At 45.1% G+C, this 72,089-nt stretch overlaps 2 protein-coding genes and 1 pseudogene across 2 annotated transcripts; all 3 read left to right on the forward strand.

Annotated features, from left to right (window-relative positions):
- The first annotated feature begins 1,725 nt into the window (after window positions 1-1,725).
- LOC134571974 (E3 ubiquitin-protein ligase TRIM39-like) lies at window positions 1,726-23,294 on the forward strand. The gene is made up of 2 exons (XM_063430709.1): window positions 1,726-1,750; window positions 21,704-23,294. Exon 2 carries the CDS (start codon window positions 21,705-21,707, stop codon window positions 23,292-23,294), a length of 1,590 nt encoding a protein of 529 aa, XP_063286779.1. The 5' UTR covers window positions 1,726-1,750; window position 21,704.
- Window positions 23,295-38,828: 15,534 nt separating this feature from the next.
- On the forward strand, window positions 38,829-40,444 carry LOC134571975 (E3 ubiquitin-protein ligase TRIM39-like). The gene has a single exon (XM_063430710.1). It carries the CDS (start codon window positions 38,829-38,831, stop codon window positions 40,410-40,412), a length of 1,584 nt encoding a protein of 527 aa, XP_063286780.1. The 3' UTR covers window positions 40,413-40,444.
- Window positions 40,445-43,172: 2,728 nt separating this feature from the next.
- On the forward strand, window positions 43,173-52,072 carry LOC134571344 (uncharacterized; annotated as a pseudogene).
- Window positions 52,073-72,089: the final 20,017 nt, after the last annotated feature.

Raw genomic sequence — 72,089 nt, forward strand, 5'->3', positions numbered from 1 at the left:
GCAGGGAGGGTATTATGACAGGAAGGGTATTATGACAAGGCAGCGGTGTATAGGGCAGAGAGGGTATTATGACAAGGCTGGGGTGTATATGGCAGGGAGGGTATTATGACAAGGTAGGGATTAAGGAAATATGGCAAGGGGGGGTATTATGACAAGTTAAAGATTAGGGATATATGGCAGGGGGATTGGGGTATAATGGCATGTAGGGTGGGAGTATAATGGCAGGGAGGGTGGGAGGGGGATATCACAAATACTGTATAATAGCATTAACTCCCCATTTAGGAAGGTGCAGGAGCAGTAGGGGCTGTCTCTCACCATGCGGTGGCTGCTCTTTCAGGACAGGCAGTGCAGCAGGTGAGGACTCTGGATCCAAGGTGCAGGGGATCTAGAGAGTCTGACTCTGATCCCCTGCATGTTCAGAATGGCTGCGGGGGAGAAACCTGGCTCTGCGCCCCCTGCTGGTAAAGTCTAAAATAACCTCTGTGGTGCTCAGTGATGGCTCAGAACACAGGCTGGGATTCCCCTCCCTGTGCTCGGACTCACTGACTGAGCTGCGAGGGAGAGTATGTTATAAGTGAACTAGCAGAAAGTACACAGCGTGGCACCCCCCTACTAAGTGGCACCCGGGGCGGACCGCCATCATCAGTCACAGTGCAGAGTCAGCTGTGCGGAGCTGCCTGGGCAGAGTTACAGGCAGGGAGTGACATCATCAGTCACAGTGCAGAGCCAGCTGTGCAGAGCTGCCTGGGCAGAGTTACAGGCAGGGAGTGACATCATCGGTCACAGTGCAGAGCCAGCTGTGCGGAGCTGCCTGGGCAGAGTTACAGGCAGGAAGTGACATCATCAGTCACAGTGCAGAGCCAGCTGTGCGGAGCTGCCTGGGCAGAGTTACAGGCAGGAAGTGACCTCATCGGTCACAGTGCAGAGCCAGCTGTGCGGAGCTGCCTGGGCAGAGTTACAGGCAGGAAGTGACCTCATCGGTCACAGTGCAGAGCCAGCTGTGCGGAGCTGCCTGGGCAGAGTTACAGGCAGGAAGTGACCTCATCGGTCACAGTGCAGAGCCAGCTGTGCGGAGCTGCCTGGGCAGAGTTACAGGCAGGAAGTGACATCATCGGTCACAGTGCAGAGCCAGCTGTGCGGAGCTGCCTGGGCAGAGTTACAGGCAGGAAGTGACATCATCAGTCACAGTGCAGAGCGAGCTGTGCGGAGCTGCCTGGGCAGAGTTACAGGCAGGAAGTGACATCATCGGTCACAGTGCAGAGCCAGCTGTGCGGAGCTGCCTGGGCAGAGTTACAGGCAGGAAGTGACATCATCAGTCAGAGTGCAGAGCGAGCTGTGAGGAGCTGCCTGGGCAGAGTTACAGGCAGGAAGTGACATCATCAGTCACAGTGAGCTGTTAGGAGCTGCCTGGGCAGAGTTACTGGCAGGAAGTGACATCATCGGTCACAGTGCAGAGCCAGCTGTGCGGAGCTGCCTGGGCAGAGTTACAGGCAGGGAGTGACATCATCAGTCACAGTGAGCTGTTAGGAGCTGCCTGGGCAGAGTTACTGGCAGGAAGTGACATCATCGGTCACAGTGCAGAGAGCTGTGAGGAGCTGCCTGGGCAGAGTTACAGGCAGGAAGTGACATCATCAGTCACAGTGCAGAGCGAGCTGTGAGGAGCTGCCTGAGTTACAGGCAGGAAGTCTGCATCGTGTGCCCTGGACCAGTGAGGGATCTTCAGAAAAGGGATTTTTGGACCACCAGGGAGGTAAGACTTGGGAGGGGGACTATATTTTTTTATTTTTTTTTACTTTTAAATATTTTAAATATATAATTTCCACTACTACTGCCCCATCACAGATCCTACCTCCCTGCTCCTTCTGCAGCCCCTACCCCCTGCAGCCCCTTCTCCCTGCTCCCTCTGCAGCCCCTACCCCCTGCTCCTTCTGCAGCCCCTACCCCCTGCTCCTTCTGCAGCCCCTACCCCCTGCTCCTTCTGCAGCCCCTACCCCCTCCTCCCTCTGCAGCCCCTACCCCCTGCTCCCTCTGCAGCCCCTACCCCCTGCTCCCTCTGCAGCCCCTACCCCCTGCAGCCCCTACCCCCTGCTCCCTCTGCAGCCCCTTCTCCCTGCTCCCTATGCAGCCCCTACCCCCTGCTCCTTCTGCAGCCCCTACCCCCTCCTCCCTCTGCAGCCCCTTTTCCCTGCTCCCTCTGCAGCCCCTACCCCCTGCTCCCTCTGCAGCCCCTACCCCCTGCTCCCTCTGCAGCCCCTACCCCCTGCTCCCTCTGCAGCCCCTACCCCCTGCTCCCTCTGCAGCCCCTTCTCCCTGCTCCCTCTGTAGCTCCTACCTTTACACTTACTACAACTCCTACCATCACAAGACACCCTCTACAGCCCCTACCCCCTGCTCCCTCTGCAGCCCCTACCCCCTCCTCCCTCTGCAGCCCCTTTTCCCTGCTCCCTCTGCAGCCCCTACCCCCTGCTCCCTCTGCAGCCCCTTCTCCCTGCTCCCTCTGTAGCTCCTACCTTTACACTTACTACAACTCCTACCATCACAAGACACCCTCTACAGCCCCTACCCCCCTGCTCCCTCTGCAGCCCCTACCCCCCTGCTCCCTCTGCAGCACCTACCCCCCTGCTCCCTCTGAAGCCCCTACCCCCTGCTCCCTCTGAAGCCCCTACCCCCTGCTCCCTCTGCAGCCCCTACCCCCTGCTCCCTCTGCAGCCCCTACCCCCTGCTCCCTCTGCAGCCCCTTCTCCCTGCTCCCTCTGCAGTCCCTACCCACTGCTCCCTCTGCAGTCCCTACCCACTGCTCCCTCTGCAGCCCCTTCTCCCTGCTCCCTCTGTAGCTCCTACCTTTACACTTACTACAACTCCTACCATCACAAGACACCCTCTACAGCCCCTACCCCCCTGCTCCCTCTGCAGCCCCTGCTCCCTCTGCAGCCCCTACCCCCTGCTCCCTCTGCAGCCCCTACCCCCTGCTCCCTCTGCAGCCCCTACCCCCTGCTCCCTCTGCAGCCCCTTCTCCCTGCTCCCTCTGCAGTCCCTACCCACTGCTCCCTCTGCAGCCCCTTCTCCCTGCTCCCTCTGTAGCTCCTACCTTTACACTTACTACAACTCCTACCATCACAAGACTCCCTCTGCAGCCCCTGCTCCCTCTGTAGCTCCTACCTTTATACTTACTCCAACTCCTATCATCCCAAGGCTCCCTCTGCAGCCCCAGCTCCCTCTGCAGCCCCTACCCCCTGCTCTTTCTGCAGCCCCTTCTCCCTGCTCCCTCTGTAGCTCCTACCTTTACACTTACTACAACTCTTATCATCCAAAGGCACACTCTACAGCCCTACCCCCGGCTCCCTCTGCAACCCCTGCCCTATATGCATCCCAATGCTTCCTCTGCCGCCCCTCTACCCACTGCCGCCCCTCCCCCCTGCACCCACTACAGTCCAGGCACCCACTACCCTATGCACCCACTACAGCCACTACACTCTCTGCACTTACTACAGCTCCTATTTCCCCCTGCAGAGACAACAGCCCCTATTACCCCTATTACCCTTTGCACACACTACAGTCTATCCCTCCTCAGCACCCACTACAGCCTGTATTCCCCCCAGTATCCTCTACAGTCCCTCCCCCATGCACCTTCTACATCCCCTTCTTCCCGGCACCCTCTGCAGTCCCTACCCCTTTGCAAGCACAAACATAAAGGCACACTATAGTTACCAGAACATCCGCAGCTTAATGTACATTATAGAGCTTAATGTAGTTGTTCTGGTAAGTATATCTGCCCCTGCCGGGTTTTTGCTCTAGGAACACCTAGGTGCTTACCGTGTCATTGTTGCAAAATGTGCAGCACTGACATTCAGCATCTCCATGCTCTTCGCTGAATGCTTGTCATAGAGAAGCACTGATTCAATGCATCTCTATGCATCTCTATGAGATGGTGATTGGCACAGCACAGCGTTTTACTGCTCGTGCACAATAGCCTTCCAGTGCTTTCCTATGGTAGAACATTGGGTTGGCTGAGATCATCTAAATTGATGAACTCCACCAAGGAAAAAAGGTGAGTAAATCACGTTTTTAAGGGGTGATCTATAAATCTATAGCATCAGGAATACAAGTTTGTATTTCTATATACAAACTATAGTGTTCCTTTAAGGTAGCTCATAACATTTAAAACTTGGTTTGTAATTTAAGAAGCAAGATTTGGAGGCATGCAAACACAATGCCAAAATTCACAAATACCCCCTTATACATACTGCCATGCTAAACAAACACATATAAAATAATACTTTTTATATTTACAAAACCAAACACATGTATTCAGATGTACTATGAATCCACATATCCTGACACTACACACAAAGACATTCATGTATTCACTTACACTAGCGCTCAAAGTGAATATACACACAGAAACATACATTCACTTTACATGTACATACAATCAAATACAAGGTACACCACACCTACACCAGCATATATATCGGTGTGCTGGGGGCCCAGGTGCTAATTTTGACAGGGGCCGAGGCCACGGTTAGTCCGTCCCTGTCTCCAATTCTCTAAAAATATAAATAATCTCTTTAGGAAAGCTTATCATATTGGGGGGTAATATTTTTATATAGCAATTATCATTATCTCGCCTTTTGTAATTAGTATCTATGCTACACCTTGCTCTCACTTTATACTCTAGAAACAAAGGGGCACCGAAGTGCTAGGTTCCCAAAGGAGGGAACAGGAGTGTGTCTGTAGAACTCAGTAGGGGGTAACCCTGGTATATATACAAAAAATGGAAAGAAAAGGCGTATACCCTAGCTTGCTAAGCTTCGGGAGCGCCAAAGGGGAGAGTTCTGCAGCTGTTGTACTGCTTTAAGTAATGGACTAAAATATTTTAATCGTGGGTATCATCAAAAATATGATCCCAAAAGAAAACCAAACAAATAAAACTTAATGTACCACCACCATCCTAAACACACTGGGGTGGGTCATGTACACGCTGACAGTTGTATACAGTGAACCTAGTGCTGTAACAGGGATGATCCAGTAAATTATGCACTGGGAACTTCCTAGAAGGGCACAGGTCAATAGTTACTAGCCGTGTCCCTTAGTGCTCATAGTTGCTCCAAAAGTATTGCGGACTCAAAACACCTACTGCAGGAAGGCAAGAGTAGCTCTACTGGTACCAGCCTAATCTTATCAAGGGCTGACTAGAGTAGCTTGCTGCGGTACTTGCCCCTACTGTTGAAGGGGCTACGGTGAGTCCGCTGTGGAGGGGAAGAGAAATCTACACTATGCACTGTACATGGGCCATAGACAACACGGTATCAAACGTGCTGGTGATCTAAAAGAAGAAGTAACGACCTTAGATGTGATCACTGGGTGAGGGTAGTGGGTCGTTGTCTCGCTCAACCGATGCTGGAACTGTTCTAAATATCAATATTGGACAAGTGATTAGTGTACAGTGTAGAAATCATTTTCTCTCCACAGCGGTTTCACTACAAGCTCCTATTGTTATAGGGACAAGTACTTCAGCAAGTCACTGTAGTCAGCCTGGGATTAGGCTGTTGTTAGTGGGGTTACCGGGGCACTTTCTGCAGCAAACTCCTTAACCCCGCACAGTGCAGAATAAGATTTTTTGTCTCTCCACAGCTCCTACGAGTACAGGGGCGAGCACTGCAGCAAGTCACTCTAGTCAGCCTTTGTTAGGATTCAGGCTGTTACCAGTTGAGTTTTGGTGCTACTTTCTGCAGCAGGCTCCTTGACCCCGCATAACTATTGGAGCAACCACAGTAATCATTCAGTTAGCCCTGACGCTGGGTTTATACATTGTATCTCCAGCAGGTCAGACGGCTACTTTGTGCCCCTGTAGCTACACAGGGACACGTTGTTGTTTACTAGTGGTGTTTGTACAGTGCAGAATGCACAGGGATACCGTGTTGTCTATGGCCCATGTACAGTGCATAGTGTAGATTTCTCTTCCCCTCCACAGCGGACTCACCGTAGCCCCTTCAACAGTAGGGGCAAGTACCGCAGCAAGCTACTCTAGTCAGCCCTTGATAAGATTAGGCTGGTACCAGTAGAGCTACTCTTGCTTTCCTGCAGTAGGTGTTTTGAGTCCGCAATACTTTTGGAGCAACTATGAGCACTAAGGGACACGGCTAGTAACTATTGACCTGTGCCCTTCTAGGAAGTTCCCAGTGCATAATTTACTGGATCATCCCTGTTACAGCACTAGGTTCACTGTATACAACTGTCAGCGTGTACATGACCCACCCCAGTGTGTCTAGGATGGTGGTGGTACATTAAGTTTTATTTGTTTGGTTTTCTTTTGGGATCATATTTTTGATGATACCCACGATTAAAATATTTTAGTCCATTACTTAAAGCAGTACAACAGCTGCAGAACTCTCCCCTTTGGCGCTCCCGAAGCTTAGCAAGCTAGGGTATACGCCTTTTCTTTCCACTTTATACTCTACAGCTTTCAAAACTTACTTATTGTTCTGTTTTCTTTTAAATTTGTTTTAAATATTTGGCAAATGACATCATAATCCAGTTCAGACAAGGCACAGCCAGGGCACTCATTGCAAATGAAGAGGAGGAATAGAAACATTGTTTAATTTCTCCTCTTACTCTGTGCTGGGAGCCAAGTGTAAAGGGTGGAGCTTATAACAATGATTGACAGGGAGCTAAGATGGAGGCGCCCATTTGCTGTATAAAGAGGAGTGGATTGTACATTCCATTATATTTTGTACACAAATACATATTTGTATATATAGGGAAAAGTAAACATAATATTGAAAATCCCGGGAAATGACAGATCCATTTAAAGCAGAAGATTTTGCAGGGCCGTCCCAAGGTATTTACTGCATTAACTCCGAAGCAAAATAATTCCCCCCATATGTCTGTGTTTATATTTGAATCAAAAGGGTTTTTATGTCTCACGTTATTGATAAAATCACAGACTTTTAGAGTATGGAGGTACATATTGTTTCTGGATCAGTTAATCTGGAATTAGCGCTGCACACATTAACCTCCTGTTCTATTTATTGTTTAACCCCTTAAGGTCGGCGGGCGTTCTATGCCGTCCTTAGGGAACCAGCTCTAAGCACCAGAGGGCGGCATAGAACGCCCAAACCGTCCTTTGTACTTACCCGGTCACTGGCGATCCCACGCCGGCGATCGCGGTATGGGGATTTACCTGGGAGCGCAGAGAGTCCCCCTCCATCCTCTTCGGCCCCCCTGGGCCATGTGATCGCGAGGTCCTTGCGAGGACCTCATGATCACATGGACGGCATAGCTAGCAGGGGGAGTGCCTGTAATGACAGGTACTCCCCCTGCTGCCTGGAAATAGTAAAAAAAAAAAAAAAAGTTAATAACAGTTTCAAATAAATGTATTATTTATTCTATATATGATCTAAGTATAATATTAAAATACACTTAGACAGTGTATGTATGTATGTTTCTGTGTGTGTGTGTGTGTATATATATATATATATATATATATATATACTGTCTAAGTGTATTTTATATGAATATATATATAATTATAAATATATATTATCAAAATACACATACAATGATATTGATTAAATATATCACAGTAAAGGAGGAGACTATATTTAAAAGAAGAAAAACTACCACAACAAGAGGACATAGTCTTAAATTAGAGGGACAAAGGTTTAAAAATAATATCAGGAAGTATTACTTTACTGAGAGGGTAGTGGATGCATGGAATAGCCTTCCAGCTGAAGTGGTAGAGGTTAACACAGTAAAGGAGTTTAAGCATGCGTGGGATAGGCATAAGGCTATCCTAACTATAAGATAAGGCCAGGGACTAATGAAAGTATTTAGAAAACTGGGCAGACTAGATGGGCCGAATGGTTCTTATCTGCCGTCACATTCTATGTTTCTATGTTTCTATATGTATAATTTTCATTATATATATATATATATATTTATATATAATATAAAATAAATATGTAAATACGTGAAAAAAATATATATATGTGTATTCTAGCTGTATTTTAAAATGAATATATATATATATATATATATATATATATATATATATAGAGAGAGAGAGAGAGAGAGAGAGAGAGAGAGATATCAAAATACATGTAGAACGAAATAATATATATATATATATATATATATATATATATATATATATATATACCTATTTATAAATAAAAATAATTTTACATAATTAGGTAATTTTATTAATTAAAATTTGCGGGACCACCCTGACAACCCAGGCCAAAAGTCCAGGGAATTTAATTTGCTAGCACTATATTTAACCCTGTAACTTTCCTAGACACCATAAAACCTGTATATGGGAAGTACTGTTTTACTCGGGAGACTTCGCTGAACACAAATATTAGTGCTTCAAAACAGTAAAATGTATTACAACGATGATATTGTCAGTGAAAGTGAAATTTTTTGCATTTTTCACACACAAATGGCGCATGCACAGACGATATAATTGTTGTGATACGTTTTACTGTTTTGAAGCACTAATATTTGAAACGCTAATATTTGTGTTCAGCTAAGTATCCTGAGTATAACAGGACCAGGTAATCTTGCCGGTACTTCAATTTGGTGTGAATCTAAATGGATTCTAAGGCTTGAACTAGTCGAGTTTTCTTGGTGGCACCTGGAATTTGACTATATGTCTGTTTAACCGTAATTCTCCTCTTTCATATTATGTGCACACACACTTATTATATATCAATTTATTCAGTGGGGGAGGGTGACTTTCAGTACATAGTTGTTTCACAGAATAAACATATATGAATATAAAAAAGACAATGGGTTTGAGTTATTACATTAGTACAATAAAGTATCACAGTGTTTACATCTGTTCTAATGCACACTTTAACATTTCGCTATTGTTTCACCATAATAGTCTATTGTTTCCTTCAGTGAAGTCTGTGGTACCATTCAATTGAACTCAACAAATGTATATACACAAACAAACTTTCAGATAACCACGGAGTGTCACATTTAACGGTTTTCTATGTGTTTTTTCCATAATAGTTTTCAAAAGTCCCTATCTTGCTCTCATGCTTTTGTCGCCTCTGCGCCCATTCTCCCTCTTAGTTCTCCTCATTTTTCCCGATATCCCCCTCCCCTATACCACCTATCCCAAACTTCCCAGACATCTCTAAACTTTTCTGTAGCTTTAGCGGTTTCAGTAGACATTTTCTCATATATATAGAATTGTGTGACTTTGTCTATTAATTGTTGTTTATTCGGGCAGCTGTGTGTTTTCCAATTTAAGGCAATTAGGTGTCTGGCAGCCATGAAGATTATTCCTACTAGTTGCATGTGGTTCTGTTGTGTTTTTTCAGGGAATTGCAACAGCAAGCAGGACGTAATGTCCATTGGGAAGTTCTTAATTGCGAGTTCAGTTAATAGGGTCTGAACATCCCCCCAAAGCGGTTGTATCCCCCCACACTTCCACCACAGGTGTGGCAGAGTCCCCTCTTCTACATCGCATCTCCAACATTTGGGTGAGATATCTGGATAAATTTTGTGTAGTCTATCGGGGGTCATATACCACCTATAAAGTAATTTGCGATGTGCTTCAATATGTGAGTAGCACTTGGTCCATTTTTTGATCCCATTAAGGGCCAGAAGCCACCCCTCCTTCGTTAATGCGTTTCCCCCCTCTGTTTCCCAGTGTTGTTTACATGTCAGTGGTTTCTGAGGGGCTAATTCTAGTAATGCTTTATAGCAAAGTGAGAGGGCTTTGGGTTTCATCGGGGCTGTCCAACATCTGTGTGGTATAAGTCTGGCCGCAACTGTAGTGGCAGATATGGTGGGTGGTATAGTCTGAACGTGTGCGGTAATAGTGTGTTTTAATTGTAAGTAGGGGAAGATATCCCTTTCTGGGACCCCCCATTTGGCTCGTATATCGGGAAAGTCCATGATTTGTTGACCTTTACATATTTTTTGAATTTGGGAGATGCCCAAGCGCGCCCATCTAGCTAGTGGAATCGTGGGATTCACCGCTTGAAGTGCGGTTAGGGGAGCTTCTGGGTGGAAGAGTTTCTTCCAACCTAGGGAGGACATGTAGGTATCCCATACCCTGATCGATGCGCTCGTGGTAGGGTATAGATCTACTTTAGGGCCCCTTAGTGAACGCGGTGTCCACATGAAATTAAGTAGGGATGTGTGATGGAGTTGGTCTTGTTCCATATCTACCCACTGTGCTGCCCCACGTTGGGCGTGTAGGTAGATGCTCGTTGCGAGCATAGAGGCTTTGTAATAAAGTCCAATGTTAGGTAGTCCTATTCCCCCCATCTTTGTTGTCTGCTGTAGCAGGCCCAGGGGTAGCCTGGGTCTTTTACCCCCCCAGATGAAGGAACTACATATGGCCTGCAGTGCTTTAAAAATTGCGGTTTGGACACCTATTGTGAGCATGCGGAATATATACAGTAACCTCGGTAGGAGCATCATCTTATATGCATTTACTCGGCCTAGCCATGACATTTTTGCGTTCTTCCATTTATGTAGTTCTGTAGTACACAAATGTATGAGGGGTTTGTAATTGAGTTTTACTATGTTGCTAATAGGAGTGGCGATCTTAACTCCTAAGTACGTTATGGATGTCGTTCTCCAGTCTAGGTCAAAGGAGTTTTTAAGGGCAGTTACGTTCGGACCTGGTAAGTTGATCGGTAAGGCTTGTGTTTTTTCTTTGTTTAGGCGGTAGTACGAGACTATACCGTTGTCAGTCAGTAATGTTAACAGCTGGGGTAGTGACTGTTCAGGTTGTGAGAGTGTCACAAAGATGTCGTCCGCGAACATCGCCAGACAATAATCCTTGTCTCTCAGTTTGATGCCGGATATGGCTTGGTGTTGTCTTCTCTTCCAAGCTAAGGGTTCTAGGGAAAGGATGTACAGCAGGGGGGACAATGGGCATCCCTGACGTGTCCCATTTGTAATGTGAAAAGTTTGCGATAGGAAGCCTCCATGGGAGACCCTAGCGCTAGGTTTCGCATATAGTGCCATTATCCCCCGGATAGCCCCCTCGGGGAACTGATACTTGCGCAGTACCTGTGTCATGTACTGCCAGTTTAGCCTATCGAAGGCCTTTTCGGCGTCTAGCGCCAGGAAAAGACCTCCAAGGCGCCCCTTCTCCATCCCCGCTATGATATTTAGTACTTTCCTCGAGTTGTCGGAGCCCTGCCGACCCCTCACAAATCCTGACTGGTCATTGTGAACTAATTTTTGTAGGAGCGGCGCCAGCCGTTCGCTGAACAATTTTGCATAGATTTTGACATCACTGTTAAGTAGTGAAATGGGCCTGAAGTTTTTACATTGGTCCTTGCTTTTGCCCGGCTTAGGAAGTGCGGATACATGTGCCATTGTAACTTCTTCTGGCAATGCTCCGTCTTTCCTGCAGTGATTGAAAATTGCATTGAGAGGCTGTGCTAGCGTGGAGAGGAAGGTGCGATAGTATATATTAGATAGGCCATCAGGTCCCGGTGATTTGTGTAGTGGAAGTGTGGAGACCACTGAAGTGATCTCTTCTAGTGTGAAAGGTTTATCAAGCTGTTCTGCTTCTGCGGGAGATAAAGTTGGGAGATCTATTCCCAATAGGAAGGCATCAATGTCTGCTTTGGAGGGGCAAATGGTCTGTTGGTCATCTTTCAGATTGTAAAGTTTTTCATAATAGTGTGCGAATTCGTCTACTATCCCTTGTGGGTCCAAAATTGTGGCACCCTTGGGATTTTTGATGGAGGCGATTTTGGAGCTAGCAGCTCTGTTTTAATTGGGCGGCCAGCCTTGCTCCGGCTTTATTGCCTGCAGCAAAAAAGCCGTGCTTATACCTGTGCGTGAGAAAAGTCGTTTTGGCCAGTTCTAGATCTCGCAGTTGTGATTGTAATAATAATAATTTAGTGTGTGTGGCTGCTGTGGGGGAGTGTTTGTTAGCGTGGGTTAGGGAGGTTAATTCGGAAAGTATGGCCGTGTATGCTTCGAGCCTCTTTTTTTTTGCAAAGCTGGCATGTTTTATGAAGCAGCCTCTTATGAAGGCTTTGTGTGCTAACCAAATTTGGGGGAGAGGAGAGTCCGGAGTCTTGTTCTCCTTAAAGTAAAACTGTAGATCCTGTTCTATTTGCCTAACTATGTCAGGGTCTGTTAGCAGTCGTTCATTGAGTCTCCAGCTGTTCCTTCCTGTGTTTGGGAATTGTTCCCTGAAGTGTAACGTAATAGGGGCATGGTCCAACCAAGTGATTAATCCTATATCAGTGCGTTCAACTTTCATAAGGGAAGAAGAGTGTAGTAGGAATCTATCTATTCTCGAATAGCTGTTATGAGCTGCAGTGTGACAGGTATAGTCCCTCTCCGTGGGATGAGTGATTCGCCACGGGTCAACGAGATTGTGTGCTGTTAGTTTGTTGCGTATTATAGTGGTCAGTTTGGACCTGTTCTTTAGTGTTTGTGCGGTCAGGTTCGGGCCCCCCGAGGAGTCCAAGTCGCTATCTAACAAGAAGTTTGTGTCACCACCAATTATCACTTCCCCTAGTGAATGAGCAGACATCAATCCCATCAGAGCATCAACAAAATCACCTTGGTTAACATTAGGACCATAAACATTAATTAAGGTGTATACATTATTATTCAGAGAGCATTGTAACATAAGGTATCGTCCCTGTTTATCCCCAATTTTGCGTATTAAGGAGAAGGCTACATCTCTACTGATGAGGATAGATACTCCTCTTTTTTTTGCGGAGTAGCAGGAGTGGAAATCTATGGGATACTGAGGGGAGTTAAATTTCGGTCGTTTACTCCATTGGAAATGTGTTTCTTGATAAAGCATTACGTGGGCACCCAGTGATTTGGCTTCGCGTAAGGCTAAGCGGCGTTTATGAGGGGAGTTTAACCCCTTGGCATTTAGGGAGCATATTTTGAGTGCCATCCTGGTAGTGGGTTTGGTTGTGGCCTATCACTGGTGGGTGGGGTGTCCCTTTTACAGCCATATGCCTGTCTACGAGTAATTGCATGACCATTAAGGCAGTGCCAGCTGGTGGTAATGGTATGGGACTTGCTATCCGTGGGTCTGTTTTTTAAAGAAAATAGAAAGAAAAAGAAAAATAAATCAATAGGACAATTGGACCATAAGTCAACTATATACAATATTCCGTTCACTGCGCCCTGGTAGTGCAGTGTCAAGTATAACGGATTATTTTGTGGCTCTGAGTTTGCAGCCACTTTGGGGGTGGGAATTCTGTAGAACGGTTTTAACCGCAACAATAGTTAAACAGTTCCTAAATGTCTTAGGATAGCCCTCGACAGGTGCGAGTAAGCTATGAGCCCGGCATAGTAAACTAAAGAAGGGGCTTGTATGAGTGCAGTTTGTGCATACGACCTGTCCTTTATAAGTGCAGTGCAGTCCACGGGCGATTATGTGTTCTGGTTTTTCTTGTTGTAACCGTGTGTGCTCGTGGTACGCGGCCTTTTCTGCCACTCGTTGTGGAGTTTGATTGCAGATCCGCTTTCTGTGGTTTGGAGGTGGACATCAGGTAGAGGTATGTTCCATTCCATCAGCTGTTTCTTGCCTGATTCTGGATCAAGGATCGGGTTTTCTACGCCATTATGTTTGACTAGTAGCTTAGTCGGGAAGCCCCACTTATATTGCACCTCCGCTGCTCTCAAAGCCGCTGTAATGTGCGCAAAAGAGTGCCTTTTAATCATGGTCGCGGAGGATAGATCAATGAACAGCTTAACTTGGGATAATTGTCCTGGAAGCTGGCCTTGGCGTCTGGATGCTTGCATGATGCGCTCTTTCGTGGTAAAATAGTGTATGCGCGTGATAACATCCCTCGGTATTGTTGTTGGTAGGTGCTTAGGTTTTGGGAGACGGTGTGTTCTATCTAAAAGCAATTCACTGTCCGTCAGAGTAGGGACATACGCCTTAAAGAGATCTTGCACATATTGGGTCAGCTCCTGGGGGCTGATTGACTCCGGTATTCCCCGGATCCGAATGTTATTACGGCAGTCCCTATCCTTGTGGTCTGCAATTTTAGCTTCTAGGCGTTGTACTTTATCACATAGTGCTGTGTGTGCCTCTGAGAGGCCATTATGTGCATCTATTATTTCCTCTGCCTGTTCCTCCAGGCGTGCTGTTCTTTCACCCAGCGCTTGGATGTCTGCCCTGATTTCTGCAGCAACTTGCTTTAAATCTGTTTTAAAAGTGCTTTGAAATTCTGAAAGCATGTTATGCAGGGCGGCATTAGTGACCGGTGTTTGCATGTTTTCTATGGTGTGAGTACACTCACCCATTGCTGTACACGAGGCTGGGGACTGAGGTCGGCCGGCGCCATTTTGTTCCTCTGCTCCACTCTTCGGCGACGCTGCCACATGTAGTTGGAGCGTTTTCTGTTTAAATTTTTTGGCGATTTTTGTAGACATGATGTTAGTAAGGTGTGCCCTCGTTTTGGGCTCAGTTGCCGGTATTTAGTCGCTGTGTTTCCTCGCTGTTCGCACCTGTCGGCGGGAGAGCTCCGTGCTCAGGCGACTGCTCTCATGCGCCGCTAAGCCACGCCCCATAATACTGTTTGCTTTTACTGCAATAAAATACACACATTTGTATTCAGCGATCTATCACGTGTACATCAACAGTACCCCCTATGTACAGGTTATGAAAGTTGGGTAAAATGTATGTTTAAATTGTACGTATAATTGGGTTACCTCTCAGGCTAAGGGGAGGGAATCTGTGGGATCTAACCATTGTGTGATTGCATAATGGATAATTGTATGTGAGCATCTCCCTTGCAGGGGAGAATTGCATAAAAGCAGAGTGTGTGTCATTAAACCTAAGTTCTACTTTACCCTCAATTTGGAGTGCCGTCTCTTATTGGGGGAATCTGCTACAAGGGATTGCTATGCTTGTCATATTCCCTTGCTAAATCACTGCTAAGCTCTTGGAATAGCTGGTTCCTGTTTTGCTCTCTGGAGGAGTCTACTGTGGTTATGGTGTCTGCTGCAGTGCTTGGAGTCCTCAGGAAGCGCTAGGAGCATCCTTCAACGGAGGTACCCAGTCGGGGTGCCCGTCGATCCGTTACAAGCGTGAATGAGAGGAATGGGGGGAAAAACGTAAGCAAAATGAAAGGACCATTTCATTGGTAGGGCATCTTGATCCATTGCCTTCGGATGGAATCTCATTGACACAGAGCAAGGGACTTGAGCATTCTAAGCAGTCGCCATGAGATCCACTTGGGGAAGACCCCACCTCTGGACCAATTGCTGAAACACCGATCTTGAAAGATGCCATTCTGTCGCCTCCACCTGGTGTCTGCTGAGGAGGTCTGCTAAAACATTCTCCTTTCCAGGGAGACATACTGCACGCAGGCCTTCCACATGAAGCTGTGCCCAGGTCATGATCAACGTCACTTCTCTCAGCAGTGAGACACTCCTGGTATCCCCTTGATGATTTTTTATAGGCGGCAGCCAGCCTGTTGTTCACTCTCAATTTTATCCAGGCACCCTTGATCTGGTGTTGAAAGTGGAGGAGTGCCAGAAATGTCGCTCTCAGCACCCGTGTATTCGAAGGCAGGTTCTGAGTTCTTGGAGGCCATCTTGCTTGGGAGAATAATTTTCCCAGATGTGCTCCCACTCCGTACTGGCATCTGTCGTGATGACTACCCAGTCGATTTCCTTCAAAGGAAAACCTCTGGAAATGTTATTCCCCTCTAGCCACCAAAGAAGCTTCCTTTTCAGATCGAGAGGAATGTGGATCAGTCTCTCCCAGTCCTCTGAGCTGGTTTTGAAATTCCTCAGGAGATACTGTTGAAGTGGATGAAGATTCGATTGCGCCCATCTGTCAAGGTCTATGGTAGATGTCAAGGTACCTAGGAGCTTCATAAATTCTCTCGCGGAAGTCTTGAGATTGAAGCTTTGAATACGATCCTGCAGGACCATCTTCCTTTCGTGTGCGAGGGATACCATCGCAATAAGGGTATTGAAGTTTGCTTTCAAGAACACCAGTTCCCTTGTAGGATCTAGTTGACTCTACTCGTGATTGATGAGCCACCCAAACTGTGAGAGAGTCTCGAGGACCAGATGTCTGTGTTGAAGCATGATCTCGAAGTCTGATGCCACTACCAAGATGTCGTCGAGGTAGTGAAAAACTGCAACATCTTTCCTTCTCAGGAGTGCACGCTGTTGGAGAAAGTCTCACTGTGCATCTGACTTTCTCCACTATAAATTTATGCTGAGCTCATACAGCTTGGCTCTTTCCTCTGCAAAAGTTAATTACTTCAATACCCTCATAACCACACTCTCCCGCGAATCCAAACGACTATTTCACACATTTAACTCTCTTCTTCACCCTGCTGTTCCTCCTCCACCTACTAACTTGACCGCCTCTGACTTTGCAACTCACTTCACTGATTGTAGATCTCTACAATCAGAGAAGAGATTGCTCATCTTTCTTCTTCCCCTTACAATACTTCCCCTAACTTCACTCCCTCTGCTGTTCTATGTTCATTCGCACCCGCTACGTTGGAAGAGGTTTCTGCTCTGCTCCAGTCCTCCCGCCCCACCACCTGCTCCTTAGATCCAATTCCCTCGCATCTCATCCATACTCTGTCTTCTTCTCTTTCTCCACCTCTCACTAAAATTCTCAATCTCTTTCTCCTCTGGTATATTTCCATCGCCCTTCAAACATGCAACTGTAACCCCAATTCTAAAGAAGCCCAACCAACTATTGTCCTATCTCGCTACTGCCTTTTGCATCCAAGATCCTTGAAAGAATTGTGTATGCGAGATTGACAGACTTCCTCGAGTCCAACTCTCTGCTAGACCCGCTTCAGTCTGGTTTCCGCGCTAAGCACTTTGTGGAAACGGCACCGACCAAAGTATCCAATGATCTACTCGCTGCAAAATCTCGTGGTCATTACGCTATCCTAATTATCATTGACCTGTCTGCGGCTTTTGACACTGTTGATCATCAACAGCTTCTTCTTATCCTTTGCAATATCGGTCTACAAGATATTGCTCTTTCCTGGTGCACCTCCTACCTCTCCCAGCGCTCTTCCAGTGTTTCTTTCTCTGCCTCTGCTTCTTCTCCCCAACTCCTTTCTGTTGGTGTCCCCCAAGGTTCAGTCCTCTACTGTTCTCCATCTATACTGCCTCCCTTGGTAAAGTCATTAGCTCCTTTGGCTTCCAATATCATTTCTATGCAGATGACACGCAAATCTACCTGTCCTCTCCTGATCTCTCCCCGTGTCTCTTACTGCCTCTCTGCTATTTCTAACAGAATGGCTCCCGACTTCCTTAAACTAAACTTGACCAAAACTGAAATTCTGGTCTTTCCTCCCTCAAGTGTTGTTACTCCTGTGTCTGTCTCCCTCCAAGTCAACGGTGCTACCATCAGCTCCACCACGCTCTCCTTCAAGCCTCATGTTCAGTCTATCGACAAATCCTGTCATTTCCATCTCAAAAACATAGCGCGCATCCGCCCCTACTTAACGCCAGATGCGACTAAGGTGTTGGCACATTCCACTGTCCTTTCTCGCCTTGACTACTGTAATCCGCTTCTCAGTGGTCTTATGTGCTCCCAACATACGCCGTTACACTCCATAATGAATGCAGCAGCGAGGCTCATCTTCCTGTCCGCCCGCACCTCCCATGCCTCACCCTTCTGTCAGTCCCTACATTGGCTTCCTATAAAATATAGAGCTTGCTTTCAAATCGCTACATAATGCTGCTCCCACCTATCTATCCTCCCTTATACACAAGTATGTCCCGTCTAGGCCCTTACGATCTGCTGAAGACAGTCTATCTTCTGTCCGTACTCCCACCTCTAATGCTCGCCTTCAAGATTTCTCTAGGGCTTCACCGTTCCTGTGGAACTCGCTTCCCTCCTCTGTTAGATGCTCACCCAGTCTCCACTCCTTCAAAAAATCATTAAAAACACACTTCTTCATAAAAGCCTATTAATTAAACTGTTAATAGCTCCCGACTGATTCCTCTTCTGCAACTGTCACTAGTCTAATACTATCCTTACCTTTTTGTGTAATTTTACCCCACTCCCTCTAGCATGTAAGCTCATTGAGCAGGGCCCTCAACCCCTCTGTTCCTGTGTGTCCAACTTGTCTGGTTACAACTACATGTCTGTTCGCCCACCCATTGTAAAGCTCTGTGGAATTTGACGGCGCTATATAAATAACATAATAATAATAATGGTGACCAGAATCTTCGAGAATGTCCTCGGGGCTGTACTTATCCCAAAGGGAAGAGCCTGAAACTGGAAGTGCTCCTGTTTTACACAGAATCGGAGAAACTTCTGATGTCTGGAAGTGACAGGAACATGGAAATAGGCATCTCTTAGATCTATCGAGATTAACCAGTCCCTGTGGTGGACCACTGGAAGGGTGGAACAGATGGATTCCATGCAAAATTTTCTTACCCTCAAGGAGAGATTGAGCTAATGTAGGTCTAGGATAGGTCTTCACTTTCCTCCTGGTTTCTTGACCAAGAACACGGGAGAATAAAATCCTTGGAACCTTTCTCTCACAGGTACAGGAACAATGACCTGTTCCAGTAGCAGATTGTCTACATAAAGAGTCAAGATGCCTCTCTTTTGCTTGTTGACAGGGAGCCTTGTTGGTCGGGGGGAAGAATCTTCGGACTCCAGACAATAACCTCCGGTGATTATAGAATTTACCCAAGCATCCGGAATCACTCTCCAGGCCCTCTGGAAGAACGAAAGATGTGCTCCGACATGAGGGACCTGGCGTAATCCACCTTCAGAACTGCTTGTTGGGGCGAAAGGAAGAGTTTTGAGCCTTTGGTCTGGAAGATTTTGAGGTTAGACCACTCTTCCAATTGGAGAGCCGAGTATATTCTCTGCCAGGTCTATAGGTTTTGCTATCTCTATAGCCACCTTGAACCCTGTACGGACGATGGTCCTGTTGTGGTCTCTTTGGACGCATGACTTGCTTGACCTCAGCCGCTTTTTTAATGGCTTCTTCAAGTGGTCTGCCAAACAGCACCTCACCCAAAAATGGCAGGGTACATAGATTATTTTTGGAAAAGAGGCCTGCTCCCCAGGATCTCAACCACAGTGCCCTTTTGGCAGTAACGGAGTGTGCCATGACTTTGGACAGAATTCTGATGAGATCTGTGGAAGATTCTAACAACCAGTCACTGGCTAGTCTGATATCTTTCAAGGAGTCTGCCATTTGACGTCTGCTCACGCCTCTCTCCATATCTTCTTCCAAATCAAGTATCCATGAATGTAACGCTCTGGATAAAGCAGGTATAGAAACAACTGGATGACATCCCAGGCCTGCTGTCATGAATACCTTAGAAAGATCTGCATCAATTCTTTTATCCATGGGTTCCTTCCGTGAAGCATTGCTATCAATAGGAAGCGTGGATCTCTTTGCAACCTTAATAATCGGAGCATCAATCTTTGGGACCGCCGTCCACATTTTTGAATCCTCCTCCTTAATAGGGTACAACTTGGACAGTCTACCCTGACTTGTAATCCTTTTTCCCAGATTAACCCACTCTGAGCGAATCAGCTCCTTAATGGATCTGTGCACTGGGAAGAAAGGTCTTCTCTTATGGAGGTCTCCGAAGTGCCTATCAGAAGCTGAAACTTCTATCACCTCTTCTGGCAAATCCAAGGTTTTCCTAACCACCATGATCAGATGCTCCATGGCCTTTAAGTGTAAGGAACAAGGTTGTTCCATGAACTCTTCCTCACTAGATGAGATGGGTTCAAATTCCAAGGAACCAGCGGTGTGTCTGAAGTCCTCTTCATATAAGTCGGAGTCCCGGCCAAAGCTCTCACATCTGGGTCTTTTACTTCTATTGCCCTGGGCTGAAGATGTAGAAGCTTGAGGAGGCCTGCGATGTTCTGACTCTCCAGCAACCACGGATAAGCATTTACGGCATAGCCTGCAGTTATCCAAAGGCCTTGCGCCACATCCAGGGCAGGCCGCCGGTTTATCCCTTCTCTTAGACCTCGCCACTAATTTTTGGAGGAGCCTGTTTGCCAGCCTCTTGCCTTCTGACTATGGCCCCTGGGAGAGTTGCCCTGTATAAACTTTATTTGGGCTTATGGACTTTTATTGGACTGTTTCCGGCCCTTTAAATACTGTGGGGAAAGATCTGTACTTTTTATATGGCACTTCGGATGCAGCCACCATTCGCAAAAACGAACATGTGGCGGCGACCATTTTAATTCATTTGAATGCGTTCAGCGGTGTTTGGTCGTCGAGCTCATGGAACTAAAATTGCATTCACGACGGCACGAACACCGCTGAACTTTTACCTTCTTGTGGAACTTGTACATTCGAATGGAGTCGAACGGTGTTCGACCATTCGAACGCCACAGTAATATCAAACAGCATTTGAACTGCAATGAATAGACCGACCGCACAGCCCAAATCTGTGGAACTGTTTTGGGCAGGAAAATGTGTAAATAAGAAACGTCCCGGAGAACACATTAAATTTGTAAACCGAGGTACCACTGTAATTGTAACCAGACGACTGGACGTACAGGAACAGAGAGGTGGAGGGCCCTGCTCAATGAGCTTACATTCTAGAGGGAGTGGGTATAGTGACACAAAGGGTAAAAGTAGGGGTAAGAAGTAAGTTGTTAGAAAATAATTCACTGAGGGCTTAGTAGGTAATTTTTGCCAGTTGCAGGAGAGGAGTCAAGGGGGGCTGGGGGATAAAAACCTGCTAACAGTTTAATTGATATGCTTTCTTGAAGAGAGTTTTCAATGATTTTTTGAATGAGTGGAGACTGGGTGAAATTCTTACAGAGAAGGGAAGGGAGTTCCACAGAAAAGGTGCAGCCCTGGAAAAGTCTTGGAGGCGAGCGTTAGAGGTGGGAGTACAGACAGAGGATATACGTAGGTCTATGGCAGAGCGTAGGGGCCTTGACGGAACATACTTGTGTATTAGGGAGGATAGGTAGGTTGGAGCAGCATTATGTAACGACTTGTCAATATACTTATGTATATTATTTCGTTCTACGTGTATTTTATATATATATATATATATATATATGTATTAATATTAAATATACACTTAGACTAAATATGTGTATGTATGTACGTGTGTGTGTATATATATATATATATATATATATATATATATATATACTTGGATCATATATATAATATATAAATAGATATATATATGATCTAAGTATATATAATTGTATTTTACACTGTATTAATCTTTTATTATTTTTTTTTACAGGCAGCAGGGGGAGTACCTGTAATTACAGGCACTCCCCCTGCTGACATTGCTGTTGATGGCTATGCCATTCATGTGATCGTGAGGTCCTCACAAGGGCCTCGCGATCACATGGCCCAGGAGGACCGGAAAGGAAGCAGGGGGACTCCCTGGGATGCCAGATGAGTCCCCACACCGCGATCGCCGGCGTGGGATCACTGGCGACCGGGTAAGTAGAAAGGACAGAGGGTACGTGCTATGCCACCCGCCGGCGTTTAGAGCCAGGTCCCTAAGGACAGCATAGCACACCCGCCATCCTTAAGGGGTTAGCAAGAAAATATGGAGGATTTTGCTATAATTTCTATGAGTTTCCTGTAAAGTGAATGTTGTATTTCAGACCGCACAGGATTAACTATCAACACGGTAAAACATTCACAATGACTAATTTCCTGCACCCAGTGACAGGAAGAAGAAAGGAGTTTAATTTTCACTATTCTTTGCTGTTTTCCAGGATGGCGTCAGAAGATCTGAGTGAAGAGTTAAACTGCTCCATCTGTCTGAATATTTACACGCATCCGGTAATGCTGAGCTGCGGACATAACTTCTGCTGTGTCTGTATCGGCAATGTGCTGGATACACAGGAGGGAGCTGGAGTTTATACCTGTCCTGAGTGCAGAGCGGAGTTTGGGGAACGTCCTATTCTGCAAAGGAACCTGAAGCTGCGTAACATTGCAGAGTGTTACCGTTCTGCGCAGCCAGAAAAAGAGGATTCTGGGATTTTCTGTACTTACTGCGTTCACACTCCTGTACCTGCAGCTAAGACATGTCTACTCTGTGAGGCTTCCCTGTGTGACGTCCACCTGAGTGTACATAGCAAGTCTGCCGAACATGTCTTAATGGATCTCACTTCTTCCCTGGAGAACAGAAAATGCTCCGTCCACAAGGAGACCCTGAAATATTACTGCTCTCAGGATGCTACCTGTGTCTGTGTGACCTGTATTGCCTTTGGGGATCACAAGGGACACCAACTTTGTACCTTGAATGAGGCGTCTGAGAAGGAGAAGAAGAAAATCAGAAAAGTTTTGGACAAAATTATCCTAAAGCAGGGGGAAATGGATGAAAAACTACAGAGCCTCCAGAAGCGCAAGAGCGAAGTACAAGATAAAGCTGCCGGGGTAACTGAGAGAGTCTCTGCTTTTTTTCGTGATATCAGGAAACAGTTGGAATCCCTAGAGAATCGAATCCAGAGTGAGATCTCCCGGCAGGAAGAGCAGATCTCACTCCAAGTCTCGGATTTAATACAGCGACTGGAAATAAAGAAGGAGGACCTTACCAGGAAGGTGGGTCACATTGAGGAGCTGTGTAACATGACGGACCCACTAACTGTCTTACAAGGATGGCAAGCAGACAGCGCTGACTTTAATGATACGGAGGATGAAGATGACATGGATACAGATAGGGATAATGACACATCTTCTACTGTAGGGGATCTGGATGAGGTTCTGGTCTCATTGACCTTGCAGCGTGAATTAAATGATGTTATCGCTGATGTAACTATAAAGAATGGACTCCATGTGCCAGAGGTTTCAGACCTATTATTAGATGTAAACACGGCTGCTAATGATGTATCTGTGTCAGAAGATTTAAAAACGATATCCATGTCTGATGAAAAGCTGAACCGACCGCAAAGATCTGAGAGATTTCTTAATTATCAGGCTTTCAATAAAAGAACATTTATGTCAGGGCGACATTACTGGGAATTGGAGACCAGCGATACAGGACTTAGCAGGATCGGAGTATCTTATCCCAGCACAGAGAAGGAAGGCAGGAATTCCATCATAGGGGATAATAATAAATCCTGGTGTTTGTGCATGTATGAAAAAGACTCTTATGTGATACATGAATCAAAGCCATATCAGTTACTCCCTGCTCCTTCCTGCCATAGATTTGGGATATATCTGGACTATGAAGCTGGTCGGCTCTCATTCTATGAGCTGTGTGACCCAGTCAGACATTTATACACCTTCACTGCCACCTTCACTGAGCCTCTACATGCTGGGTTTATGGTGTGGGGAGATAGTTGGATCAGAATCAGTAGCTAGTTTTAAACTGCATTTATATGTGTAAAATTCCTGCATGACATCAAAATACATTTGTCTATAGTTTGATTGGATTGATTTACATTGTAAAAATCTAATTATTTTATGAGAAATGTATTGTCCAAAATTCTGTATATATTTCAAAATCTACATTGCTAACATGTAATAATTAACACGCATTTATTGAGTGTCCAAATTACTGCTATGTAAAGATAAAATGCATTATGTCAGAACTTGTTTTCTGTACAATACTTTAAATATGTTCATTGGCAAAGGTGGAAAAAAGAGCTTGCAGTTGGCATTCCTTCCTTTTTGGCTTCTTGTGTACATTATTTGCTATGTAATTAAAAGTTAATTCACGTTTGAATCAGTTTTTTTGTTTTTTTGTAAATCTTTATTTTTGTAGTGCAGCAATAAGAATACATGCTGAACCAGACACTTCGATAATAGCAAACATAGTCATAATATCAGTGTAGAGGAATATGACATATATAGAAATGTAGCACTGTTTTTATTTTTTTATTTTTAGTATAAGATACAGTGGCGTAGCTAGAACTTTTGCCGCCTGGGACTGTCCCTGAGGTTGCCGTCCCTATCTCGACCCATGTCATGTCTGGTGCAATTGAATAGACGTCCGTGACTGCACCAGACCTACCTCTTTTAAGTGCTCAATGGCTCTAGCCCAACAAAGCAAACTTTTCAAGATTTTTTTTAAGATATACACCCAATTCATGCATGTCATTAATTGGGGGCATATCTACTAAACAGTGATTTTATTGGATGGTGTGGGAGAGGGGATCTGTGCAGGGAGGGGCACTGTCAGTGAGGCAGGGTAAGAGGATATCTGGGCAGGGGAGGGAGAAGGGGTCTGTGCAGGAAGGGGGGCTGTCAGGGAGGCAGGGGGAGAGGGGATCTAGGCACGGGGAAGAGTGGCTATGGGCAGGGAAGGGCACTGTCAGGGAGGCTGGGTAAGAGGATATTTGGGCAGGGGAGGGAGAAGGTATCTGTGCAGGAAGGGGGACTGTCAGGGAGGCAGGGGACGGAGAGGGGATCTGTAAAGGGAGGGGGACTGTCAGGATAGCAGGGGAGGGAGAACTAGATGCCAAGTGGCGAAGAATTATGCTATTGTAACGTGACAGATGAGTCCCTACTAATTGCCAAGCAGCGTGAGAGGCGCTACCTATGCGTTGGCCCGAGGGGAGATTGAGGCCACTGAAACGTTGGGGCGGGGTGTTGGCCTCTCGGTGATAACTAAAGCATAAGATAGAATGGGCGTGACATGGGAGGCCCTCTCTATGCGACCATGCGAGGCGGTTAACTATGATTTGGCCTGAGGGACGTATACCTCAGAGTATGAGGATGGGTGTTGGCCTCGCGGGTACACTAGCTTATGGATTAAGACCAAAAACAAAAACCTAGTTGGACAACCTAAATCTCAGAAAGCCAGTATCACTCTAAAAATAGAAAAGGAACAGGGTTATGACATCGTACCTGATAAAGTTTGAGTCAGGCTGATGCTAAGCAGGAAAATATGAACAAGAGGGTGGCAGTAGATGACGTGCTGCGACCTATAGATAGGATGTGAATAAGTATTTGTGCGTATAGATATATGTTAGTGGGCCAGATCGTGGGCTTGAATTAAAATAAAGGAACCTATCAGATACTATTGGTGAGCAGTGAGAATATGACAGAGGCAGATGACGGGTTTTTGTGCTTGTAAAGCAACCGTCTTTATGACCAAGGCACCTAAGGAAAGCGAAATGTCAATGCCCACTAAATACTAAGTTATAGTAGTAAAACCTAAAATAGTAATTTACCCACATTACTAACCTAATAAGGCAAATATTTTGACAAAGTTGTCAAAAATCAAAGTTGTTTGAAAATCATAAGCTTGATTCCTGTAATGAAACCTGTGGAAACAACATCATGACAAAAATCAGCTATATATAGATTTGTGGTCGGTTAATATCGTATAGTGAAGTACCTTGTGATTGGAATTAAGTCGGTGTGGTGTGCCGGAACCGACATAGAGGGTAGGCCTGAAAAAGAGGGCCCCCCCTGAATGAATTGTATAAGAGGGAGAGGTGGGTGGGGTGAACAGCGTGCGTACGGCAGGTAGGAAGGGGGGGAGTAGCGTTTATATGGAACGCTTAACTCCTCCCACAAATACAGGCCTTACGGCCTTAAAACTTGTGGTCGGTTAATATCGTATAGTGAAGTACCTTGTGATTGGAGTCGGTGTGGTGTGCCGGAACCGACGTAGAGGGTAGGCCTGAAAAAGAGGGCAAAAGGAAATGCCAGAAAACACACTTATAGCACTATATAAAATCCATGTCTATGCTACTCCTGTGTTGGGAATGTTCTTGTATAATATATAGCCGATTCCTAGTGCCTCTAATGTTTGTTCCGGCGTACTGCTACTGGATGTCGTTCTTATAGAATGGATGTGAAAATAGCAGCTAGTGGTCCTACTTACTCTAATGACGGAATGTGAACGTAGAATCGTATTTAGAAGTACCTTCTTAAAGTTTCCTTGGGGAGACATGACTTACCTGTCTGATTAGTTGTGATCGTGGAGTTGTAGGGTTCCCGAACCCTTGTATGGTTGCAGGCACATAGATTTAAGACCTGGTTGTGTGGCGCGAATGCTGTTTAGGGAGTCTGATACTGCCCGGTATTCCCATCTGTGTACGTACGTTACTGTGAAGCGATAACCAATTATCTTTGATATCTTGTGTAAAAAATGGGGTATGGTTTGAAAGGCTTGTCAGAAACGTGTATGTCAGTTCGGAATAGTGCGATCATGTACGTATGAAGGTTTGAATAAAAGGTGGCAAAAATGTAGAAAAGACTACAGGGTGATCAGTATGCCTGTGGAAGTCCTGCTCCACTGCTTCTTGGAAGAATGTCACGATTCTGTTATATGTATCTTAGAGCAAACGAATAAAGTTCTAGATGATAACTTGTGTCGAGCCCCAACAGCCGAGTGACCGGAAGGGGATGCCAAAATGCAGCTTATGCCTGAGAGATGTGAGTTGGGTGAGGTACGAGACTGAGCGACTCATGGATAGTCGGCCCTGATAGACACGAAAATGCTGCAATCCCTCGTCTGACGTTGCGTATGTAGGACATCCTGAAAAAGAACATGACAACAACAATGAACTCAAACAACAACAATATGGTTAAGTAAAATAGAACTGGCTGGCTAACTAGTGCCGAAGCGAAAAGCTCACTACCCCGTGACAAGTGAGGCCCTGCTAGTAGCCAAGCGGCTGGTGAGAGGCTCTACCTATGATTTGGGCGTGGGGCTCGAGCCACTAGCGTGGTGGCGGGGTGGTGGCCTCTCGGTGACAGTAAAGATCCAAAACGTGTGGCCGTGACAGGTGAGGCCCTAACTATAAACCCGATAGGTGGGTGAATGCGAGGCACTAACTATGATTTGGGCCGAGGGGCGAAATCTCTGTGTTGAGATTGGGGAGTTGGCCTCGCGGGACCAGCTACGGTGTACAGCTAAGGCCAGCTCCTAACCCTAGATAGCCAGTTCTCTGACCCTAGACGGGGGCTTGATAAGGGGGTAACGTAACGTGCTTGGAAACCCAAGTTGTTGTAAATGATAGATACCCGGATATTCCCAGATAGAGACAGAGGAAACGAAGGGAGAGAAAGGAGGAAGAAAGAAGAAGGAACTGAAGTCGAGGGAAGGAAAATAATGTGCAGTATAGTGAAGTACTATGGAGATATAGCTGATAGTGCAGTATCGATAGACCCCGAGGGTGCTGAAGATTCTCATGATGGTTACCATATAAACCTGAAAGGAGATGAAATGAAGGCGTTGTGCCAAGAAAACGTCGTGGCAGCTGACGGAGAGAGGAGGGTGAAATTAGCAAGGTAGTGAGTAACAAACGATTGTTACGGGTAGTGAGTACGAATGAAGAGTTGTGGAGTGGAGCCGTGGCCTGACGAGGCAAGGCAGGAATCAAGCCCCCGTACCCCAAACATGTAACAACGTGGCCTGGTAGAGGCAGTTGTTAGGAAACACAATGAAACTAAACCTGATAGAAACAGGCGATAATCGTTTAACAAAGGCCAATTGTGTAACAATTGTAGGAAATGTGAACGAACACATTTATACCAGATAGAAACAGGCGGCAATAGTGAACCAGTAATTGTCTACTGCTAGCAGATGACAAAATGAAACAAATAGTAACAGTGATTGTCGGTTCGATACCTCATCGTGTAACAACGTGGCCTTGTCGAGGCGGTTGTTTGAAGTGTGGATGAAACAAAATTGTACCTGATAGAAATAGGTGATAATAGCGACCTAGTGACTGTCTAATGGTAACAAATGACAGTATGCAACATTAATAGAAATCAGCGGGGAATGTCAAATGGCGGTTACGCCTGAACCTGAGGTAATTCGATGCATGTATAACAGGAGATGCGTAAGTGTAAGCGTAATCTGGGAGATAAAACAAATCCAACATATACACAGTGTTTAGTTAGTTAGATTAACTTGACCCAATAAAATAGTACATGCATAGCGTCAGGCATTTAGTGGTATTACACGGGATGCACCAATAGTAGAAACACCATTAACAACCTGAAAACAGGACGGCAGAGAAGCTACACATTATACAGAATAAAACAGCTAATACCATCAAACCACTAGGCGGAGATACCAGCCGAATAAACTATGACTTTGCACTGATGCATTAAAACATAATGGAAAGTATGCTCAAAATCTCCAATTTAGAAATATTGCGCTGATATATGAAAAACACGATGGAAAGTAGGAGTGAAAACATACGAAGCCAATATGTCGTGCATGATATAATGAAATTACAGGCATCCCTTCCTTTACCCTCTCCGTAGAAAAGCATAGCCTTTATAACAACATGAGTCCTACCCAAATGGATTAATATAAATAACCATAGCAAGATTAACGTGTGGACCGGAAATTAAGGAGTCCGTGAAGGGGTGGGGGGGGGGGTGTAGGATCCCGACCCCCCAGACGGGTGATTGAAAGTGACCGCCTAGGTGCTAGCGTGAGGGGAGCGTGGTGGACCCCGGTAAGATTTATGTGACTACCAAGTAGCAACGAAATTCATAAAATACAACCTAACCTTTTAGCATTGATTAAGTTGACAAGACTGTTGTCCCAACCAAATGCTGCAATAGGTAACCAGCAGTTCACTAGAACCACCATAATGGTAGATAGAGAAACAAGTGAAATACAGCAGTTAACTGTATTATTTAAGTTAAATACGTAGCTTAGTAAATGCGTGTATTACTTGATCGACACGCATGTAATTTAACCAGATAGGGAAATCACTTAAGCTGATTGCTATTGTAAGATTTCAACACAGGGAAGGGAAAATCAGATTGTAAATGGGCAGGATTCCAGTATATGAATAAATACATATATTTCTGTATCTGATTGTATTTATGTGGGCATCTGATCAGTCAATCAGTTAGTTTGATGCTAAAATAAAGTTTCTCTCACTTGCTGGCAGTGAAAGGGTTAACAGCAGAATGGGCTGAGCTTCACTTCTACAACAGGAAATGCAGAACCAATGCCTGGGAGCAGGCTGGATTAATGAATAACTCTTTCTACCCAGCAGGGGACACTTTCCTCAGACTGGTTATCAAAGCAATGGAGACCAGAGATACACAGGGATCTGACAGGAAGCAGAACTTGTCCCCTGCAGGCTCAGTAGTATTCTGTGTGCACCCTGGACGGTCAGATATGCGAGTTCCGGTCCCCCATGACCACAGCGATGTGGAGGGGACCGGAATGAGAAGACTCACGGTTGCTGGAAAGCGTCGAAACAGCAAATAGCCCGAGCACGGCTATTTGCCGAATACCTTGGCGGAGGAGCGGGGGAACGGAGAGGAAGCCGGACCGGAAGAGGCGAGGACCGGGAGTGCTTGATCGAAGACCGGAAGTTCGGCTGTCACTGAGAGTGAACAGCGTGCGTACGGCAGGTAGGAAGGGGGGGAGTAGCGTTTATATGGAACGCTTAACTCCTCCCACAAATACAGGCCTTACGGCCTTAAAACATATTAAACCAGTCTAAATTATATACTAAAAGCCACAACTCACAAGGACCTAATTGTAACTGTAATATACCGTATTTATCGGCGTATAACACGCACTTTTTCTCCCCGAAAATAGGGGGGAAATGATGTGTGCGTGTTATACGCCTATATACCATATTTACTTACCTGTCTTGAAGCGTGGGCCGGTGTTCAGCGCGCACCGCAGTACTGGAACTTCAATTTCAGGTTCTGGTTTCCGGCGGGACTGAAAGGAAGTGTGCACAATTCCTTTCAGTCCCGCCAGAAACCGGAACCTGAAATTGAAGTTCCAGTACCGCGGTGCGTGCTGTGAAGCCGGGCCACGCTTCAAGATAGGTAAGTAATTATGGGACAAGGGGAGGGAGAGTGCACTAGGGGACACTATGGGAGGGGGTGGAAAATACTATGGGATGGGGGGGGGACACTATGGGAGGGGGTGGAGAATACTATGGAAAGGGGGGGGGCACTATGGGATGAGAGGGGGAACACTATGGGAGGGGGGGAACACTATGGGGGGGAACACTATGGGGGGGGGGGAACACTATGGGAGGGGGGGAACACTATGGGAGGGGGGAGAATACTATGGAAAGGGGGGAACACTATGGGAGGGAGGGAGAATACTATGGAAAGGGGGGGGACACTATGGGATGAGGGGGGAACACTATGGGGGGGGAGAATACTATGGAAAGGGGGGAACACTATGGGAAACGAAAGCCTTACCGTGAAAGCATGTCACGTTTGCGACCGTTGCCTTATGGTAAGGATTTTGACTTACAGTTTTAGAATCACTTGCCGTGCCGAGACCGGGCTGCGAGGATGCCGGAAGGGGCAGTGGGTTAACAAACTGTTTGGAAAGCGGTCAGGTAAGCGTAGAACCAGAGCCAGGACCATGATGGACAACAGTTAAGAGAAACAAGATGGCGGACTGAACCGAACGTAATCCTCTCAGACTTGCCAGACCATCAACGGTAAGGTGGGAGAGGATTGGCAGCCATTTTAAAGGGAATTCAAGCCCCTACCACAACTACAGGCCAAGGCCTTAATATATATATATATATATATATATATATATACACTGAATATCTTCTGAAATAAAGCATTTAGTGAAAGTATTATTATAGAGATAGAGTTTAATAGCAGATGTTGCCCTGTGGTAACGAGCAGCATTAAGGATTACTCTGACCTAAAGTTTACCTGCGTTCTCCTGGCTTCCCTATCCTCCTCATCGTAGGAAGGGGAGAGATGTCAGGGAGGACAGGCTGAGAGGAAGACACGGACAGCACGGAGGGTGGAGGGGCTGTGCCACCATTGGACACCTGTTATCAGATGTCCAATATGTACAGAATTAACATTAGTGAAATGGAAGTTTTGTTCCAGGCTGGCTAGCAACGTCCCAATGACTCTGCCAGAGGTGGGATTACAAATCCTGCAGCAGATTAGTTAATCGCTGTAACGGAATGCAGTAGTATAGTCCACGATCTCCGTTTGTATCACAGGTAAATCCACAGTCAGCGCTGGAAAAGCAAGGCAATATCCCAATCCTCCCAATAACCGGACGAAACACAGTTTGGGAGTCAACTAACTCGCTTTATTCACAGACTTCCATATTTATGCAGTTCCCCTTGCATGGGGTTTTCTTACAGATGTTACAGGGGATTTCTCCCATCAGGCAGTGTAATTATCCCAACAGGCATTGCTGCACGAGAGGGATACTCCCACTAAAATGGACGATTAAGTGGATTATCCCCTCGTGCAGCAAAACTGACAATTCACATGAAATTCCATATTTCGCATAATATTACTCACTTTCATACGAACAACCGTTCGGTAGATAGCTGGGGTCTGCGGGCACATTTAGTCAGAATACCGCTCAGATCCCAGCTAAACTAACCGAACGCCGCACAAAATACACTTAACCATCGAGTTCGGTCTGAAACTACCGAACATCGATGGGGAACAGAATGTGGTGAGAGCGGAACTCCCGAACGCTCTGGAAGTCCAGCGGTGTTCGGATCATTGAGTAGCCGTTTTCAGTTCCAGGCTCTCGACGACCGAACACCGCTGCAGAGACAAAGGATCCAAGATGGCCGACCGCCGCATGGTCGGTAGTCGAACGACGGCCACCTAGGAGAACCTTTAATTACCGATTGCAACATTGTTGCAATCGGTTAATGAGTGCCACACGACTCTGAGTGTGTGGTCTACCTGGGGGGCCCGTATTCGTTTGGCAAACGGCCCGGATAGCCGCGGTTCGTCAAACGAAATGTTTGCATGCTGGTAGCTTACGGCTGCCAGCATGCGAACGGCCATACTATAATACATACACAACAAAATATACATAGTACCACATACAGCCTACGGACAACCTTTATATAATATAGTCCAGAAGTGGCTAGGTTTGCCACAATCGCTGAGCAGTGTTTTGCTATGAAATGCTGCCCATGCGGACTCCAGGCACCAGGACCACTTCAAATCACTGAAGTGGTTGTGGTACTTGGAGCAACTCTTTAGGTTTATTGCAAATTATTATATAAATTAAAAGGAGTGTGAGGAGTGTGCAGCAGTTTTCTTTAAGAAATGCTTGTTGGGTCTGGATTGGCAACTTGCTGTAGTAAATGTGTTTCGGAATGTGGGCTAGCTAATACATAGAATCCCGTAAGTCTCCTTCTCTTCCCTCATTGGTACTCTGTGTCCGTTTACAGCTGTCCAACCTTTATGGGCTGAGGTGCAGGGGAGGGTTGGCAGCCTTAGGCCTGGGGGGCAAAACCAGTCAAGTGGCCCATTGCACCACCAAATCAGTTCACCATCCATGCCCACCTTTTCCTGGTTTTATAACGGATATTGATGTTATGCTAATCAGTAGCTCTTTGCCATACCCGCCCTTTCACGGCTCTGACTTTCAATGTTGTCAGAGCGCAGGCTGAGAATCTCTGAGCCTGTGCTCTGACTCACTAACTGAGCATCAGAACCACAAGGGAGAGGATATGATGTGACTGCACCCACAGCTGGTGCGCACCAGTGGACCTCCAGCGAATCGTTTCAATTGAATATGCTGGTGTACCCAACTTGTGAGCTGTGTTGGCCGCCGGGCGCCTCTGTTGTCATGGCACCCTGCGTGACCGCACAGCGTGCACACCCCAACGGCTGGCCCTGCTGACACATACTGATGTTACTACTTAGACATCCCTCAATATTAATACAGACATCAGAGTAAACACCAATAAACTGTGGAAACAGAGCTGATCCCCCCCAAATTTATTAAGATTTGCTTAGTGGATTTGTTGTAAGATTAAATCATGCCTCCTCCTCTCTCTCTCCCATGTGCTGCTCTGTAGGCTGGGAGGAAGTGAAGAGTAATCACATTATCCCAGCATAGCGCCACCTGTGGCTGCATGGGGAACAGCTGTTTTATGTAATGCTTGCAGGACGGCCAGCTGCTGCAGAACATCTTTGTTCCCGTCTCTGCAAAGGGCTCCAGGCACTGCTTGTTGTGAGTGTGAGCCACTGTAAATTAGGGGCAGAGGGCACTTGCACTGCGGTAAAGACGGGTCTGGGCAGGAGGAGAGTGCAGTGCAATCAGTGCACTCCCCTCCTGTGGGTCACCAGTAGACTGGTGCACCTGCCCAGGATCAGAGCCGGTGCAAGGATTTTTGCCGCCCTAGACAAAATAAAGATTTGCCGCCCCCCCATGTGACATTACAATGCCCCACCCATATGATCTGAAATATGAACTAACACCAGTGCTGCACACAGTGTGTGTTTACATTAGAAAGCCTGCAGGGACCGGCTATAGACACCAGAACCACTTCATTAAGCTATAGTGTCCCTTTAATGTGGTCTCTCCTCTCCCCCACCCTCCCCTAGCAGTCTCTTCTCACACTCACCCACCCTCCCTGTGCTCTTCTCTCTCCCCCCCACCCTCCCTGTGTTGTTCTCACTCCTCCCCCTCCATGTGTTCTCCTCACCCCCCTCCTCCCTGTGTTCTTCTTACTTCCCCCCTTGTTCTTCTTACTCCCCCACCTGTTCTTCTGACCCCCTTTCTTCTTCTTACTCCCCCTTCTTCTTATTACTCCCCCCTTCTTCTTACCCCCCCTTCTTCTTATTACTCCCCCCTTCTTCTTACCCCCTCTTCTTCTTCTTACTCCCCCCTTCTTCTTACTCCCCCTTCTTCTTCTTACCCCCTCTTCTTCTTACCCCCTTCTTCTTACTCCCCCCTCTTTTTCTTACTCCCCCTTCTTCTCTTTTTCTTCTTCTTACCCCCTCTTCTTCTTACCCCCTCTTCTTCTTACCCCCTCTTCTTCTTCTTACCCCCCCTCTTTTTATTACTCCCCCTTCTTCTCTTTTTCTTCTTCTTACCCCCTCTTTTTCGTATCCCCCCTTCTTCTTACTCCCCCCCTTCTTCTTACTCTCCCCCCTCTTCTTACTCCCCTCCTCTTCTTACTCCCCTCCTCTTCTTACTCCCCCCACCCCCTCTTCTTACTCCCCCCTTCTTCTTACTCCCCCCTCTTCTTCTTACCCCCTTCTTCTTCTTACTTCCCCCTCTTTTTCTTATCTCCCCTCCTTCTTACTCCACCCTCCCCCTCTTCTTACTCCCTCCCCTCTTCTTACTCCCCCCTCTTATTTTTTTTTTATTATTTTTTTTTTTATGTGCATGTATAACATTCGCTTGACTGTAGTGCCATAACAGCATTCTTAGGTATTAGAAACATACAAGAGTTATAACCGCTGTTAAGCATTTAGAAGTGTGGTGAAACCAACCTCGCCACTGGGCCCTGGAGAAGCCTGTTTGCTAGCCTCCTACCTACTGACTATGGCCCCTGGGTTATTTGGGGCATATTGTACTGTATATTGCTGCTACTGGCCCTTTTAACAGCATCTATGGACATATTGGGACTTTTGGGACTACTGTCCCTTTAAGACTGTGATACATATTCTAGTGTACTGCCTGTAATATTATATGTGTATTAAGTTTAACCTGGGATATGTATGCAGCATTCATCTGATTGTTCGGTAGAATCACTCCATTTATTATATTGAGTGAAACTACCGAACAACCAGATCACCCAGGAATAAGTGTGCCTCCAATTACAGTTTGCAACAATGTTGCAAACGGGTAATTGGCAATCAGTGTAATGTATTCTTTGTCCTCTGGGTGGCCGCCATTCGGGAAACAAACACGTGGCGGCGGCCATCTTAAACTACTGAACAGCGGTGTTTTGCCGTCGAGTGTCTGGAACTAAAATCGGACACTTGACTAGGCAAACACCGCTGAGACCTCCATACTTCCAGAAATTCGTATGGAAACTACCGAATGACCCGCCGTTCGGTAGAAAGAACCCCACAAACAAGGGAATTCATTCAAACCCTCTCCAGGCTCTATAACACAGGCAATTCGTCTGTTTTCATTCCCTTGTTTGTGACCGACCGCAGGGCCAAAATGCATGGAACTGTTTTCGGATACTTTACCCATGCGGTCGGTCAAATCTTTGGAACCCCATATCTCCCGAACCATTCATCCGAATTACTTGAATTTTGGATATGTTGTCCCCCTGAATAAGGGCTATCCAGCAATGCTGGATTTAAAGGTGTACCCCCGGGTTTTGGGGTACATCCAGAACTTGGCTGAAAAAGTGTACCGGATAATTGGGTTTAATGTTATCTGAGGGGAGGGGATGTGTGGGCTGAACCATGTATGTGATTGGTTATTTTATGCCTCCCCCTGGGTGTGGCCTGTATGTGTATTATTGTAATAAAAGCCAGGCTGGATGAGACAGTCCAGAGTTCCCGTTTTACCCTCAAAGTGATGTGTCGTCTCATTATTGGGGGGAAGGATTTATTGCATGCTGTTCCAGTTGACTGCTAGGAGTACAAGCCTATTCGTATGGTTCCTATTCAATGGTCTACAGCATTCATATGCTTGGGAGAATTTTAACGGTTTCTCGGATTCGGTGATTGTGGTGTCTGCCAGAGTGCTTGGAGTCCTCAGGAAGCACTAGGAGCATCCATTAACGGAGGTACCAAGTCGGGGTGCCAGGTGATCCGTTACAAGAAGGTTTGCACATATTTTTTTTTTAAACAATATATGATAAAACAGGCTAGGTACACGCTGGCTGTCTAAGATGAATTAGTCAGACGTTTGGTAACAGTAGCTTAAGGTTATTAAGTAGTCGTTGTCGCTTTAGCTTCGGGCCCTAGGTATGATTACGCTTGAACAGGCTGTCTAATTAGTCATATCCTACAGTCGGTTAGGTGACATATCGGACATTGTGTCTGTCGCTAGGTAGGTCGCTTTAATGTGATGGGTCAATTACGCTAATTAAAATCCAGCATTGAGAAAAAAAAATCCAGTAGTGAAACAGATATCACCCATGCTTTTTCAATTCTAACTGTCAGTTATCTATAGACAGGCTGGTAAGGTCAAGATGGGCGCTCCTATTCACAATGTGATCTTTAGGCAAGCTTTTAGGTGCAGTATACCCCCAGGCCGCAGATCTCGTAAATGGATGGCACAGCCCCTGAGGTTGAGACGGTGGAAGACAGGACAGTTCCGGATGCAAAGTCCTTCATGGGGTGAGTAAGGGACGTCCTCTGCAGTTGCTGAAGTGTTATATCAGGGAGCCTGCTGCCAGTCGCTGGGCGCTGAGTAGATTCCCTACTATGTTCCAGTCGCATGTGAGGATCTCTACTGCAGGAATGTGGATGATGGCTCCATTGCTTTTCCACATGCTGGTTTGCCTCCCAGTGCGGCGGTGGTTGCGGGCAGCTGATGCCACTGTGGGGCGACTTGTTTCTCTGCTTGGGGGAGGGAGGGAATACCGGAGCCCAGCGGAAGACCTCTGAGGGTCCAGTGTTAGTGGAGGTAGGTGGCTTGCTGGGGTTCTGGGCTGTTTGCAGGTGGGTGGTTGCAGTCAGGATCTGTACGGTCCGCTTGTTGGTTACCCTGTGGAGGCTCTGGGCTCGCCTCGCCTCCGCCATCTTGGTGACAGTGCCTGGAGCGTGGGTCCTGGCGGTCCTGTAGCTTCGCCTGTCGTGCTTGCGGTCGTCGGGTCCCGAGAGTGGGGTCCGGGATCACCCCCCCGGTCCAGAGGGGGGGTACGGGGCCGGTTCCCCGCGTGTCTTACTCAGAGTACCGCATGGCATGCGGCAGGGCAGCGGCCGTCCGCCCCGCTCGCCTCCAGAGCAGGCCTCCAAAGTGTCCCGTAGGATTCCTCCTCCAGGGGACTGAAGCCTGTTTGGCCAGCCTCACCCTGGATCCGGGGCTCTCTGCCCGTCGAGGGCCACCGTTGCCGGTCAGTTTTGTGCCAGATATCTGTAATTTATTTCTGTTTAGGCCTTGGGTTGCAGGAGCTGGTCCCCCTTGCGACCAGCCAGCTCGGCGGTCCGGCCCCGCCCCCCACTCCCCCCTCTTCTTACTCCCTCCCTCTTCTTACTCACCCTTCCCGCCTCCCCCTCTTCTTACTCCCCCTCCTTCTTCTTACTCCCCCCCCCTTTTAACTCCCCTCTCTCACCTCCCCTTCCCTGTAGCGTGGCCGAGCTCCTCTCCGGTCCGCGGTGCCCGGCCGGAGTGATAGGAAGGTGCACACTCAGTGTGCACTTCCTGTCAGTCCGGCCGGGTACAGGAAACAGAAACTTCTCCTTATTTATGTAAGAGTCTCATGACTGCCATACTCCTGCTCCTCCAAACTTCATTTCAGACTGAAACAGCCATTCAAAGTTACCAGACTTGACAGGTGCATAGTCGCCATATGGGCAGGCAGAATCAAAACAAAACCCCCCACATACCAAACCCAATCAGACCCTAAGGTATATGGGTCAAAATTGTCCACAGTTTTTATTAATAATAATATTAATATTTGTACTACATTGAAAAAGTCATTGCCCCAATGGCACAAACTCAGCCGGGTAGGCAAGTTAGAAGTGATTTTTCTAAGATGGCTGCCTATTTATATAGCTCAGCCCCTAACCTTCTAACCCACCAATCCCTACATAGCTTCTGCCTCCTAGCCCAGTCAAGGCCCAGTTCCCTTAAACTGTGCTTTTGTTACATGGGGCTACAATCTAGCTGTAACCAATTCTGACCTATACGAGTCAAAGATGCCGTTACTATTATGAACTATTGTTCAGCCTGTCAACCAAAACAAAGATATACCAGAACTCCCACTAAATATGTAAGATTGTACCTATTGTTCTTTGACATCTGCAACATATATCAGAGCTAGTGGGGCCCAGGGGGGCTATATGGTGGTTTAAACACTATAGGGTCAGCAATACATGTTTGTGTTCCTGACCCTATAGCGTTCCTTTAATTTACCATATCCCCATTTTTTTTAGACTACCACTTCCCTTTAAAAAAATAATGTTAGTGTTTCTAAACTATTGCAAATATTTTTTTCCCCCACATAAACACTGGTGGGGTGCTGCCCCTGGTGCCGCTACTGACGAGCCTCCACTGAATGCAGAGCAATAAGTAACTATTTATACATATAGCCAGGGCCATTATAGAGTGATACATGTGTCGCAGCTTAGAGGAAATACATAATGAGTTAGAGGGGATGGAGGGCTAAATTTACCTGTCAGGTGTCTGTAGGCACATCATTCTAAGGCGCCCCCTGCTCCCCGAAAAATAAACAATGGTTAAAGTGATTTTAAGGAATTTATTATCTGGACATTGCAGGCAAAAAAACATCTAATAATCATATATTGGTATTTGATAACTGTATATGTATCAATGTATGTATGTTGATATTCCTGTTTGTAATGTATTGTGTTTGAATGTGTGAGTACAGTGAGTGTATGCAGTTGTATAACTGAATGCTGGGTCAAAGATAACATTAGACGTGGTTATGGTAAAGGAGGGTTAAGGTTAGAGAGGGGTTAATGTCAGAGTTAGGTTACACAGGGTGTTTAGTTTTAGAAAGATAAAAAACTGGAGAGGAATTATAGCTGTTATATAAAGGGAGTTTAGAATTATTTAGTTTAGGATACAAGTTTGGTTACATTGGGTGGCGGGAAAAAAGGTGGCTGCCTTTTTTCGGAGCACGTGTCCTTTAGTTATACGAACCCAGAGAGAGCACTTGAGTTTGTTGTTGCTTTGAAGATAATGAGCCAAGGGGTGGTCTGCATTTGGTAGGTAGACATTCCGAACCAAAGGGAAACAACTTGGGCTTAGGGAAAATAAGAGTTCCAGGGCAGTTTGTAACAGGCTATGTTGGTCCAAAATGTGAAATTCACTCTGAATTCACTTTAAATTCTCACTTTAGAAAATAATGTTGAAAATATAATTTTTTTTTTATATATACTTTTGCTATATCTCTATGATTTTCGTATAGAGTAGATTTCACAGTTAGGACCTCACAGGGTTAATTATCAGCAAGGTAAAGTTCACAATGACTATTTCTCCACCCTGTGAGTTAAAGAACAGAAACATTTCAGTTTCGTTTCTCTTTGCTGTTTTCCAGGATGGCGTCCGCTGATTGGAAAGAAGAGTTAAACTGCTCCGTCTGTCTGAATATTTACATGGATCCGGTAATGCTAAATTGCGGACATAACTTCTGCCGTGTCTGTATCGGGACTGTGCTGGATACACCGGAGGGAGCTGGAGTTAATACCTGTCTTGACTGTAGAGCAGAGCTTCAGGAACGTCCTGTTCTGCAAAGTAACCTGCAACTGTGTAACATAACAGAGCGTTTCCTTTCTGCGCAGCCAGAAAAAGAGGATTCTGGGATTTTCTGTACTTACTGCGTTCACACTCCTGTACCTGCAGCTAAGACATGCCTGCTCTGTGAGGCTTCCCTGTGTGACGTCCACCTGAGTGTACATAGCAAGTCTGCCGAACATGTCTTAACGGATCCCATTTCTTCCCTGGAGAACAGAAAATGCTCCGTCCACAAGGAGCCCCTGAAATATTACTGCTCTCAGGATGCTACCTGTGTCTGTGTGACCTGTATTGCCTTTGGGGATCACAAGGGACACCAACTTTGTACATTGAATGAGGTGTCTGGGAAGGAGAAGGAGAAAATGAGAAATGTTTTGGAGAAACTGACTCTAAAGCTGGAGGAAACTAAGATAAAACTTCAGAACCTGCAGGAGCGCAAGAGCGAAGTACAAGATAAAGCTGCCGGGGTAACTGAGAGAGTCTCTGCTTTTTTTCGTGATATCAGAAAACAGTTGGAATCCCTAGAGAATCGAATCCAGAGTGAGATCTCCAGGCAGGAAGAGCAGATCTCACTCCGAGTCTCTGATTTAATACAGCGGCTGGAAATAAAGAAGGAGGATCTTACCAGGAAGATGGGTCACATTGAGAAGCTGTGTGACACGACGGACCCACTAACTGTCTTACAAGAATGGCAAGCAGACAGCGCTGACTTTAATGATACGGAGGATGACGAGGATACAGATAGAGATAATGATACATCTTCTGCTGTAGGGGATCTGGATGAGGTTCTGGTCTCATTGATCTTGCAGCGTGAGTTAAATGATGTCATCGCTGATGTAATGATAAAGAATGGGCTCCATGTGCCGGTGGTTTCAGACCTTTTATTAGATGTAAAGACGGCTGCTAATGATGTATCTGTGTCAGGCGACTTAAAAACGATATTCATGTCTGATGTAAAGCTGAACCGACTGCAAAGACCTGAGAGATTTCTTAATTATCAGGCTTTTAGTAAAAGAACATTTTTGTCAGGGCGACATTACTGGGAAGTGGAGGCCAGCGATACAGGACTTAGCAGGATCGGAGTATCTTATCCCAGCACAGAGAAGGAAGGCAGGAATTCCTACATAGGGAATAATAATAAATCCTGGTGTTTGTACATGCATCATAAAGGCTATATTGCTAAATATGATTCTATTTCACATCGGTTACTCCCTGCTCCTTCCTGCCATACATTCGGGATATATCTGGACTATGAAGCTGGCCGGCTCTCATTCTATGAGCTGTGTGTCCCAGTCAGACATTTATACACCTTCACTGCAGCCTTCACTGAGCCTCTACATGCTGGGTTCAAAGTTTGGAAAGAAAGTTGGATTAGAATCAGTAGCTAGTTTTATATGTGTGAAATTCCTGCACAACATGAAATCTTACAAAATCCATTTGCCTGCAATTTGATTGGATTAATTGACATTGTAAACATCTTATTATCTTATTAAAAATGTATTGTCTAAAATATGTATATCTTTAGCTGAGCCTTTAAAAAAAATAAAAAAATAAAAAAATTATAATAATAATCTGCTGCGCATACCTGTAATAATTAACACGCCTCTATTGAAGTTTCCTAATTACTGCTGTAAACAGATAAAATGAATTATGTCAGAACTTGTTTCCTGTACAATTCTGGATAAAAGTTTACTGAGTTTGGGAAATACTTTAAATATTGATAAAGGTGAAAAAAAGTTGTATGTATTCGTATCTCTGTTTATGAGTATGCCCGTGTGGATCTCTGTGGGTGTTTTTGGATTTTCCTTTTCTCTTTTTTCCATCTTTTTAAATAATGATAAACATGTCTCCTTATTTATGTAAGATTCCCATGACTCCCATACTTCTGTTCTTCAAAATTTCCTTTCAGATTAAACAAAGACACTATCTAGTTTTAACCAATTCCTCCCTATAAGAGCTAGGGATAAGAATTGCCCTACACCATGATAAGAGTGGAGATCACTGTACACATAACAAGTGTGATGAAGTGCCCTTCACAACTTGGTCCTGGAGAGGCCTACTTGCCAGCCTCTTGCCCTGTGACTATGGCCCTGGGGTGTATGGCCCTTTAAAAACATTATTTGGGCTTATTGGATTTTGGGACACTTTTTCTGCCCCTTTGAATCCATGGGAAGGTGTGCCTCTTCCCCTCCCGCGTTTCCTGTCCCATTGTTCTCCAGCAGGGCATTGTCCCAGGGACACTGCCAGACCAGTTAAAACTGGCTGCTTTGTCCCTCCTCAATCTCTCATCAGCCCTTGCTATTGTTTAACCCCATGGCGATTTGACTGTGTTTGTGGGATCTGAGCGCTGTTCGGCTATATTCAGCGCTCAGATCCAAGCTATGTGGGGTTTCAGTTCTATAGAATATTAGTTATGTATTTTAATGTGTTTTGTTGCAGTTGTAACTTAGTGATATTTTCTGTACCTGGAGATAATTGAGTTTACTACAGTTACTTAAGCCAATTATCTTCAGAATAGAGGAGAAGATAGACTGGCAGCACAGCCTGAATCTGTGGAACTGTTTTAGGCAGGAAAGCCATGCTTGCAGTCGGTCAAATAGGACTTCCATCTAACTTTTGAACAACTGGACCAATTGGTATGATTTTGACATATGTTTGTATACTGCTTATGGTGGTTCAGAATATGTGACTTTTATGTGAATTGCATGTATGGCTAGGAAGTTATGAATATTGTATAAAACTGTATATTATCCTGTCTGTGATAATTAAGTTAACCCATTGTGTTTAGTAATTATATCACAGGCAGAGGAGAGGGTTTGTGAGCTTTGACTGGGAGTGTCTGACTGTGCTGTAATGTGTTTGATTGGTTATTGTAACTGCATGTCCTGTGTACCACAAGGTCCACGTGGGTGGTAACCTTGTGGGAAAACTTGCATATAAGTGCCAATAAACCCTCAGACTGCTGAGTTCCTGTTTTACCCTCAACATAGAGCCTCGTCTCATGTGTGGGGGAAAAGGCTGCATTTACACTGGGGATTGCTATACACTGTATACTGCCCTGGCTATAATCACTGAACTCTGTTAAGAGCTTGTTCCAGCTTCGCTCTCTGCAGGAAGATAGGTTTGGTCTGCAGTGCTGATGGTGTCAAGTAGAGTGCTTGGAGTCCTCGGAAAGCACTAGGAGCATCCATCAACGGAGGTACTATTACTGCGTTATAAGGTGCCTCAAAAAATTAGTGGAAACATTTTACAATACGGCAGTTACAACACTCGTATAGACAAATCTCATACAGCGTACACCACCAAACAAAATGTGCAGACGATACCTTCAAGTGTAAACATTTAAAAATCAAGTGGAATGCTATATCAATTTAATGAACTTACTCCTATTGTTATTTGGGTGTAGAACGCTGATTTACATGCAAAAAAACTACAAATTAAAACGTAATATTGAAATACTGTGAAGTAAAGTAATGGAGCCTACTTTGATTTGCTACTCTCTATGTGCCTTCTGTGCCTTTAGAGGTAGCACACCACCTTTCTCTCCGTTTTCCTTTGCTGGACACTATACTAAATCTACATAGGGTCCACAGTCTACATAGGGTCCTAATCAAAGTGTGCTCACCTTGATAAGAGTCCTCCTCTTCCATTATGGATTTTGCCAGTTGGCTTTTTCAAATGGATTAAACACAACTACTTAAAGTATATAAATAGGTCCAGAATACACTAAAACGTTTCAGTAAGCTTAAGTGGTTTTAATAGTTTGGTCCTTAGACTGACCTTTAAATAAACTGAATCAGTCTTACCTTAGTTGACCCACTGGGTATAGCAAGAGTTCAAATTTACAGATTGTGTATCCAGTTCAATATAGAGAGAGACAGATTTCTGAAACAATCTATTTTAAATACAATCCCCTATCCCATCATATGATTTTTGCATTTTAGGTTATTATTTGACTATTTTTTCTTTCATTTAAGTTTCAAATTGTTACAAGTTTATTATTGAAGACCCTGTTTTGGGTATCATGGCACTTTTATTGTTCAAAATCTCATGTGATTTTAAAGATTCTTCTATAGAGTGAAAATTACAGTCAAGTCCTGACAGAGTTAACAGTCTGTGCAGTAAAATTCACAATGACTAATTCCCCACTCAGCGACTGGAAGAAGAAACCAGTTTCAGTTTCGTTTCTCTTTGCTGTTTTCCAGGATGGCGTCCGCTGATTGGAAAGAAGAGTTAAACTGCTCCGTCTGTCTGAATATTTACACGGATCCGGTAATGCTGAGCTGCGGACATAACTTCTGCAGAGCCTGTATCGGGACTGTGCTGGATACACAGGAGGGAGCTGGAGTTTATACCTGTCCTGACTGCAGAGCAGAGTTTCAGGAACGTCCTGTTCTGCAAAGGAACCTGAAGCTGCGTAACATTGCAGAGCATTTTGTCTCTGCGCAGCCAGAAAAAGAGGATTCTGGGATATTCTGTACTTACTGCGTTCACACTCCTGTACCTGCAGCTAAGACATGTCTGCTCTGTGAGGCTTCCCTGTGTGACGTCCACCTGAGTGTACATAGCAAGTCTGCCGAACATGTCTTAACTGATCCCATTTCATCCCTGGAGAACAGAAAATGCTCCGTCCACAAGGAGCCCCTGAAATATTACTGCTCTCAGGATGATAAATGTATCTGTATGTCATGTATGATGTTTGGGGATCACAGGGGACATCAAGTTTGTACTTTGAATGAGGCGTCTGGGAAGGAGAAGGAGAAAATGAGAAATGTTTTGGAGAAACTGACCCTAAAGTTGGTGGAAACTAAGATAAAACTTCAGAACCTGCAGGAGCGCAAGAGTGAAGTACAAGATAAAGCTGCCGGGGTAACTGAGAGAGTCTCTGCTTTTTTTCGTGATATCAGAAAACAGTTGGAATCCCTAGAGAATCGAATCCAGAGTGAGATCTCCCGGCAGGAAGAGCAGATCTCACTCCGAGTCTCGGATTTAATACGGCGACTGGAAATAAAGAAGGAGGATCTTACCAGGAAGACGGGTCACATTGAGGAGCTGTGTGACATGACGGACCCACTAACTGTCTTACAAGGATGGCAAGCAGACAGCGCTGAGGTGACAGATAGAGATGATGATACATCTTCTGCTGTAGGGGATCTGGATGAGGTTCTGGTCTCATTGATGTTACATCGTGAATTAAATGATGTTATCGCTGATGTAACGATAAAGAACGGACTCCAAGTGCCGGAGGTTTCAGACCTGTTATTAGATGTAAACACGGCTGCTAATGATGTATCTGTGTCAGGTGATTTAAAAACGATATCCAGATCTGATGAAAAGCTGAACCGACCGCAAAGACCTGAGAGATTTCCTAATTATCAGGCTTTTAGTAAAAGAACATTTTTGTCAGGGCGACATTACTGGGAAGTAGAGACCAGCGAAACAGGATATCGTAGGGTAGGAGTATCTTATCCCACCATAGAAAGGAAACGCAGTAATTCCATCATAGGGGAGAATAATAAATCCTGGAGTTTACATTTATATAACAATGAACATTTTGCTCTACACGGTTTAAACTTATATGAGTTAAACTGTGAGCCTTCCTGCCATAGATTCGGGATATATCTGGACTATGAAGCTGGCCGGCTCTCATTCTATGAGCTGTGTGACCCAGTCAGACATTTATACACCTTCACTGCCGCCTTCACTGAGCCTCTACATGCTGGGTTTATGGTTTGTCAAAAAGCTTGGGTCAAAATCAGGAGTTAGAACTGAACTCTGTATTTACATGTGTGTGAAATTGCTGCATGACTTCATACGAATGCTACAAAATCTATTTATAATTTAATGGAGAGACTCAACATTGTAAGAATCAGATTATTTTTTCAGGAATGTATTATATAAAAATGTATTGTCGCCTGTTTTATGTATATTTATCTTCGCTGCTGTTAGATCTATTATTCTATTTTTGAGGAATTTTATTATAATAATATTAAAATATTATTATACACCTCGATTTCTCTTTAGTTTGGGCAGAGATTTGCAGATCTTGCTAAATTATATAAATACATTTACAGCTAGGGGGAGAAAAACGAGTTTGTTGTTGGCATTGCTGCCTATTTTGTTGATTTGAGAGCGGTTTCTTCCGGAAATAAATGATAACAGAAGTTAATTTGCATATGTTTTTAATATATAAACTAAATCATTTAGCACAAGCATGTCAAACTTGCGGCTCACGGGCCACATGCGGCCCACAAGCCGCGAGTACATGCCTTGTTGTTATAGCAGAGTAGGCACCTGCTTTCCCCATATTCCAGGTGTCTACTCTGCTAACATTTACCCGGCTGGGGAGGAGAAGTTCCTGGCGGCCAGCAAGGGAGCTCATAGTTCCTGCTCCTCGCGTGCGCCGTCTGATGTTAAGCCGGGCGCCGGAATACGACGTCATATTCCGGCACCCGGCATCACTAAACCGCGCGAGGGAGCAGTGAGAAGCAGGAAGGACCCCCTAGGGAGATGCATAAGGTAATGAGCAATAAATAAAAGTTTTTGTGTGTCTGTTAGTGAGTATGTGTGTCTGTCAGTGTGTGTGTCTGTCAGCAAATATGTGTGCGTCTGTCAGTCTGTGTGTGTGTGTCTGTCAGTGTGTGTGTCTGTCAGTGAGTATGTGTCTGTCTGTCAGTGAGTTTATGTGTGTGTGTCTGTCAGTGAGTATGTGTGTGTCTGTCTGTGAGTCTGTCAGTGTCTGTCTGTGGGTATGTGTTTGTCTCTGTGTGTGTGTGTGTGTCTGTCAGCAAATATGTGTTTGTCTGTGAGTGTGTGTGTTTGTCAGTGTGTGTGTCTGTCAGCAAGTATGTGTGTCTGTCAGTGTGTGTGTGTGTGTGTCTGTCAGTGTGTGTGTCTGTCTGTCAGTGTGTGTGTCTGTCAGTGTGTGTGTCTGTCAGTGAGTATGTGTGTGTCTGTCAGTGTGTATGTATATGTGTGTGTCAGTGAGTATGTATGTGTCTGTGTGTGTCTGTCAGCAAGTATGTGTGTGTTTGTCAGTGTGTGTGTCTGTCTGTCTGTGAGTATGTCTCTGTGAGTATGTGTGTGTGTCTGTCGGTGAGTGTGTGTGTGTGTGTCTTTCAGTGTGTGTGTGTGTGTCTGTCAGTGTGTGTGTCTGTCAGCAAGTATGTGTGTGTTTGTCAGTGAGTGTGTGTCTGTGAGTATGTGTGTGTCTGTATGTGAGTATGTGTGTGTGTCTGTCAGTATGTGTGTGTCAGTGTGTCTGTATGTGTGTGTCTGTCAGTGAATATGTGTGTGTGTCAGTGGGAGGATCAGATTTAGCACAGGGTGGTAGAGGGGGGTGCTGTGGTTTAGTAGATGGGGGCTGGGATTTAGTAGAGGGGGTGCTGTGGCTTAGTAGAGGGTGATGCTGGGGGGTGGTTATACTGTACTTTTTAAAATAAACCTTTGTTTCTATGAAAATTTACAGTATTTTTTTTGCCGCCCACATAAACTTAAACCTTGTTTATGTGGCCCAATCCAGACTTTGAGTTTGACATGCTTGCTCTACACACTTATTAACCCTTAAAGGGGAACACATGGGATGACAACACTGTAATATGTGTTGTAATACATAACCAAACACAAACACAGAGAAATCAGAAACTTTTCTTTGGTTTTGCTTTATTATGACAGAGAGGATTGCACATATAGTCAGGGCCATTATAGAGTGATCACCCACAACATGAAAGCCACCTGCCTGATATCATATAGGTATCTTTCGTGTTTCCTAAACAGCTGTAATGCATCAACGCATGGAATCCACAAGACCTCTGAAGTGTCTGGTGGTATCTGGCACCAAACATTAGCAGCAGATTCTTTAAGTCGTTCAAGTTGTGAGGTGGGACCTCCATGGATCAGATATGTTATTTCACCACATCCCACAGATGCTGAATCGGAGATCCGGAAAACTTTTAGGCCAAGGCAACATCTTTAACTCTTTGTCATGTTCCTGAAACCATTGCTGAACAAATTTTGCAGTGTGGCAAGGTGTTGTATCCTGCAGAAAGAGACTACTGACATCAGGGGACAACATTTCCATGAATGGGTGTACGTGGTCTGCAACAATCTCTAGCTATGTGTTACATGACAAAACAATATCCACATGAATGCCAGAACCCAAAGTTTCCCTGCAGAACATTGTCCAGATCATAACACTGCCTCCTGCCAGCCTGCCTTCGGCCAATAGTGCATCCTGCTGCTATCTCTTCCCCAGGTTAACACTGTACATGCACCTTGCCATCCACCTGTTCTAAAAGTTGGGCTGATTCATCACACCAGGCAACCTTCTTCTATTGCTCCCTGGTCCAGTTCTGACACTCATGACCCTATTGAATGCACTTTTGACGTGGATAGGGGTCATCATGGACACTTTGATTAGTCTAATACTCTTCCAAACCTAACTGTTCTTAGCAAACCAAACTATTTTACATCAGGACAAACAACCTACACCCCAACTTCTCTATCCATCCCCTGCCGTCGTGACCAACCGGGAGCTAGAGACCAAATTAAGGACAAAACAGGTAAGTGAGGATTAATTAAGATGGCCACTGATCTAAAATGGCCATTATATATACTCCTCTAACCCAAAACCCCACCTCCAGCTATTCTAGCCAGCACCTTACATTACACCCCTCCTATGCCTGTATCCTAGAAATGTCAAGGCCTATTCATATTAGCTGCTCTGCTCCATGGGCTACAAATATAAAAAAGGGCTTACATCAACTAAGCAGTACGTTTTCAAAAGCAGCAGTATATATACATCAAAGTCCTGGATATAAGAGTCACTGAACAACACCCAGCAAGGAGTGAAATAAAGAAATAGCAAATGATGCACAAATATAGAAATAAAATGAAGAAAAAGACTACCTACCCACAGGGGGGCCCACCACACACTAAAAAGAGATGTCCAGCAAACCACAAGCAGTGTAGTGTAATACAGTCTGCTCCTCAAATAGAAGTGTTTTAGAGGTGTGCTCCGTGAAGATCTCCATCCTGCCAACCACAGGCCCTCTGTACTGAGTTGAGCTCTACCCAGATACGCACTCACCGTTACAGTGAACAAACAGTTGACCCTGATGTGTAACCAGGACGTGCTCTATGGCTCCATAGCAGTGTCTTGAAAAAGGCCACCAAGGACTTAAAGGGGAATTGCCAAAAAACATGTAGAGACTGTACATCACCTACAGTCTATGTGTTTGGTCTCTTTAAGAGACTTTATTAAGACATAGATGTGAATAATTTCAAATTGTCTTATTTACCCTCGGTTTTGGGCAAAATAAAATAAAACCAGAAATGGACCACAAAAGCCCAGTACATGGATAGATGGATGGACGGATAGATAAGGATCTGTTTGCTTATTTCATAATTGTAGTTTCCACTTTTTCAAAAATAATATATCTATATATATATATTTATTTTAAATACTAATTTTGATTTATTACACACTAATATATAAAAGACATAACATTTAAAAATATGTATTAACATTTTTTTTCCATTTGATCATGATTACTTGAAAAGTAATTAAACACACAAAATAAATGTTATTAACCTGATTTGCTATAAAATATTAATAGAAATAAAAATTAGAAAAATGAATGTAGGAAAAAGATGAGGAGGAAAGGGAGGGTTTTGAATTGCTTCACACCCATGTCTTGATAAAGTCTCTTACAGAAACTAAACACGTACACTGTGGGTGTTTGTACAGGTTTTACAGGTTTTTGGGGCGTTCCCCTTTAAGTCCTTGGTGGCCTTTTTGTTTTAAATTTCAGCAGCTGCTACGGAGCCATGGAGCACGTCCTGGTTACATATCAGGGTCAGCTGTTTGTTAGTTGTAACGGTGAGTGCGGATCTGGGTAGAGCTCACCTGAGGACAGAGTGATTGTGGTTGGGTGGATGGAGATCTTAGAGTACATCTCTAAAACATTTCTCCATTAGGGGTTGAAATGGCACCCCAGGCATAAAAGGGGGTTAAAAGCCGTTTAGTAGATCTTCCCCTTCCAGAGACACAGGCACAGCTACTGTAGACACCAATCCACCGAACCGTAGAAGCATATGAATGCCGTAAACAGCTGAACCGGAACCATATGAATGCTGTAAACAGCCGAATAGGAAAAACCATACAAATAGGTTTACACTCCTAGCAGTCAAACTGGAACAGCATACAGTAAATCTCCCCAAGAACGAGACAAAGCTCCATGTTGAGGGTCAAGCAGTGAACAGACAGAGCTGTGGGTTTATTGTACTTATATACACATTAGTACCACCCACAGGGTTTTGGAAAAACAACCAATAAACACGTACAATACACTCAGACACTCCCACACAGAATCCTCCCCTCTGCCTGTGATACAATTACCTTACACAATGGGTAATGTAATTATCACAGACAGAGAAATACAGTTTTTCCACATTATTCATAACTTTAAAAGTATTCATCACATTCACACTTACATTTTCAGAATCAGCATACTCCAAATACAAACATACGTCAAAATCATACAAATTGGTCTAGTGGTTCAAAAGATAGATCGTAGTAGTCCTTTGTGACCAAATGAAGCATGGCTTTTCTGCCCAAAATCAGTTCCACAGAGTCTTCTATCCTGGAGATAATTGGGAAGTAATCCAATTATCTCCAAGGACAGAGGCAAAACTCGATTGAACACATGGCAGCAAAAGACAATGAAATACATAAAAATATATAACTGCAGCCATTGCATAAAACAGGTGCATTCAACATATCCCCAGATAGCTTAGATCTGAGCGTCCATTATTACTGAATGGCGCTCAGATCTCATACATACAGTTCAATTGCCATGGAGCCAAAGTCTTTCACATAGTCTTTCATTATACGAATGGGCTCCATGGCATAGCTATCTGGGGTATCACTATTCAAATAGGGCAAGTACCGAAGGACCCGGCTTTCATGTCTTTGCAGGGGAAAATCAAGCATTTTAACATGGGGCCATAGTCCAGAGGCAACAGGCGGGCAACCAGGCTTCTCCAATGCAATGTGGTGAGATTGGTCTCGTCACAGGGGTATACGAGTAGTCGGCTGTATTACACTACACCGCTTGCGGTGCTGGATATCTCTTTTTCTTCATTTTGTTTTTATTTTCTTTGCCATCATTCTTTATAACACTGCTTGCTGGCTGTTGATCAGTGACTTATATCCCGGATTTTGATATATTCTGCTGCCTTTGGTAGTATTCTACTTAGTTTATGTGAGCCTTTTCTTTTATTTAATCTTTCTTTCTGTTGTTGTTACTTTTTAATATGTCATTGACTAAGTATCACTGTGAATATTTAGTAGCTAATTAACTAATTAAATCAGCATGACAAAGTTAACAATGACGTATAACCCACACCCAGTGACTGCAAGAGTACAAGAATTTTAGTTTCATTTCTCTTTGCTGTTTTCCAGGATGGCGTCCACAGATCTGAGAGAGGAACTGAACTGTTCTATCTGTTTGGATATTTACACGGATCCGGTAAATTTGAGTTGCGGACATAACTTCTGCCGTGTCTGTATTGGGACTGTGCTGGATACACAGGAGGGAGCTGGAGTTTATAACTGTCCTGACTGCAGAGCAGAGTTTCAGGAACTTCCTGTTCTGCAAAGGAACCTGAAGCTTCGTAACATAACAAAGTGTTTTCTTTCTGCGCAGCCAGAAAAAGAGGATTCTGGGATATTCTGTACTTACTGCGTTCACACTCCTGTACCTGCAGCTAAGACATGTCTGCTCTGTGAGGCTTCCCTGTGTGACGTCCACCTGAGTGTACATAGCAAGTCTGCCGAACATGTCTTAACGGATCCCATTTCATCCCTGGAGAACAGAAAATGCTCCGTCCACAAGGAGCCCCTGAAATATTACTGCTCTCAGGATGATAAATGTATCTGTATGTCATGTATGATGTTTGGGGATCACAGGGGACATCAGGTTTTCACCCTGAGTGAGGCGTCTGGGAAGGAGAAGGAGAAAATGAGAAATGTTTTGGAGAAACTGAACCTAAAGTTGGAGGAAACTAAGATAAAACTTCAGAACCTGCAGGAGCGCAAGAGCGAAGTACAAGATAAAGCTGCCGGGGTAACTGAGAGAGTCTCTGCTTTCTTTCGTGATATCAGGAAACAGCTGAAATCCAGAGAGAAGCGAATCCAGAGTGAGATCTTCCAGCAGGAAGAGAAAATCTCACTCCGAGTCTCGGATTTAATACGGCAGCTGGAAATAAAGAAGGAGGATCTTACCAGGAAGATGGGTCACATTGAGGAGCTGTGTGACATGACGGACCCACTAACTGTCTTACAAGGATGGCAAGCAGACAGCGCTGACTTTAATGATACGGAGGATGATGAGGAGACAGACGAAGATAATGACACATCTTCTGCTGTAGGGGACCTGGATGAGGTTTTGGTCTCATTGATGTTACATTGTGAATTAAATTATGTCATCGCTGATGTAATGATAAAGAATGGGCTCCATGTGCCGGAGGTTTCAGACCTTTTATTAGATGTAAACACGGCTGCTAATGATGTATCTGTGTCAGAAGATTTAAAAACGATATCCAGATCTGATGAAAAGCTGAACCGACCGCAAAGATCTGAGAGATTTCTTAATTTTCAGGCTTTTAGTAAAAGAACATTTTTATCAGGGCGACATTACTGGGAAGTGGAGACCAGCGATACAGGACTTAGCAGGATCGGAGTATCTTATCCCAGCATAGAGAAGGAAGGTCGTAATTCCTACATAGGTAAAAATAATAAATCCTGGTGTTTGTACATGTATCAAAAAGGCTATTCTGTGATACATGATTCAAAGCCATATTACTTACACCCTGCTCCTTCCTGCCATAGATTCGGGATATATCTGACTATGAAGCTGTCCGTCTCTCATTCTATGAGCTGTGTGACCCAGTCAGACATTTATACACCTTCACTGCCACCTTCACTGAGCCTCTACATGCTGGGTTTACAGTTTGTTATGAATGCTGGATTAGAATCAGGAGTTAAGACCTTTATATCAATATACAGAAAATCACTGCAGTTTATTATCAGAATCCCACAAATCATAGAGAATTAACTCATCTATAATTTACTGGGGGATCTGATCCATAAAATTACTAATAGATTTAAATGTGAAGTCAATCAGTTATTTACTAATGGGAGAATTGCTGGGAATTGAAATTGAATTTAAATTTAAGGGCCAATAAAAATTGTTTGTGGATATTCTCTAAAATAAGAATTATTGACAATGCAACATGAATTTCTTATTTTCTGACAAAAATGTCCTTGTTATTTACGCATCCATTACTTTGCCTTCAATTTTAAATTCAATTTAAACAATTCTGACTTTAGTAAATAACTCTGATGGACTTCCTGGTTTTTTTTTTAAAATAATCCTAAAATTAGGCTATAATAAAACATCCTTTTAAGTGAAGTCTCTACTGTATTAAAAATCAAATGTAGATTTTCTACATTAAATTTTTAGTCCAGTACAGATTTCACTTAAAAGGATGGTTTTTTTTATAGCCTCATTTTAAGATTTTTTTAAAAATGGGCTGACACATTAAAGGACCACTCTAGGCACCCAGACCTCTTCAGCTTAATGAAGTGGTCTGGGTGCCAGGTCCCTCTAGGATTAACACCCTTTTTTTTTTATAAACATAGCAGTTTCAGAGAAACTACTATGTTTACACTGAGGGTTAATCCAGCCTCTAGTGGCTGTCTCATTGACAGCCGCTAGAGGCACTTGCGTGCTTCTCACTGTGAAAATCACAGTGAGAAGACGCCAGCGTCCATAGGAAATCATTGTAAATGCTTTCCTATGCGACCGGCTGAATGCGTGCGCGGCTTTTGTCGCGCATGCGCATTCAGCTGATGACGTCACAAGGAAGGACGAGGAAAGCTCCCCGCCCGGCGCTGGAGAAAGAGGTAAGTTTAACCTTTATATTGGGATCCTTGTCAGCAGGTAGCATGGTCCTCTAGTGTCTTTGTCAGCTCTCAGCACTCCAGTGTTTAGCCAGCCTGCTGCTTCCAGCCTTCCAGAGAGATTTTTGTTCTCTCTGGAAGGCTGGAAGCAGCAGGCTGGCTAAACACTGGAGTGCTGAGAGCTGACCAAGACACTAGAGGACCGCGCTACCTGCTGACAAGGATCCAAATATAATCAAAAACAACAACAAAAAATACAAAAAGAATGAGAGAAACACAGACCGTAACGAATTGCTGAGCGGACAGATGAACAAATATCCTTACCACCAACAGTTGTAGTCAAAGAAGAGGACACTTGCCGTTTATCCTGCAAGCGGGGATAATACCGCTGCAAGCCATTCACACCAGAGCTGGATTAAGCTCTGTCAACTGTAAGTAAGAACTCTTCTATTTCTTATAAAAAAAGAGGATTCTGGGATATTCTGTACTTACTGCGTTCACACTCCTGTACCTGCAGCTAAGACATGTCTGCTCTGTGAGGCTTCCCTGTGTGACGTCCACCTGAGTGTATATAGCAAGTCTGCCGAACATGTCTTAACTTATCCCATTTCTTACCTGGAGAACAGAAAATGCTCCGTCCACAAGGAGCCCCTGAAATATTACTGCTTTAAGGATGCTACCATCATGTATGATTGATGTCTGTACATCATGTATGATTTTGGGGGATCACAAGGGACATCATGTTTGTACCATAAGTGAGGCGTCTGGGAAGGAGAAGGAGAAAATGAGAAATGTTTTGGAGAAACTGACCCTAAAGATGGGTGAAACTAAGATAAAACTTCAGAACCTGCAGGAGCGCAAGAGTGAAGTACAAGATAAAGCTGCCAGGGTAACTGAGAGAGTCTCTGCTTTATTTCGTGATATCAGGAAACAGCTGAAATCCATAGAGAAGCGAATCCAGAGTGAGATCTCCCGGCAGGAAGAGCAGATCTCGCTCCGAGTCTCGGATTTAATACGGCGGCTGGAAATAAAGAAGGAGGATCTTACCAGGAAGATGGGTCACATTGAGGAGCTGTGTGACATGATGGACCCACTAACTGTCTTACAAGCAGACAGCGCTGACTTTAATGATACTGTGGATGACGAGGAGACAGATAGAGATAATGACACATCTTCTGCTGTAGGGGATCTGGATGAGGTTCTGGTCTCATTGACCTTGCAGCATTCATTAAATGATGTCATCGCTGATGTAACTATAAAGAATGGACTCCATGTGCCGGAGGTTTCAGACCTTTTATTAGATTAAAGACGGCTGCTAATGATGTATCTGTGTCAGAAGATTTAAAAACGATATCCAGATCTGATGTAAAGCTGAACCGACCGCAAAGATCTGAGAGATTTTCTAGTTTTCAGGTTTTTAGTACATTTACATTTTTGTCAGGACAACATTACTGGAAAGTGGAGACCAGTGATACAGGACTTTGGAGAATAGGAGTATCTTATCCCAGCATAGCAAAGAAAGGTCTTAATTCCTTTGTTGGGAATAATAAAAAATCCTGGTGTTTGCAAATCCATGATAAAGACTGTAAGGTGATACATGGTTTAAAAACAATTTACAATATACAACATAAGCTTTCATTTTATAGATTTGGGATATATCTGGACTATGAAGCTGGCCGGCTCTCATTCTATGAGCTGTGTGACCCAGTCAGACATTTATACACCTTCACTGCCGCCTTCACTGAGCCTCTACATGCTGGGTTTATGGTTTGTCAAAAAGGCTGGATTAGAATTATGAATTAGGACCTTTGCATTTGTTTGACATTACTGCACATGAATGATGAAATCATGCCAATCTTACTAAAGTAACTCATTTTTAATTTATTGTGGTAATACAGTGTATTCTATAAAATTAGAGTAATCTCAACTAGAAAGTCCCACTTTTTTCAATTGCCTTATAATCAAAGCAGTGCTTTACGTTAATGTAAGTCATGTCTTTGGCTTACGAAGTACATTTTAAAGTCTTATGTTATTTTAATGTCTGCTATTCTTTAATATTAAGTTGAACAATTATGAAATATTGTTTTAAAATCAATGTGACTTCTGATAATTGATTGAAGGTTTAAAAATATTAGCATTGTGCATTTGGATTTGGCCAAACGTGATTCGGATGAAAATTGGCCACACTGTATAATGGAAATATGAACTAATGAACAAATCACATGACGGACAAAATTATTTCATAGGTAATTCAGTTATTTGGATAAATTAATACAATTGGTACCCTTCTGTGGGATTACCATACTTAAGGGTACTAAAATAGAGAGCTGTTGTGTTTAGGAGAATTCTCCGTTATTTGGTATCTACTAACAGCTGAAAGACCAAATTAAGAAGAGGGTTGTTCTTCATTCTGATCTATCCGCTGTTTAGTATATACCTCCCTTATTTGGTACCTTTATGTGGAGTTGCCTTATTTATTGGTACCAAATTAAGGTGCTACCTGCTAGACAGTGCCCTATTGGGAATAACAAGCATCCGTAGCTTCCCACATTATGAGCCAAATTTTGTTTAGTTCCAAATCGATAATTTCTGAATTTCAGATTAATCTGAAATTCGTAAAGTAATGAATTAAAGCGAAACAAAATACATACTTGCCACTTGACACTATGTACATGCCTTAATTGCTCTACCATTTAGGGTATTTTCCAGACACCTAAAAGATTTAATCTATTGCTTCCCAGACGAAGTTCACCTAATAGATCTTAGATAAAAACAGCCCAAATTAACCCTTACCGTGCTGTAATTAACCACACCACCTCTATTGGGTAACCATCCCATGCATTTACTACATATACGTCATTAGTTAACCATAATTTTATAATTAAACAATGAATACCTACCACATTAATTGACCATATTTTTACAATGAATCATGCCCATTCATGACATCATCTACTATATTGGATGGATTAAACAATTTAGTGCAATCTTTGGCAAAGAGATATGACATTTCTGAATGTGTATATTTTTGTATTAGTTTTGAAGCTAAACGTTTACCAGCCCTGCTACTGTGATATTAAATCTGTACTTAAGTTTGTGTGAATGGTGTTTTGCCCTTACTAAAGATAGTGTTTCCAGGGCTCTCCTGTGGTCATTATTTTATCATGAGTCTGTTGGGATGGAGTAGAGGGGTGTCACACAAAGGGGAAAAATGGGGGTGTGGCGAAACCAACCTCGCCACTATGAGCTGGAGAAGCCTGGTTGCTCGCCTGCTTCCTTTGGACTATGGACCAGACTTTAAAAAGCTTATGTTACCTGCAGAAAGGCATATTCGTGCCTTTCAGCCGGGTGTTCGGTAGATTCCGGGTGTTCGTATGAGGGACCACCTAGGAGCTGGAGTGTGCCGTCACTTAACCGTCCAGAAGCTGCGGTTAACCGCAGCTTAATTGATGAACGCTGGGTGGCCTTTGTTCGTTTGCCGAACACGTGGCAGCGGCCATTTTAACTCCCGAACGGCCAGCGGTGTTCAGCGCTCAAACTATGGAACTGTAAATGGACACTTAATTGCACGAACACCGCTGAGCCGTCCATCGCCTGGGTCCTAATCGTACAAGGTTAACCGAACACCGGAATTCGGTATTTCTATGTGAACTGTGGTAACCCAGATAGCTATGCCATGGAGCCTATTCGTGTGATTAAAGACTTTGGCTCCATGGCGATTGAACTGTATTCGTGTGGTCTGGGTGCCATTCACCTAATAATGTGCACCCAGACCTGAGCTATCTGGGGATATGGTACATGTCTTGTGTAATGGATTAAAAGTAACTTTATATATTTTAAAGCATAATACTGTATTTAGGTTCCCACATGTGTAATGGAGTCTGGTCTCTGGCCTGGGAGATAATTGGATTACTTCTCCAATTATCTCCAGGGCTGAAGGGAGGAAACCAGGATGCATTGTGGGAATGTTTACTGCTGTGTGCCTGTAATTGGTTTATGTCTGTCCTTTGTTACAGTCTTCCATTTGGTCCCCTAGGGGAGTGTCCACCAGGTGGGAGACCTGCATAAATACTGGGCAGGTAGCCCTGAGTAAATGAGTTCCTGCTTAACCCTGAAGCTGAAGTGTTGTCTCATTCTTGGGGGGAATTTGACTGTATGCCGACTGCCAGGAGTGTAAGCTGTTCGTATTGCTTTTCCTGTTCGGCTGCTTCCAGGGTTCGTGTGTCTGCTGTTCGAGAGTTGGTGAATCCGTGCAGTTTGGGAGTTCGGGAAATTGGTGCTTACAGTAGCTGCTGGTCTATCTAAAGGGGATTATCGCCTAAACTGGGTTTTATCCCCTTTTGAGCAAAACGGTCCGTTACAATTGGTGGCAAGCGGCGGGATCGTTCCTACAACCAGAGGGACAGCTACAGACAACACCATTCCTGGATTACAAAGTGAGGGCAACGCCAGTACCCGTACAGCGCCCCTATCTACAAGGAACCAACTGCAGCAGAGCAAGCATGGCACCCAGCACACGCAGGAGGAGTTTGACAAAGAGCTGAGATCGCGGCTGATTTTCCTCGGACCCAACCCCCTGGAGAAATACGTGCAGCTCGTGAGTAGACAGGTAGAATTGTACCTTCAGGTCGGAGCAGGGCGGGCACGGAAGTTGGCAGGTTGGGAGAGACCCCAGTGGCCGAGCAAGTTTCAGGGAGAGAAGCGTGTTGTCCTTCCTCCCCAGCTACAGTGTGTACCCCAGGGAGCTGATGGTGTCGTCCGTCCTTCCCAGCGGCAGTGTGTGTCCCAGGGAGCAGAAGGTGTAGTCCTTCCTCCCCAGCGACAGTGTGTACCCCAGGGAGCTGATGGTGTCGTCCGTCCTCCCCAGCGGCAGTGTGTGTCCCAGGGAGCAGAAGGTGCCGTCCTTCCTCCCCAGCGGCAGTGTGTACCCCATGGAGCAGAAGGTGCCGTCCTTCCTCCCCAGCGGCAGTGTGTACCCCAGGGAGCAGAAGGTGCCGTCCTTCCTCTCCAGCGGCAGTGTGTACCCCAGGGAGCAGAAGGTGCCGTCCTTCCTCCCCAGCGGCAGTGTGTATCCCAGGGAGCCGAAGGTATCGTCCTTCCTCCCCAGCGGCAGTGTGTACCCCAGGGAGCAGAAGGTGCTGTCCTTCCTCCCCAGTGGCAGTGTGAGTCCCAGGGAGCAGAAGGTATCGTTCTTCCTCCCCAGCGGCAGTGTGTATCCCAGGGAGCTGAAGGTGCCGTCCTTCATCCCCAGCGGCAGTGTGTGCCCCAGGGAGCTGAAGGTGCCGTCCTTCCTCCCCAGCGACTGAGTGTCCGGCAGGGAACAGAGACCATCAGTCTCGCACCCCAGCAGCAGGAAAAGAGAATGAAAGGGGAGACAGCTGGTCCCCCTTTCCACCAGCAGAGAGAGTGGCAGGGAGAGGAGCCTGCTAACCCCTCTCCCCAGCGGCAGGTTACCGTCCAGAGAGAGGAGCTTGTTACACCCTCTCTCCAGCGGCAGCCTAACCCACCAAGGGGAGATGTTAAGCCCCACGACTGTGCAGATGGGACCGCAGTCTCTGCACTTACAGCACAAGGGGTAGGGACAGTCGGTCCTGTCCCCCAGCCACAGAGCGATGTATCCAAAGGGGAGACAGTCGGTCTCCCCCTCCGGCAGCCGAGCTATGCACCTAAAGGGGAGACAGTCAGTCTCCAGCAACCAGGCTCCAACCAGACTACTCCCGTGGTAGTGCTGGCACCAGGACAGAGTACCGCTGGTCTCTGCCCCCTCAGCAACCCACCAAGGCAGCCTAACTGTTCCCCACACAGTCATGGTGAGACACCTGGACCTGGACAAGTTTGTAATTTTTTCAGGTGTAGTACCCAGTTATTGTGGGGGGGCTGTACTAATAGTTGTGTTTTGTGGGGGGGTTGCTGGACTAACCAGGGCACTGACCGGCAGGAGGTCAGGTACCCTGTTAGTCTAATTGGTAAAGGGGAGAAGTGTGGCGAAACCAACCTCGCCACTATGAGCTGGAGAAGCCTGGTTGCTCGCCTGCTTCCTTTGGACTATGGACCAGACTTTAAAAAGCTTATGTTACCTGCAGAAAGGCATATTCGTGCCTTTCAGCCGGGGTGTTCGGTAGATTCCAGCTACCGAACGAACTACCGTATGAGGGACCACCTAGGAGCTGGAGTGTGCCGTCACTTAACCGCCCAGAAGCTGCGGTTAACCGCAGCTTAATTGATGAACGCTGGGTGGCCTTTGTTCGTTTGCCGAACACGTGGCAGCGGCCATTTTAACTCCCGAACAGCCAGCGGTGTTCAGCGCTCAAACTATGGAACTGTAAATGGACACTTAATTGCACGAACACCGCTGAGCCGTCCATCGCCTGGGTCCTAATCGTACAAGGTTAACCGAACACCGGAATTCGGTATTTCTATGTGAACTGTGGTAACCCAGATAGCTATGCCATGGAGCCTATTCGTGTGATTAAAGACTTTGGCTCCATGGCGATTGAACTGTATTCGTGTGGTCTGGGTGCCATTCACCTAATAATGTGCACCCAGACCTGAGCTATCTGGGGATATGTTACATGTCTGTGTGTAATGGATTAAAAGTAACTTTATATATTTTAAAGCATAATACTGTATTTAGGTTCCCACATGTGTAATGGAGTCTGGTCTCTGGCCTGGGAGATAATTGGATTACTTCTCCAATTATCTCCAGGGCTGAAGGGAGGAAACCAGGATGCATTGTGGGAATGTTTACTGCTGTGTGTCTGTAATTGGTTTATGTCTGTCCTTTGTTACAGTCTTCCATTTGGTCCCCTAGGGGAGTGTCCACCAGGTGGGAGACCTGCATAAATACTGGGCAGGTAGCCCTGAGTAAATGAGTTCCTGCTTAACCCTGAAGCTGAAGTGTTGTCTCATTCTTGGGGGGAATTTGACTGTATGCCGACTGCCAGGAGTGTAAGCTGTTCGTATTGCTTTTCCTGTTCGGCTGCTTCCAGGGTTCGTGTGTCTGCTGTTCGAGAGTTGGTGAATCCGTGCAGTTTGGGAGTTCGGGAAATTGGTGCTTACAGTAGCTGCTGGTCTATCTAAAGGGGATTATCGCCTAAACTGGGTTTTATCCCCTTTTGAGCAAAACGGTCCGTTACAGGGGGGTTAAGATACAATAAAGCAGATAAAACAATTACAAAATGGATAATAAACACAAAAGGGGGCAAGAAGGGGCGGGGCCGGACCGCCGAGCTGGCCGGTCGCAAGCAGAAGGAGCTCCTGCTGCTTCGAATCCAAATATGCCGGAAAAATCTAACTTTGCCCAAGAAGCGACCGACCACTATATTGCCCAAAGCAGAGGGCCTGCTGGAGCCAGGGAGAGGCTGGCTTTTTAAGCTACAGTCCCCTGGAGGAGAGGACTACGATACCCCGGCCTTCTTCAGCGGTGAGTGGAGCGGGCGGCCGACGCTCCGCTATCCTGCCACACAGCGCCCAGCCTGGGGCTCGAATTAGAGCGGACCCGGCCCTGGTCCCCCCCCCTATGGACCGGGGGGGTGATCCCGGTCCCCACCCGGAGGCATGGCAGCCGGAACACACAGGCGCCATAGACACGCTTGAGGGCCCGACCGCACCACACAAGATGGCGACTGCCACGTGCACCGGGGGCAACGAACAAGCACGGGCTCAGGAAGCCTGAACAGACGGAGGCTTCACCCTCCAACAGCTCGCCAAGCGACATCTCACCTGTCAGAGCAACAATTTATCGGAAGACAGGCAGCAGCAGAGGCTTACCGGTAACGGAGCGGCGGAGACACCAACCTGCAGAGATTCAGCTCCATACCCATGATTCTGCCGCCAACCGCTGGGAGCCACACGCCAGAACAGCAACCCCCAACGCCGACCTTGGAGACCGCTCCTCTCAACTCATAACAGTGGCAAGCCCAGGCGATGCATCTGGAGAGGTACCTCAGCCTACAAGGAGACTAACACCGCGTCGCGCTGACGGGCTGAAGCCAACACTGGCTGATTATATATCCACTGCCACCCATGAAGCATCGGACACACCATGTCAGTGATTCCTGACGCGTGTGCCGCTACACGAACTCTAGAACGGACTGGGTGATGTAATCCTATAATTAGTCTGATAGCTGCCTGGCTTTAACACATGTAACGTTTACATGCTACACCTCTGACCACAGCATACTGCTTACACCCCACACACCATAACACATACCATGCCAACACTCAAGGCACACTACAATTGCAGTAACCACTATTCAGCCTGCACTCACACATCGCTTACAACAGCTATGTTTCAGGCCATATTGTCTATTATGTGCCCCCACGCGCTGCCTGTAATTAAATCTTGCACCCTGCCTCCCCGGGTGAGTCACCTAGGAGCAATCCTGGACAAGCACCATCAGCACGCAAAACACAGTGCCTACACATGTGTAACGCAACTATTTGTTTAAGTAACTGTATATGACTTGTATAGCATACCTGCATAACTTACACCTCTATGTAATTAATCGACTAAATAATGCTGTATATTTTTTTGTCAGAACGAGACCATAACAAAAAAAAAAAATGTGCACATACAAACGTATACCCCATTGTACCTATTGTCTGACCAACACGAGGATTGCCTTTGGGGTACCCCGTGTAAAGCTGTAACACCTTATGCACTGCAAAAAAATAAAAGAAAAAAAAAGAAAAAAAAAGGGGGCAAGAAATTGAAGATGCATTGCCTGTGTCTCCTGCTCTCGTTGTAACTCAGTTCTTCAGCACGGGAGTTGATTGACAGGTGGGAGAAAGACATCTTATCAAAAGGTTTTTCTTAAAAAGTATACATCCTGCTAACACAATATCAGATAGAAGTTAGAAGTAATCAATGTGATTCTGACAGTTATATATATATATATGTTTGTGTGTATTAGTAACATATATAATTGTGCCTATAATATTAATACATATATTATATTAATCTACAGGTATACATGCATATTACACACAGACATGTCATTAATATGTACCATATGTAATGAGCACATATTGGCCCAGTCTTGTTGCTAGGTGCATACTGCAGCACAATAATATATGCAAAGTGAAGAGCGCACTCACAGGACTTCAACATAAACAAGATAACATTATTATTAACAGTTATTCTCCATATTTGCAATGCTTGCCCCAGCTTTGTCCTGTCTAAATTGGTTTATGATGTCATTTACTAAATCTTTAATATAAATTTGAAAGAAAGCCGAACGTATGTTGAAAGAAATGTTAATTCAAGCTGCAGGTGATTTTTAATGTTTAATCCAATGGTGTAATTTCCAGAGAAGTGACAGTTTCCATTTTAAATCTCCACTTATTCCAGAAAACCTTTCATTAATTTAAAGGGACGCTATAGTCACCTGAACAACTTCAGCTTAATGAGGTTGTTCAGGTGAGAACTATAGCTCCCTGCAGCCTTTCTCATGTAAACACTGTATTTTCTGAGAAAATACAGTGTTTACATTGAAAGCTAGGAACACCTCCAGTTGCAGTCACTCAGAGTGAACCAGAGGGACTTCAGAGTTGATGGATGCGTAATTCACAACCATCCACTCAAATCTGCTATCAGCAGAGCACAGGGCAGCACTGTGCACAAGCATCCTGTCCCCCCTGAGGCTGTCAGCAGCTCGTGGGAGTCGGCTCGAGCTGACAGGCAGAAGGCAGGAGGATGCAGAGACCTCCTGACTTCAAACTGTAAGTACACTTATTTTAAAAATTAGAGTGAGTGTGAGAGAGTGTGTGAGTGAGACAGTGAAAGTGAGACAGTGAGTGTGAGAGAGACAGTGAGTGTGTGTGAGACTGAGTGTGAGAGACTGTAAATGTGAGAGACTGAGTGTGAGAGTGAGAGAGACAGTGAGTGGGACACAGAGTGAGTGTGAGAGTGGGTGAGTTGTGAATGAGTGTGGGTGACTGAGTGTGAGTGAATGAGTGTGGGTGAGTGTGGGTGGGTGGGTGAGTAAGTGTGGGCTAGTGACTGAGTGTAGGCTAGTGGCTGAGTGTGAGTTGGTGAGTGAGTGATTCTGAGTGTGGGTGGGTGAGTGGGTGGGTGATTCTGAGTGAGTGAGTGTGAGAGAATGAGTGTGAGAGAGTGGGAGTGAGAGAGAGAAATAGATAGATATAGATAGATAGAAATAGAAAGATAGATAGAAATAGATAGAAAAATATAGATAGAGATAGATAGATAGATAGATAGATATAGATAGAAAGAAATAGATAGATAGATAGAGAGAGAAATAGATAGATAGAAATAGATAGATAGATAGAGAGAGATAAAATAGATAGAGAGAGAAATAGATAGATAGAGAGATAGAAATAGATAGAGAGAGAAATAGATAGATAGATAGATAGATAGAGATAGATAGATAGATAGATAGATAAAGAAAAAGATAGATAGACAAAGATAGAGATAGATTGAGTGTGTGTGTGTGTATGTTTAACAAAATTTATTTAAAACGTGTGATTTTGTATACAAACACTATATATATATATAGAGAGAGAGATCTCTCTATATATAGTGTTTGCATACTTACTTTGGGTTAGGAGGGTTGCTGTAGGAGGGGGCGGGCATAGACAGCGAGCTGAGCTGTCAGTCAGCTCAGCTCGCGAACGTGCATACTGCGCACATGTGCGGTAGAGTGCTCAGTGTTCTTTCATATGGCAGCATCCAATGCGGCTCTATGAAGAACCTGATTGGTGCAGCGCGAAACTGCGCATGCACACCAGAGAGCAATGACACTTCTCAAACAGAAGTGTCTGATTGGGCCCTGCAATTTTGTCATTTTGACGAAAAAGGGTGTGTGGCCTGGCGGGGAGCTCGGCGCTGGAACGGAGGTAAGTTTTAGTAATAAAAAGGGCTCGAATTTATTTTTTATTAACTGGAAGTTCATATAAAAGCAAGAAAAAAGGCTGGGGGACCTGTCTTTCTTGCTTTTATATGTTGATCATTTAATCACGCAGTAAAGAAAATAACTTTCAAGACAGCAGCATCTCATTATAAAGAAACATATTAAAAAATAAATAAAACTATTTAAAGCAATTATCACCCACATCCTCCAAAATGAGTATTTCATAAATATAAAACCTTTATCAAATACTTACACTGACTGTGTTGGAATTTCAATGGAATTCCAATGCAGTTATAAGATATACCAAGAAAAAGTAGGAACTATTTTGCGTAACAAAATATGACAAATGGCAGACTTACCACCATCAAGTTGTATCATTCCCCCAGCTGCAAGACAGATGAGGGAAAAAGATAGGAGTCCTACGGCAGACTATGTACTGTTTTTCCACTATTCACTATTCACTATTCCCAGAATTCACTACAGTAATATCAAAGACACTGAGTATTTCTGAGAAGCTGTGGAGTTCTACTCATCCCCCGGGATGTATGATTCTTAGCGGTTTGAGAGGTAGTGATCTGAGATCATATCATTCTGGTGTCAATGCAGGATTTTAAAGGGAGCAGGCAGCACATTCAGGTAAGGACACGCTCAGGCACTGTTCCATGATGGAGTTTAGTTTAAGGAGATATTTATATTTCCCCAACTGAACCCAATAATGTTATAGGGCTGCATGTGGGCCCCCAGTGCATGGCTGGACCGCTAGGTGGAGTACTGGCTCTACTTCCCTTACAGCGCCCCCTGATTACACGATCCTTTTTCAAACACTTCAAAACATGGGTGTTTGTGACATTGTCCTTTCCTGGCTGTCATCATACCATTCCTGAGAGTCGTTCATTGTCTTCTTTGCATCCTGTTTTAGCTGGAGTACCTCATTGCTCATTCCCTATTATGTTATTTTGTTATAATGTTTTTCTTGATAACCATTTTAGTTTAATTGAGTCCCTGTACCATATATACACTGATCACCCACAATATGAAAACCCCCTGCCTAATATCATGTAGGTCTCCTTTGTAGGCCGTCTCCTTCAAAACAGCTCTGATGCATCGAGGCATGGACTCCACAAGACCTCTCAAATGTCCTGTGGTATCTGACACCAAGACATAAGCAGGAGATTCTTTAAGTCCTGCAAGTTGTGAGGTGGGACCTCCATGGATTGTATTTGTTAATCCAAAACATCTCAATTGAATTGAGATCTGGGAAATTTGAAGGCCAAGGCAACACCTTGAACTCTTTGTCATGTTCCTCAAACCAATGGTGAACACAGTTTGCAGTCTGGCAAAGTGCTTTATCCTGCAGAAAGAGGCTGCAGTCATCGGGGAACAACATTTCCATGAAGGGTGTATGTGGTCTGCAACAATATCTAGGGATGTGTTGCATAACAAAATAACATCCTCATGAATTCCAGAACCCTTCTTCCCATAGTGCATCCTGCTGCTATCTCTTCCCCAGGTATACAATGAACATGCACCTAAGCATCCACCTGATCTAAAAGAAGGAATGATTCATCAGACCAGGCAACCTTTTTCTACTGTTCCCTGGTCCAGTTCTAATGATCATGTCCCTATTGAAGACACTTTTGAAGTTGGGCAGGGGTTATCATGGGCACTTTGATTGGCATGCTGCTATGCAGCCCTCTCCCTAAAACACAAGCATGTCCCATCTAGGCCCCTATGCTCTACTTAAGACCTTCATCTAACCTCTTCCCGTACTCTCATCTCTAAAGGTTGCCTTCAAGACTTGTCTAGGGCTGCACCGTTCCTATGGAACTCACTTCCCTGCTCTGTTAGACTTTAACCCAGTCTCCATTCCTTCAAAAAACTCACTTCTTTAGGAAAGCATATCAATTAAACTGTTAACAGCTTTCCCTCCCTGCAACCTGATTCCTCTCCTGCAACTATCATTAAAAAAAAACCCTAAGCCCCAGTGAGTACTTTGCTAGCAACCTACTTTTCTGCCCTATCCTTACCTTATATCTCACCGTACCCCACTCCCTCTAGCATGTAAGCTCATTAAGCAGGGCCCTCAACCCATCTGTTCCTGTGTTTCCAACGTGTCTGGTTATAAATATATGTCTGTTAGTCCACCTATTATTATAAATAATAAAAATATGCAGCAAAGAGTGATGCACTGTGTGCACGACAACAAAGAAACAAAAATGTGTGTAAAAAAAGGCACTTAATTAAAGTAATATTATTGTACAGCTGAAAAATTCAGTGGATATTACAAAATTCAAAAAAGTACTAGATAAAATAAAACAACCAACTCAATGTTTAAGTGATGTGCCCCACCACCTAAAACATACAAGTGAGAGTGCAGAGCAAAAAAAGATAATAATAAACCCTTATCCCTCACAAGCGGTACGGGGGTTTTAAATCATAAAATTAGAAAAGAACAGATTAGTGTAATATTGTATCTACTTTGCAATATATATGGTATACTTTATAAAAACAACTCACTTTTTATAGAGCCTTTTATAGATGTAGGCTCTAAACAATTCGCTTTCGTGCACTTTACAGGTTGCACACACACCTCCAAATCTCCAATTCTTGGGAATTTTCAGGCTCACTTTTATAAAGGAAAATGAGAATACAAAAACATCAAGGTGCAGCATAATGAACAACAAATGTTAAATATCACCAAATACTTTCTAAATATGTTGGAAAACCAATAATTTTACCTATGCAATACTTAGTGAATATTCCCCTAGACATACAGAGCTGTATGTTTTATGTTACAGGGTGTCAGTCTCGTGTCCTGCATTCTACTTCTGTATTTCTTATTACACAGCTAAAGCATTACTGTATACATAGCTCGAAATACCAAATGGTCAGTAGGCCTGATTATAATAAAATTACTCAGGCTTTGAAAGGGTTAAACTCGCATTTTTTTAAACATACAATATTCTTCTGTTCTTGTGTTCTTGCGCCTGATACAAGCTTTCGCTATCTTTTATAAACATCCTGCACTTGAAAAAAAATAGCATTCTTTCTATCACCTGCAATTTCTAATTGGGTTCCTAAATCTAAGACTGTCACTTGCATCAGTGAACAGTAGACTAACTAACAGCAGTACGTAATGTTATATGAAAAGTTCAACTTTTGGTTCTAAGACTCAAATGATTGGTTAAAGGACCACTCTAGTGCCAGGAAAGCATACTCGTTTTCCTGGCACTAGAGTGCCCTGAGGGTGCCCCCACCCTCAGGGACCCCCTCCCGCCCGGCTCTGGAAAGGGGAAAAGGGGTAAAAACTTACCTTTTTCCAGCGCTGGGCGGGGAGCTCTCCTCCTCCTCTCCGCCTCCGTTCCTCCCCGTCGGCTGAATGCGCACGCGCGGCAAGAGCTGCGCGCGCATTCAGCCGGTCACATAGGAAAGCATTCATAATGCTTTCCTATGGACGCTTGCGTGCTCTCACTGTGATTTTCACAGTGAGAATCACGCAAGCGCCTCTAGCGGCTGTCAGTGAGACAGCCACTAGAGGAAATAGGGGAAGGCTTAACTAATTGATAAACATAGCAGTTTCTCTGAAACTGCTATGTTTATAAAACAATTAGTTAACCCTAGCTGGACCTGGCACCCATACCACTTCATTAAGCTGAAGTGGTCTGGGTGCCTAGAGTGGTCCTTTAATGTTGCAGTTGATGTATGCACCTCTAGAAAAACTGTGTTTTATATATACGATGTAAGACGCATTAGACCTTTGAATGCTTTTTGATAATCCATGTGAAATGGTGTGACTTCTTTGAGTGTTCCCAGCAGCTCATTACAGAGACAAAGGAAAGCAGAAACGTGTTTGTCCATAAGTGCATAAGTCCATGGCAGCGTAAGGTTTTCCAGGCCCTGCTGTGATTTCTAACCTAACAAAATGCTTGCTCACCTTTTCAGGAGCTTTTCAGGACCAGTGGTGTATCCTGATTTTGTGCTGCACCAGTCTGTATCCTGGTTTTGTGCATACACAGTCTGATCCCAACGGATCGGCTTGGGGATGTCCGGAGGAGTACTCACAGATCACTTTTCAAGTTCAGTTTGTCTGGATAACCCGTCGGCGTTGCCATTTTGCTTCACAGGGCGGTAGTGGATGGTAAAGTCAAAAGGCTGCAGCGCCAAACTCCAGCGCAGCAGCCTGGCATTGTCTCCTGACACCCGGTTCAGCCACACCAACGGGTTGTGATCTGTGAGTAGTGAGAATGGTTGTCCGTACAAATAGGGCTGCAGCTTCGTGAGGGCCCACACCACGGCCAGGCATCAGAGACTGTCTTATCATTGAGCCTTCGATAGTCTACGCAGAAGCGGGTAGTCCCATCCCGCTTCGGGACCATAACTACTGGGGGGGCCCATGGGCTATCAGAAGGTTCTATAACCCCAATTGTAAAATTTCCTCGATTTCCTTACACATATTCTCTTTTACAGACTCGGGGATGCGGTAAGGAGGTTGGGGGAGGGGTGTCTGCCCTGGAGTTTCTACACGGTGCGTGGCTAACTGGGTATACCCAGGGAGGTTAGAAAAGCTTTGGGCCTGGGCCCGCTCCTGGGTACTGAAGCGCTCCCCTAGCTGTACTGCTACCCGATCCTGATTTTGGCCTTCTTTCTCTAGGAGGTCTGGGAGGGTCAAATTATCAAAATCCTCTGTGGCAGTGGCACAAAGCGCGGTCACCTCCTCTGTGTGCTCGTGGTAAGGCTTCAGCATGTTCACATGGAGCATGCGTCTGCCCCCTGCTCCAGCGCACGGGCCAATTACATAGGTGGTATCGCAGATTTGCTCTACCACCTTGAATGGGCCCTGCCAGGAGGACTGCAGCTTGTCATTAGGGACGGGTCGTAGGATTAGCACCTTCTGCCCGACCTGAAAGCTGCGGTCCCTTGACCCCCTATCATAGCATCTGCGCTGTCTTTGCTGGGCCGCTTGGAGGTTGGTACGTACGGTCTGGGTCAAAGCCTCCAAGCGTTCCCGGAACTCCAGCACATAGGGTACAATAGGGGTACCATTAGTGGTTACTCCCCCCTCCCAGTGCTCTCTGATTAAATCTAGGGGGCCCCTCAACCTCCTTCCGAATAATAATTCAAAGGGAGAGAACCCAGTGGCTTCTTGGGGAACTTCACTATAGGCGAACAGCAAGTGAGGTAAAAACCTCTTCCAGTCCTTCTGCGTGTCTATGAACGTCCGGATCATCTGCTTAAGTGTTCCGTTAAACCGTTCACAGAGACCGTTGGACTGAGGGTGGTAGGGTGAGTTAAGGATAGATTTTACCCCACAGACCTTCCAGAGCTGGTGGGCGACCTCTGCAGTGAATTGGGTACCCCTATCCGAAATAATCTCCCGTGGAATTCCCATGCGGGAGAAAATTTGCATAAGAGCATCCGCTACGGTCTCTGCATGTACATTCGTTAGAGCCACCGCCTCGGGGTATCTGGTGGCGTAGTCCACTACGGTCAAGATGTACTTCTTGCCAGAGGGACTGGTTTTTTTCAGGAGTCCGATTACGTCCACCGCTACTCTATTATAGGGCTCTTCTATTATGGGCAGGGAATGGAGTTTGGCTTTGTAGCGGTCTCCCCTCTTCCCTACCCTCTGGCAGGTATCACAGGTGTTACAGTATTGCCTAATATCCTTGGAGATACCTGGCCAGAAGAAGTTATGCGTCAGCCGATGTTTAGTTCGGCTGATCCCTAAATGACCGGATAAGGGTATGTTGTGCGCTATGCGCAGTAACTCCTGTCTATACTTTCGAGGCACAATTAACTGCTTTATGGGTATGGGAATAGACCCGGCTACTACCTTCTCTGCATACCGGTATAATAACCCTTGATCCCAAGCATATCTCTCTCCTTCTAAGCCTGCCTGGTTCTTGTCTATTCGGTCTTTGTAAACCTGCAGGGACGGGTCTAGAGCGACCTCGCTACCAAATTCTAGGGGGGCATCCCAGGGAAGGGCAGTGTGGTTATGGGGTTGATTGCTTACCTGAGCCTCAGAGTCACTGGATGGGTCCGTGGTGCGGGCCTGCTGCCTGGTGATGACTGGGTAGGCCTCCTGTACAGTCATTTCCCAAAATAACATCTGCGGGCAAGTCTTGCATCATCCCCACCTCCACGTTCCCTGACCCCGCTCCCCAATTCAAATGTATCTTGGCAGTGGGAACCTTGTAGATCGCTCCCCCTGCCACCCGTACTGCTACACCAGTGGTAGTCAACCTTTTTCTACCTACCGCCCACTAATGCATCTTTTTGGTTGAAAATTTTTTCTTACCGCCCACCAGTTTTCGCGCAAATGCGGAATATTTTTAAGAAAGGAGGGTGTTTTTAAAAAAAATAAATGTACGTACATTTATCTTTTTATTTCTACTTAATGCAGGTTTATAAGGTTTTTAACTTTATAACGTTTAATGAGAAAACAATAAAGTAAATTGAAATTACCTTTACTAGTGATTAATGAGATCCTTGAGGTTGATGCTGCGAGACTAAATATTTGATATCTGGTTCGATTTTCGTAAGGAACAAACGAAGGTCTCTTTCAGTGATATTCAGACAACTTCTCTGTTTGCGCATAATATGATTTCTCATTTGTGCATCAGCTCATCTCCTCTCCCTCCTCAATTCCCCTCCCCACCTTTTTTTCCCCTTTTTTCTATTTTTTAACCGTCCTTATAGCAATGCCCAGTAGGAAGGCTGAGCTAGGTAGCCCACTTACTATAGTCCACTATAACAGACAGGCACACATACAAGACACACACACAAAGACACACACAGACACACACACACAAGACACACATACAGACACACACACAAGACATATACATACAAACAGACAGGCACACATACAAGACATACATAGACACACACACATACAATGACACATACATACAAAGACAAGACACACATACGACACACACACACAAGACATACATACAGACACAGACAGACACACATACATACACACACAAAGACACAGACAGGCACACACACACAAGACACATACATACAAACATGCACACACACATGCAGACACACACATAAGACATACATAGACACACACACATACAATGACACATACATACAAAGACAAGACACACATACGACACACACACACAAGACATACATACAGACACAGACAGACACACATACATACACACACAAAGACACAGACAGGCACACACACACAAGACACATACATACAAACAGACATGCACACACACATGCAGACACACACATAAGACATACATAGACACACACACATACAATGACACATACATACAAAGACAAGACACACACACACACATATATATACAGACAGACACATACACACAAGACATACATACAGACACAGACAGACACACATACAAACACACACACAGATGCAGACATACATAGACACACATACAATGACACATACATACAAAGACAAGACACACATACATACATACAGACAGACACACATACAATGACACATACATACAAAGACAAGACACACATACATACATACAGACAGACACACACACACACACACACAAGACATACCTACAAAGACACACACACAAACAAACACACACATTATATTTAAGTCACCCTCCTGTTTCCTACCTTTAAGGTGCAGGAGGGTGACTTTCCCTGGGGTCCAGTGGTGGCTCAGGTGGATGGGAGTCAGAGTTCCCACTCTGACTCCCTGGTGTTCCTCCCGCGCGGCTCTCAGTTTTAGCTGGGAGGAGTGACCGGGGAATCACTTCCTCCCAGCTCTGATGTCATCAAAGGGGGCCCGGTCGCGCTGTTAAAGCGCCCAGCGCTGACCGGGCCCCCTTACAATCCGCATCCATCGGGTGGCCCTGACAGCATGGGCCACCCGATGGACACTTTGGAAGGCGGCCCCGGCGGTTTACCGGGCGGGCCGGAGCCGCAAATGGTCACGGCGGTACCCAGTCGCACGGGTACCGCCGGCTCACACCCGCCCGCCCGATCAACCTGGAAATCCCTACCGCCCACCTGGAATCCTGAAACGCCCACTAGTGGGCGGTAGGGACCAGGTTGACGAACCATGTGCTACACAATCCCCAGTAAGCTGGTCCTTTGGGACACGGTGGTTTCGGACCAAGGTGATGGTGGCCCGAGAACCTCTCAGTCCCTCCATACGCTTCCCTTCTACGTGGACGACTTGGCGGTGGCTTTGGCGGTTATCGGAC

This window comes from Pelobates fuscus, chromosome 8 (assembly GCF_036172605.1).
Source record: "Pelobates fuscus isolate aPelFus1 chromosome 8, aPelFus1.pri, whole genome shotgun sequence".
NCBI classification, from domain to species: Eukaryota; Metazoa; Chordata; class Amphibia; order Anura; family Pelobatidae; genus Pelobates; species Pelobates fuscus.

What these genes read in the sequence shown, in the direction of transcription:
- LOC134571974 (XM_063430709.1), top strand. Translation starts at nt 21,705, where the DNA reads ATGGCGTCAGAAGATCTGAGTGAAGAGTTAAACTGCTCCATCTGTCTG.
- LOC134571975 (XM_063430710.1), top strand. Translation starts at nt 38,829, where the DNA reads ATGGCGTCCGCTGATTGGAAAGAAGAGTTAAACTGCTCCGTCTGTCTG.